General features: G+C 34.0%; 2 protein-coding genes and 1 pseudogene across 2 annotated transcripts; 1 reads left to right on the top strand and 2 right to left on the bottom strand.

Moving 5' to 3' along the window:
- Nucleotides 1-14201: 14201 nt before the first annotated feature.
- Nucleotides 14202-41528, bottom strand: LOC122583300 (probable inactive purple acid phosphatase 27). The gene is made up of 13 exons (XM_043755719.1): nt 41212-41528; nt 40864-40951; nt 18089-18358; nt 17580-17688; nt 16621-16735; nt 16313-16445; nt 16015-16202; nt 15621-15807; nt 15467-15534; nt 15279-15360; nt 14804-14992; nt 14658-14738; nt 14202-14396 (listed from the first exon to the last, which is right to left on the bottom strand). Exons 1-13 carry the CDS (start codon nt 41526-41528, stop codon nt 14340-14342), a joined length of 1884 nt encoding a protein of 627 aa, XP_043611654.1. The 3' UTR covers nt 14202-14339.
- An 11179-nt stretch (nt 41529-52707) lies between these two features.
- Nucleotides 52708-53255, bottom strand: LOC122583299 (annotated as a pseudogene).
- A 6974-nt stretch (nt 53256-60229) lies between these two features.
- LOC122583298 (protein FAR-RED ELONGATED HYPOCOTYL 3-like) lies at nt 60230-62391 on the top strand. The gene is made up of 4 exons (XM_043755718.1): nt 60230-60405; nt 60671-61670; nt 61730-61793; nt 61850-62391. The coding sequence occupies exons 1-4, from the start codon at nt 60230-60232 to the stop codon at nt 62389-62391; spliced, it is 1782 nt and encodes a 593-aa protein (XP_043611653.1).
- The last annotated feature ends 9698 nt before the right edge of the window (nt 62392-72089 follow it).

The following is a 72089-nucleotide window of genomic DNA, read 5'->3' as shown; positions in this document are numbered from 1 at the left end:
TGCTGGTAAGGAACCCATTGGTACAAAATGGGTTTATAGAAATAAAATGGACGAAGATGGTGTTGTTATACGTAACAAGGCTCGGCTGGTTGCAAAAGGTTACCTTCAAGAAGAAGGTGTCGATTATGGCGAAACCTTTGCTCCAGTGGCCAGATTAGAAGCTATATGCTTATTCTTGGCACATGCTGCTTATCGAAACTTCACAGTCTATCAAATGGATTTAAAGAGTGCTTCCCTAAATGGAAAACTCGAAGAAGAAGTTTATGTGGAGCAGCCACCTGGTTTTCAAGATCCAGCCAAGCCACACCACACCATGTATATCGTCTCTATAAGGCCTTATATGGTCTTAAACAAGCTCCCAGAGCTTGGTATGACACACTCTCTGAGTTTCTTCTCTCTAATGAGTTTCAGCGAGGGTCTATTTACAGCACCCTCTTTATTTATAAGAAGGGTGTTCATGTCCTTTGTGTCCAAATATATGTCGATGACATCATTTTTGGAGACATGCTGGCTAAGTTTGATATTACAAATAGTAAAAAGTTTAGCTCACTGATGTCCTCTCATTTTGAGATGAGTATGATGGGTGAGCTTACTTTCTTCCTTGGTTTACAAATTCGTCAACTCCCTGATGGCATCTTTATAAACCAAGAAAAATACATTCGAGACATGCTGGCTAAGTTTGATATTACAAATATCACTCCTAAGCCCACTCCTATGTCTACTCCAAAAAATCTCCATGCTGACCCTGATGGTAAGCATGTAAACCCCAGTCACTATCGTGGGATAATTGGCTCGCTGATGTATCTCACAGTGAGTCGTCCTGACATAATGTTTGCTACTTGCCTTTGTGCAAGATACCAAGCATCCCCTAGGGAGTCTCACCTTCTCGCTGTTAAGAGCATCTTTAAATATCTCAAAGGGACTTCCTCGTTGGGTCTTTGGTATCCCAAGGATTCCAATTTTGACCTAGTTGCATACTCTGACTCTGACTATGCTGGCTGCATGTTAGATAGGAAAAGTACCAGTAGTGGATGTCAACTGTTGGGGGAAGGCTGACTAGTTGGTCTAGTAAGAAACAGCATACAGTTTCCATCTCCACTGCTGAAGCAGAGTATGTGTTGGCAGCAAGTTGTTGTGCACAAGTCCTCTGGATGAAAAACCAACTTGCTGACTATGACTTAGATTTCTCTAAGATCCCTATTATGTGTGACAATACAAGTGCTATTGCCATCACTCACAATCCTGTTCAGCATTCCAAAACCAAACATATAGACATTCGATATCACTTCATTCGTGACCATGTCATGAAAGGAGATGTTGAAATTTACTTCATCCCCACTGAAGATCAACTTGTTGACATCTTCACTAAACCTTTAGATGAAAAGAGATTCAAGGATCTCATCAGCAGGTTGGGAATGCTGAATGGTGACTCTTCTACTTAACCTACATCTCTTTTGTAAGTTAAAATCTCTTGACCTACATCAAGATCTCTCAGCAAGTTTAAGTCAATCTTGCTTGCTGATCCCTGTTGCTTTGGGAAAAAGCAAAATAAAAGCAATGGAAAGCTAAAAGTTTCCATCTAGTCCAGTATCAAACGGTTACTGGTAAAGACTTCTAAAATCCATTGATCCCTGTTGCTTTGGGAAAAAGCAAAATAAAAGCAATGGAAAGCTAAAAGTTTCCATCTAGTCCAGTATCAAACCGTTACTGGTAAAGACTTCTAAAATCCGTTGATACCTGTGGCTTTGAAAAAAAGCAAAATAAAAGAAATGGAAAGCTAAAAGTTTCCATCTAGTCCAGTATCAAAAGGTTACTGGTAAAGACTTCTAAAATCCATTGATCCTTGTTGCTTTAGGAAAAAGCAAAATAAAAGCATTGGAGAGCTAAAAGTCTTCATCTAGTCCATCAGCAAACGGCTGTAGGTAAAGACTTATAAAATCCGTTGATGGCTGACAATTTGTCACAAATTGTATTCTCAGCGACCACATGTTTGTCATGAGCTCGCTGACATTTTAAATAAATGTCTCAGCGCCTAACAATCTTCTTTTTATAAGGGGGCGCTGAATAAAATGACATTAAATTATTTATTTAGATATTTCTTCTTAAAATTCTTTATTAAATACAACCTAGTACACTTCTGAAACTAGGCATTTCAAAAGTAACTAAAGTGGATGACGTGGCAACAATTTTATCCACATGTTTTTAAAATTCAAACTGACAAGTTGCCCACTATCTTTCTGTTGATCACGTCATCAGTCTGCGCACAACTTTTGATTGACAGTTTTTACGGCGCATACTCAAGTATTTTTTAAAACAAAATACTCTTTCTTTAAATATACGTTACTCACATCTAAATTATTATTTATAATTTGTAAGTATATTTGAAGAAGGAGAAAGTCTTTTTGTCTTCTTTCATGGCCCACCACCATACCCTATATAATCAATCTTCCTTCACACCTTTCCATTCGCGCCTTCATATTTTTTCACACTTATCTCTCTAAAATCTCTCAATATTCTCAAAATCTTTTCATCTTGTTCATTCATCCTTTAATCTCTTCAATGGCTTCTTCGTTTGAAATCCCTCAACAACAGGAAAATGTTGAGACTCAATCTACTTATGTCCCCTCTAAACAATCTCCAATTACTTATTTAAACTCTCCTTCATTCATCCCACCAAATAATGTCATCAAATCCTCTAAAATCTCATTCTCTTCCACTGATATGATTGTAAAGTCTAACAATCATATTGGCTCGTCTGATGTGCCAAAAGGAACAAAAGGATATAAGCCAATGTTGGATTTCATCCACGCATCCCCTGCCGGTTATTGTATAATGGCAGATCCGGAAAAGATCTTTGTTCATCTTCTTCGAGAGTTCTGGTGGACGTGTAACTTCGATAAGTCCACCCAGTCCATTACTGGGACTGTTCGTCAAGGGACGAAAACCATCACCATCACTCTGGCGTGTTTACGTCAGACTCTTCGCTTCCCACAAGAAACAACTGATAATAAGTTTGTGGAAGCCGTTGGTGATGAAGAATGGAAGGAATGGCTGCCTTCAATTGGGTACAATCACAATCTAAGGAAACCTCCAGGGATCCCCAGCAACCCCTTAAAGCAAAATCTTCTTGGGATCTGGAGAGTTCTCTTTACCCATGTAATCCAGTGTTTGGGTGGAAACTCTGGGTCTTACAATCAGATATCTACAACTTTGATGCCCATAATCCATGCTCTCACTGAAGGGAGATTTGTGGATTATACCTTGCTGATCTTCAACGATATGAAGAACAAGATCAGCTTGAATAACAGATCTCAAACAGTGCCCTTTGTCAAAATCTTCTCTCTAATCTTCAAAGAAGCATTGGGTGCTGAATATGTGTTGCCAGACGCCTCTACAATTCCAATAGCGAGGGTGGGCAACAATATCTTCAAGCAACCAGCTGAGCACTTGGTTGCTCGACTCACTATCTACATGAAAGAGGTACTCTTCTCTCTTTATCCTTCTTTATACCCGAAAGACAGCGACTGGGAGGCAACACTTCTTTCTGATGAAGTGGCAGATACGGTTGCTGTAAATGTCGATGTGCCTTTAGAGGTTGGCTCGCTGGAAAACCCCCCAGCAACCTCCATAGCCTCCAAAAACACCAAAAAATCCAAGGCAGCATCCTCAACACAAATTTTACAATCTTCACCCTCCGCTGACGTCTCAAAACGTAAGCGGAGTATACCAAAAGGCAAACCAATGGTTAAGAAGTTCTCAACGCCCAAGGCCATTAGTACCCAAGCCACCCCATCAGCAACCTTCCAACAGGTTGTTGACGAGACAAATGGGAACAGTTTGCAGCCACCTCAAACTTCTTTAGGCGAGGTTGGTGAAGATATCAGGTCACCCCAACCCAATAGAGGTCTAAGTCCAACTCCTCCCCCAAATAATCCCCCTTCTTCTTCTTCATTACCCTCTGAGTCGTTGACAACAGCCAAATCACAGGTGATGCTAGAGTCAACAAATTCTACGGCCAATGATACCCAGTGGAACAACACACTGAGGTTGAGGCACTAGGTTCCCTTCCCCCCTCTTCTTTGAATGTCTCGGAAACTGTTTGTGCAGGGATCGAGACTAACATTTTTGAAGATTTAGAGATGGATGATGATAACGGCAGCGAGTTTGATCCACAAGATATAAATGCTGAAGTTACACTCGCTGCCGCTGAGGAAAGTGAAGAAGAAGTTGTAGTTGGTGACTTCTTAGATGCTCATATGGGGTAAATCATTGTGGCTAATTCACCACATGATGATGAAGATCTCCCGGTTTTCTTGGCTGATATGCCACCTCTTCCAAGTTACTCTCTAAAGCCCACAGATGCTTTCGAACCTATTGGCCATTTTGGAGAGTATCACACTGAGTTAGATGAAGTCGAGCTTCAATGGAGGAAAGACTTATGTCATCTTCAGCGAATTAGGCCTGGGGCATATGCTGAAACTGAAGAGGTTGATGATGACATAATTATGGAGGTGTCTCCCTTGCACCATCCTGATTTCTTCAAGGTGCCATGTGCTAGATACCCTATTTCCTTGAAGTCTCTTCGTACTCCCACTGCTGACGAAGATCTTCAAACAGCCTTCACTACTGTCTAAGTGCCTGGGCTTAACTATGTGGAAACTTGCCAATTGCATCAAACTTTTAGAAGAGTGCAAATTTGTCAAAGTCAAGGCAACAGGCAAGGTTATCTGTATGGATGGTTGGTTGATCAAGTTGAAAATGTGCATAAGGAAGCGCATTTTAGGCTTTAGGATGTGGTCGCTGGCAACGACACAATCATTGATGAGCTAGCTGAGCAAAAGGATGCCGTTTTTCAAATCACCAAGGCTCAGCATGCTCACACTCTTTCAAATGAGCGCATCTTCAAGCGCAATCAAGTCTTGCTTCATGAAAGCATGAAAAAGGTCAGTGTTTCCAACTCCTCTATCTCTGCATTGCTTGATAATCTTAAAGAACAAATTGCTAAGTCAGCGAATGCGAATGAAACACCTGGCCTTCTATCAACACTTGAACAACTGTCTCAACTTCAAAATTCTATCACCTCCTTCTCTCGTACTCAAAACAACTTTCTCACCACTGAAATTTCTTCCCTCAAAACTTCACTCTTCTCCAAAACACCATTTCAAGTCGTTGTTGATAAAATGTTGCTTGATGAGTTTGTCAACATAACCAAGAAATTGGAGGAAGAGGTTGGAAGTCTTAAAAGTTTGATGAATGATATGCTAGGACTTCTCAAGAAAGGGAAAGTGGAAGTAGTTGGTTCTTCTGCTACTTCCAAGGGGGAGAATATTGATAAGGAGATCCCAATAACCCAAGAAGTGATTATGGAAAATGCTCCCCCAGCTCCCCAAAAACAAGATATAAATGCTAAAAAGGTCAGTGAATCGGTAGCAAGTGTTGAGCGGGAGCAAGTAACAAATGTACAAGCTGATAGGGTTATCAAACCGGCAGCAAATGTTGAGAGGGAGAAAGCTGAGAAGGTTATTGAATCGGCAGCAGAAATTGAAAAGGATGTAAGTATTGAGAAGGCCGCTGAGGATATGCCAGCGAGGCCAATTAATGTGTCCATCTTCAAGCCAACTGTTGAGTTCCATGCTGCCCTTCTGCAAAAATTTCAAGATAAGAACATAGGCAAGGCAACAGTGGTTTCTCAAAGCAAACCACCCAAGGTTCCCAACTCAGCAAAAGCCCAACAAGACAAGCTCATGATGGGAGCTTTTCCTAAGTCTTCATCCTCACCTAAGTCAACTGCAGAACTAACTCCTACAGAGATCGTCCTTCAAGAAGAATTGAAACTAAAAAAACCTCAAGAAGAACTATCTCAGAAATTTATAAATGAGCAGGTAGTAAATGAAGAACTTAAGGATGTTGATGATGAAACCAAAAGACTGGCTCAATAGTCTGGAGGCTTGGAGGCACTAAGAAAGAAGGAAGAAGAATTCTCTGCTGAGAAGAATAATGCTCGTCAAACTTACCTTAACTCAAGGGAAACAAGGCAAAGAAAAGAAGAGATGTTGTGGGTCAAGCCTTCTCTCACTCAGCAAGGAATGAATCTTCAGGTACAAAGGAAGGGTATGCCCAGGCTGTTTACACTAAAGAATGTCAAATCAGATACTCTTGGGCCCACTGAGTGGATCGAAATCTATAAGCTAATCAAAGATAACAAAACTCCAGCTTTTGATCCACTACTGAAAATGGTTGGTGATCAGATCAAGAACACAAGGAGGATGAAGAAGAAATATTAGGTTGAGGACTCTCTGCTTAGCTCTGCCAGACATCCATATCCTCCTCCTCCACATCAGCAACCTAGAAGCGGTGTAAAGAGGATAGCTTCAGGATACTCTTTATGGAAGGTTTGTATGATAAGAAGCTGGGAGGTTTCTGTTTTTGCAACATTCATGGTCATGAACTTTTCTTCAGGACCAGTGAAGTTCCAATTGCTCCCTCTGGATTCCTTGCGAAAATAAGGAAGTATTGCACGAAGACTTCAAACAATCAAGAGTTCATTCGGATGATTGATCAAGAGCTGCTGAAGCCTGAGAGACAAAAAGATAAGGCATTCATTGAGGCCAAGCAAGAATCTGTGTGGGAGTAGATAAAATTATAATCTTAACTTTGCTGTAATTGAAAATGTTTGTCATCTATAAAATCAGCATTGTCCCAAAATCTCTTGTCAAACACTTGTAAGTACAAGTTATTTCTACTCAGCTAAGTCTCCTCAGCGAATAGGGGGAGATTGTTGAGTCATGGATTCGCTGAGAGACTCGGCGAGCGACTTCGTCAGCGATCTCTCAGCGATCAGTTATTATCTTCAAGTTAAAGATAAGTTTGATGACTCATTGTCTAGTTTTTGTAAGTCAGAAACTAGCGGGAAAATGAAGATAAGAATATTGGTCCCAAGGACACGTGTTATTCATGAAGAATGAAGACATGTGATCATGTACCAAAATGGTACCCTGGCGTTTCTCTTTCATACCGGATTTGGAAACAAACAAGATGAAGACAGAGAACCCTGCAGATCTGGGAGATCCACCAACCTTGAGGTGTCAACATCTATTGTGTAGTCATGTGATTCTTTCCTATGTCTATATAAAGAATTACTTGACCTAGCCTTAAGGGGGTGTCACTTGGCATTCTCTCTTGCAAAAATTGTTTTAAGTTTTCTAGTGTGTCTAAAACTTAAACAATTGTTAGTTCTTTTATCTTCTTGTAAGACAAGTTGTAAATCGACCATGTATTCTCTGCTTAATCAAAGAATCATATGATTAGATTTGCATAGACTTGTGTATTAGAACTTTACTTTTGTTCTTGTTTATTTACTGCTTATTTACCTTCTTGTCTAGTTAATTATAAAACTTGTTGTGCATTCGTGGACTGTCACCTTAAAGAAAGAAGAGATTTACCCTAATTCCCTTACCCTCTCCTCTAAGTTTCCGAGCCTCTATATAAAGAGGAGATACCACACGGCATGGCTATTCTAACCTACTTAACACATATAACACAATATGTCGATCCTCAAGCTTGATGACAAACCATAATCAGGAGTAAAGCGGCTGCAACCTATTACTAGTGCGGAATTGCCTGCCAACCACCTCAAACCTACGCACCCGTCGGTTGTGCCATAGTGCGATTATTTGATCAAAAAACTACGATTTTAGACTTTTCTTCTATCCATACGTCGCGGAAGTCCAATTCAGATGGTCTTCAAAAGTAGTATTCGGAGGACCAAATTTGAACAATTTGATCCTTTCCGAGGGTTAAATGAGGGTGACTTTTTGTGGAAGGAATAATCTAGTCAAGTGTCGAAAGATAGTGTGAATCTTTAACTTTTGGCACAGTAACCGAAGCGGTAGGTGAGGGGTTTTAAAGCTTTTTAGTTATATTCTAGGATTTTCATCTTCTTCATCTCTGAAATTTTTATTACTTCTTCCATCTTTTTTATTTGTATCTCTAATTGTAAATGGCTCGTGCTAAAGCAAAAAGGACAGCAGGTAGTGATCGATTCAATCTACATAAGCCGGCACATTTGCTGGTGGAACTCCGACCCCTACATACTTTCAAGCTCCCCGAAAGAGATCTACTATGAAAAGTAGATACCCCGTTGTTTTCATTGATTCTAATTCAGATTTAATCAAGCGTCATATTGTGAACTGGGAACAAAGTGGGCTCGCATCCATCAAGAGCTCATTAAGGGTAATAGTAGGGAGTCCCATTTGAAGAGTGATTTTGCAGTTTGCTGGGACAAGATTTGTCGTTTGTCTCATGATGCGAGAAATCCATTCTTGTTGTGGGCTTACGTGGCTCCATGAGATGGTATTAAGAGAAATTCAAGGAGGCCAACGAAGTTTTTGATGATTTAAACCAAAATCTTTTGGTGTCTGAGTAACACCTTTCTAAAAGTAAAATTTATGTTGATGGTGTTAGAGAAGTATGGGGGGGAAGTGTGAAGAGGTGCAATCTTGTCATCTCAAAATCCAATCTCTGGAGGAGCAGTTGGAAAGGTGAGGGAAGGAACTTATTCCTCATATCTATCAAACTGATGTTGTTAATTCCAAAGTTGCGAAGCACTAGGAAGTCGCTGCTTCGAGGAAGCTATGTGATATTTTTCCTAACGTTGTATAAGAATTTGTTGTTACTTTTATAAATTTTCTTTTTAATGTAATGGTCCTTTGAAAGGTTAAATTTGTGTTCTCCTCTTTGTAAAATATATCCCTTCGTCTTATGATTCCGAAGGTATTATTTACTCTTCATATGTGCTTGGGGGTGAAAATGCATTGTTCCGAAGGGACCCCCCGTGGCATTCCATGTCTTTTGTTTCTTGGGTTCCCCTAGGGCTGCATGGTTTCGAAGGTGACCAACTCCATCGTTCCATGTCTTGTGATTTTGTGCGTGTTATAACCTTAGGAGTGTATCCTTAGGGCTCTGATTATACGTTATGTAGGCGTACTTTTGAACATGCGTTATATCTAGAAAACACGTCTTTGTTTTTAAAGTTTTAAAAATAAATATTGTAAAAGTTGTGCATCACTTTGTGATTGCTTTACTTTATTCATCCTAAACGGATAGTTTTACATCACATTGTGAATACTATCAAATCTTTATTTTATGTCGTGGCATTTTAATACAAAGTAACTAATTTTACTGATAAAATTTGCGGTGATTAATTGGACCTTGTCCACGTACGGTCTACTGGCTCACTGTCCAATGTTGCTAACTTATAGGCTCCATTACCGAAGGCTATCTGGACCTGATACGGACCTTCCCATGTGGGCCCCATTTTTCCTGTGTACTTGACCAGGGTTGCGCTATGAGGCGAAGGACATACTCACCAACTTTGAATGAGGTATTTTTCGATCTATTCTTGTGTGTTGCTTCTGTTATTTTTCTATATCCCTTCGTTCTTCTAGTAGGTCTAGATTTACCTGCAACTTTTCTTCATTATTGTTTTCATCAATGTTAGATGTTCTGCATGTTGATACTTGGATCTCTACTGGTAGACCTGCTTCTGTTCTGAAGGCCAAGCTAAAAAGTGTTTCGCCGTTGCTAACCTTGGTTGTGGTTCGTTGCGCCCATAGGAAAAATGGTAACTCATTTAACCATCCAGTGTGTTTTTTTCCTAGCCTTTTTTCCATTCTGTAACATCCTAAACTCTTCTATCATTGCTTTGACTTTGATCGTTAGTTGACTTTGACACCGCTAATTGCTTAAATGCTTAAGTAGTTAACTATTGATGTATGAATGATAAATGTAATACTTGAACTACTTACTAATGGTCATATGATGTTATTATAGTTGTCGAATAGTAATTAAGGTGCTCCATCGGTCGTTTCAGTTCTCAGTTCGTTAGTTTAAGCCTTAACGGTCGTTAGATTTAAGTTAAGGGCATTTTGGTAATTGTGAAATGGAGTAGACGGTTTTGAGGGGGATTAGGCAGCCATAATCCCTAAATTTTTCTAGAATTAAGTGTGTGTAATTTAAGGTGTGCCCCCCTTTGCCTTCCTTACTCAATTCCTTTGATTTAGGTTGAATTAGAGTGATTAAACGCTTGTAGGTCGAATCTATAATCATCTTTAAGGTAAGGATGGTAATCCCTACTGATTTTTGGTTATATTCATCTATTCAATTCGTTTATATATGGTCTTGATCAATTGAACATGTTTTGTTGTTAGAATAAATGATTTTGGGTTAATTTGTATTTGTTTGGTGCTAGAATTCGATCCTCTGATCATCATTAAGGTATTGATTGAAATATCTATTCAATATAATTCAATTTCATCCTATTAATTCGTTCATACCTGGGTTGTTTGATTAGTGGTTCATTAAATACGTTTTATTGATGGAATCGGTGATTTCGAGTCATTCGATGATTTTTATTGCAATCAATATGCATCTTGAGATTTTCTACAGGTATGAAGTTGTTTCTAGAATCATTTTAATGTTCAAATAGAACCAATGTAGTGTTTACATCTGGTCTTTAGGTTTGATATGGAGTCGATTTAGCTCATTCGGGTGTCAAATCGATTGTAAAACGAGTATAATGAATCCATGAATCAATTGATGATTTCATAATGATAACTAAGTCATAATTTGATGTGTATGAGCTGTAGAGGTCGTGGTGGCTTGACATGGATGTTTGATGATGGAAATTGTTTGCAAAACAAAGAGTTTATTAGGTCTAAAATCTTTACATTTGATAAAAGAGGATCCCATTAACTAAACCTCCTTAAAAAATTGCCAGGTGTCAACATATCCATTTATTTCATTAACCTCCTCCCTTAAACTAGCCTTTCTTTCTTAAAAATATGTATGCAGATTGAATCAGGTTATATAAGGAGTTGCCGTTGAATTTGAATGCCACATTGCACTGTACTACATTGCACTCTATTTTGTAAATAAAACCGGGACATCAAGAGCTTCTGATATTAGTATTATATTATAAATGTGATTACATATATTATCGATATCTAGCTACACGTTCCACAATCTGATGCTACTAGCTTGCTTGTCAAATATCTTACTTACTCCTGCTATTGATAGTTTGCCAACCAACAGTAACTTGTCGGCCTTGCCAAGATCATACTCATTCCTAATCTTGGGTCCTCTCATTAACGGTGATGAGATGTTTGAAGAGGTGCAGCCTACTAGAATGACACACAAGATATGTGTTGTGTTAATCCACTTTAATTTACAATTTTATTTGTTAGATAACCTGTTTTCTTGTGTAATTAGTAACGGACTCAGTTTTAAAAACCCTCCATATCTGAACGGAATGGTGATCCTTCTTTACTCTATTTACAGTTTTATAACTAACATGTTTATAAAGTAAATTTGTTCAACTACCCGGATAATTCAAGGTTGATTAGTTAGCTCAGTCATATTGCAAAAATCGTATCTTCTTTATATGAACAAATTAGAAGATGAATCTTACATTTTTGAAAACCTCTATGTGTTCCCTAAATTCGATATGAACAAAGTTTCCTGTGATTTTGCCCAGAGATATGCTAAAAATGTTGATTTCCGAAAATGGTCAGGTTTCGGATGAATTTTGCAGACTTGTCTTGCAAACGTCATAATTCATTTGTTGGAGCTTTTCAAGAGTCAAACCTTACATTTTTTAAAAGTTCGTCTTGTGTTCTCTACATATGTTAAGAAATGAGTTAGTCTCATCTGGTCGTCTTGTGTTCCAAAAGTTGTTGGCAAACAAATTATGCTAGTTGGGTTCTGTTCTGACTTCAGTTGGGTTATGATATGCGGCGCACAGGATGGATATGCAGCGCATATTCTTGTCTTGTAGTCGTTTAGACTTGTTTCCGTGCTCTTTTGACCCATAGACCTTATGTTTAGGTTACCTTATGGTATAGGGAACTTAGAGAGGTCTTTTGAAGCCACGTTTATGTTACCTATTGGTTATATGTTGCTATAGGTAGTCGGAAACACAGATAAGACAAATTAACCTTGCGTATTGCTCATTGTGCTCGTAACGAGGTAAGATACATTACTTTGACAAGCTGAGTGTTCAACAAAACCATGGTTTTCATATAATACTTCTCAAACGATATCTTGATTGCTTGTGGGTATCCAGGGTTACACCGGAGGTGATATGGGCTATGTAAATGACTATTAAGGCCTGAAATGCAGTTCCTATAATATGAAATGTAATGATATACTATGAAACGCTATGTAATGTCTTGAGATGAATTAAATGTGATGATATGTGAAATATGCATGATTGTATGGCTTGCTCATCTAGTTCACTAGACTTATTAAGTTTCCATGACATGTGCATGTTTAAGAGCCCAAACATTAAGATGAATATGTGAGAAATGTTTAGGTAATGTGGACACCTAAACTATATGTGATGTAAATCGAGCTCGTAATGATGTGATGTGATATGTGAGAATTGCTCGAGCTATTGATGTGAGAAGTGTGCTTAACCCATACTTGCCCTTGCCCGGCGGGTGCGTATATGTGGTTACGCTTGGGTGTCTCCTTGCAACATAATTAAGTGAGAGTATCTCCGGGTGGCCTGATTACCCACCAATGTCTTTGAACATACGGACTACTCCAGGATTGGCTTGCCATTCCTTAACCACGTTGATGTACTACCGTAAGGTTTGTCTATTTAGTCGGGTGTGACTTATGTCACACATACAAAGATATATAAGTTATATAAGATGTGTGACTTATGTCACAACTACATAGATGTTTAGATGTTATATTTCAAGATGCAAAAGATGACTAGGCACATTTAAGATGACCCATCCTATAGGCTATATGAAATATGTTAATTGCAAAGATGTGATTTTTTGTGATGATATGTACCTTAATGATGTAATACGACTTTTCTATAATGTTTTAATTGGACAACTGTTTTATTAATGATGTATTATCTTACTTAACTAATTTGTTAGCTAACACTTGTTTTTTGAAATGTGTTGCTCCCTCAGGTTTAGCTAGCTTGTGATGGTTGATGAATAAAGAGCGAGGAATAGGTAGAATGTATTGAGGATAGCTTTAGACTGCCCATAGTAGCTGCTCGCTTAAGACATTTGATTTATGTTATGATATTTATGACTTGTAATCGCATTGTGGTCGGTTGTTTAATGTTGGGTATTCGACGGGTTTCCATTTGAACTTATTTTGATGATATGGCTAGTAACACCAACTAATAAATGAACCAAACAGATTTTTGTTGGTTTGAACTTTTAAAGTTTACTTCTTCTTTCTTTTGACATCGTTAGGCGAAATTTTTTGAAAATTCCTATTTTTAAACGATGGGTGTTACACATTCCTTTCACAATTTCCTTATTGATGGACTCAACATGCCCATTTGCCCGTGTGGGTAATATACATAGTAAATTTTTGCTTGATCTTTAATCTTGTAAAGAGTTTTTGGAACGTTTACACAATGATTTGGGGCATTCCAAATCTATATACTATATGTTCCCAAATCTTGTAAAGAGTTTTTCATGGCTTTGCCTTTGATTGAAGCAAGCGGTTTGGCTTCTACCCACTTCGTGAAGTAATTGATTACTACTACATACAAGGAACTTAACTTTCCCGGGGCTTCTAGAAGTGGCCCGACTATATCTATTGCCTATTGAATAAAAGGCCAAGCTGAGGTGACGGAGGTCATATCTTGCTACGGTGCTCGAGGTACATTTGAATGGATTTGGCAGGCTTCGCACTTATGGATATACACAGTTGCATCTTGGTGCATTGTTGGCCAGAACTCTTGGTGCATTGTTGGTCAAAAGTACCCTAGGTGCATAGCTTTGACCTTCGTAATTATGCTTCGTAAAGGGTATAAGTGCTAGAAGGGGTACATCATCAATAACATATTAAAGCACATTTGATCATCACCCACTTATTAAAACACCCGTGAACATTGTACACTCCTATAGAACTTGTAGTAAAAAAAAAGCAACAAGCTAGTCAATGTTTTGTGGTTTGGGAATGAGTAGTGATATTTGTATCACATTTTTGATACACCACTGCACACCATTAGTTTAGAAATCTTCAAGTTTTTGTAGATGACAAAGATGAAGACTCTATCATCGACAGACGGTCATTTTTTTTCACGTTATTAGCTACTTGTATTCTCGTAATATAGTTACATTATATGGTAACGACATATATATATATATATATATTTCCATGAATGTTACAAAAAAGATCAGGACCCATGTTGAATGACACAAAAAAGATCATGACCCATATATATATAATTCTTGTTAAATTTTGTCCACTCGTTCGTTTTACATGATGAGATACACGTACAAGAGTATCCTTAAATATGTTCAACTTTTGGTGACGCGGAAACTATCTTCAATCTTCTTTGTATTTGCATTCACAAACTGCAAAAAGAACAAAAACTGTCATCTAAATATTGTTTTGTGTTTTTCACAATTTGAAGTAACAATAGAATGTTTATAAAAATATACATGAAAACTTTTGATTGCGTTATTTGAAATTATACTATCACAACAATGATACATGTATAACAGGGATTAAATATCCATGAATGATGAATACCGGCTCTTTTGGAAATTTAACTGTTACATACACTGCATTCTCAAGTTTAAAGTTGAAGTCAACGGTATGGTTAGGTTGAATACCTCAAAATTTAATTGCGTCTTTGTTGTATGAACTCTCGCATATCCAAATTTACTTATTCTCGACAAGCTCCAAGTAGCACCCTGAAATCATTGACATATATGTAAATAAATTTCTACAAAGAAACACATTTAAATTCTGTAATTACCTGAGGAGGAAAATCGTCTAGTTTGAACCCAGCCATCCCAATAACTGCATGAACCGGTGCTGCATAGTTTCTGTTATCATATGTGTCGACTCCATCCACACCTTTCTTTGGCATTGCCTTACATTGGTTTCTATACAATGCACACGTTCTTTCATAGTTATGGACATGTCCAACAAGAACTAAATCCACCTGATCATGCACCAGCAAATGAGAATTTAAATTGCATTGACTAATGAAAATTTATGATCATAGCAGCAGATTAAGGAATTTGTAAAAGCAGTTTTATTTTGAAGATGTATGTCCAAATTACATTATGATTCATATTATTAAAGTAGGATAACTTAGGGACATATTGTTGTTGTGTTAATTTCTATTTGTCCGAGAAGAAAGAGCGCGTTTGAATTTGTGAGCAATAATATATAAAAAGAGAAACATGATGAAATTAAAGAAACTTGAACATGTCAAAGGATGATACCTTGTTAGTCACCAGTAATGGTTCAACTGCTTGGACAAATTCTGGGTCTACACTTCCGCAACTAGAATACATTGGCCTGTGCCTGAGAAATGGCAACCAAACAGAATTATTGAAGATACTAGTTTATGAACAATGAGAGTTCGAACTCCATTTTCTTGTGATTTTTATTCATGTATGTTTCTATTTACCCTGCAAATATCACCCAAGGAGTTCTTGACCGATCCACAGAAGCCATGTCCTTGCTCATCCACTGAAACTGTACGTCACCAATAGCAAACATAAGTAAACTATATAGAACCCATGGTTTTCTATAACTTGATTTATGAATACACTGTATTAAACCTGCTCTGATCCTCGTGTCCAATCATGCTCGGTTGAAATAATCACGAAATGCACACTTCCTTGTTCAATTGAGTACCATGGCTTATCTTTCATTGGTGTAGGCATTGGAAAATAACTCTCATAAGCCACTCCACACTCTCCTCCAGAGTCTGGTGTGATGTATTGCGATCCCGAATCCACATAGTCCCTGTCAGTTTTTTGGCACATTGAAATTTATTCTCTAGTTAGCATAATTATTTAGGATAGTAAATGAAACTATTTTCTCCCTTTCATTTTGGCTCCTAGTTAAAGCCGGCCCGCATAGTATCACTCATAGGTTCATTCTTATAGTATTCGATCAACTATATATATAAACTCGTATAATTAATAGCATGATTTTTTGGTCTATATATACCTTTCATGATTTCCAATAGCAGTCATGTAAGAAACCTGTGTAGCCACAGGCCTAATAAGGTGTAGGAAGAAATCCCACTCAACCATGAAACCTGTGGCATAACTTATATCACCTATGTGGAATACGGAATCTACATGTCCTGATGAGATTTCCCCAGCCACAGCTTGCATGACACTTATTGAACCGGGCTATGATGAAATGTATCACAAAGTTTAAAAGAATAGTTGCAATTTTAGAAGAATACTCTAGTTCTACCAAAAACAAAGTGATCAATTAAACTCCATGTGACATTTGTTACCTGTATATAATGTTCAACAGAAGCGTCACGAGGGGCCTTACCCATGTCACCAAATGCAAGAAACTTGAGTTCATCTGATCCACCACTTGGTGGAGTTTTGAAGATAATTCTAGCACTCCAGCCAGACGAATTGCTACAAAATCAAGGTAGACAAATGTGAAACTAAGCAATTACATATATCAACTGTCATTTCCAGCCTCATCCTTCAACAGTTTTTACCTTGGTATCCCAATATGTAGATATAGTGATAAGTTTGTTTCGATAAATTTAGGATAATTTAACAGAAGTGAATGTGATGTTGTAACTACCTTCCATATCTGTACGAAAACCCTGTCAAAGCCTTTAGTCCTGTCATCACGGCAGAATGTATATATCCTGGATCATGCCAGCCAAAATCCTTTGCTGGGCTTGGCAGTGCAGAAGCTTGAGTTTATCAAAAACATGAACAACATGTTTAGAGTAGTTTAGATGTTATAATATATCACTAGAGGTTGGTTATTGTAAAACAAGTATTAAAGTAAAAAATAAATAGGACAAGATCTTGTCCCTTATATCATGATAAAATTGATGCACGAAAATTCACGAATAACAAGTATATATATTGATGCACAATTATCATCGGTCTAAAGAAACTCTTTTGTTTATTTTATCTTAATACTTGTTTTATTTTAACTTAGACTTATATTAGTAATTAAATAAGATCAATTATCTCGAAAGCTTATGCACATACTTGTAGAAACAACCACGGTGAAAATATTTTAACAAATTAACAAAAGTGGACCTGAGAAATAACATAATAATAATCTAACTTAACAAAACATAAAACATTACTTTTATATATTTATTAATGTTAATTTTTGAGTACCCAAAATTTTGGAAGTCATATTTAATTTAGTGGTCACTTATCACACACTCTCAAAGATAGTTTGGCAAGCGATCGAATTTGACATAAATGAAATGTAGTACCTATAAGTTGTTTCTTTCTAGCTTGTTCTATTGATAAATTGTTTATGTGGGTTCTATACTAGATTCTTGACGAGTGATCTCGGATCTATGACAACATTATAACATATGTAGTTGCGTTATATGGGTTTTGCTTGGTCCTTTTATAGGTGAAAATGAAGTCACAAATTTGCATCTTTTACCCTTGATTACTTCAGGCTACTCGCAAAGCAGGGGTTGCACTGTTATTAGTCACTCACAATGTGGGTCTCAATGTCTCATACCTAATTTAACTTAAAAAATAAGGAGATAAATTAAAACTTACTACACATATTTTCCTGGGAAAATGTAGTAACACTAGAGGTTTTTGACTTCCCATTAGCATACTGAACTTCTTGAGGGTTTTTATCTCCGCTTACCCATGTTAATCTCATCTGCACATTTAACCATTAACTTAATTGAAACAACCCAACGTAGAAGTGCATCATTAAAAGCCTTCAAGTAGAAGGATGTGGTATTATGTAAATAATGTCCTGTTTGACTTTTTGAAGTCCTTTTTTTCCTAATTTGATTTGAATTATTTTTGTTTTTCTCATATGATATTTGATGAAAAGTAAACAAATAAAATACTTTTTAAACTCAATCTATTCACATGTTATAATTTGTATCAAGTAATATATAACACAACAAAATAATATTAAAGTTCAAAATTAAAAATAAAGACTCAAAAAGTCAAAATAGGAAAAAAAAAAAAAGGAGATTCGCTTACTTCTCGGATAAATAAAACTATATATTATCATACTACTTGAAAGATATCAATAACAAGGTGCTTACCGATGTCCCTGTTGAATCCACACTAGAGAGATGTCCATACAATGGCTGCTTCGGATTTGCGAACTTTAAAACATTAGATCTTGCAAAGACACAAGGTGTCAAAAATCCGCCACCAAAGAAGACAAATTGGATATCAGTTCTAATGTTAATAACATGGAAGGTGATGGACGCACTGCATGTTGTTAGCACACACTTTCCCTTTTCGCCATGTTTCTTACATTCCTTCTTCTTACAACTTACGTAACCTGGATCGTTACTTACATGTTGTGCCTGCATCGCGCATTATATATTTGTTAATTAAACTTCCAATGCATCTAATTTTCACATTTATATGAGTTATATATATATATATATATATCTACATCTAAAATGCTCAATCGTGGACCAAGTAGAGAGCCTGATAATCGACTTGTCATACTTATTGAGCTCATTAATAGTCCTAACAGATTGTATTTAGTTGCAAGGACATATATTTCAAGTATGTATTGTTTTGCAAGGACATATATTTAGTTGCAAGGACATATAGTCCTAACAAATTTATTTTCTCCTTATAGGATGAGCATACAAATCCGGTTTGTATGCCAGAATATGTTAGATTATGTATTTGGTTTGATCCTAATCAAATCAGCCTACTAATCTCTAGGTTAGTACTAACAACTACTCGTATATATCTCTATCTCTATTCTCTTATAAAGTAAAAGGGTCATTTTTATTTTAGGTAATTCTATATTTGAATTTGTTGAGTCTTGGATTCGCTGACTAGACTTGCTCGCTAACGTGTGTCATCAGCAAGTGTTCAGCGAGTCCAGTGACTCTTCAGCGGGTTGGATGCTGCCCAAATTGTTGGTCAAGGCGGGAAGATTTCAAACCAGATGAAAACAAGAGTCACATGGTGGTTCTTTCAACTGTAAAATACCTTATATGGCAAAGATACAAGTTGGGACCAAAATAAGGGTTTTCTCTCTCATACCCGTTTTGGTAAAGAAGACAAGGGCTCTTGCATAGATGTACAAGGAGCCAATGGGACGTCGACAACCACCATCTATCACCATCAAAGAAAGGTTGTGTTGACCTAATTCCTCCTCTATAAAAGGCAACAAGCCGCATTGTATCAAGTGTGTTTGTCACCTCAAAAGTGTGTGTCACTTGTAATTGTATAAGTTTTTAGTGTGTCTAGACTTAGCAATTACTTTGTTCATTTATATTCTTGTAAGTCAAGTTAGTAATATCGATCATGTATTCATCGTTTAATCAATGATACATCTAATTATACTTGCATAGATTTATTACATTTGAACTTCTCTTTGTTCTTGTTGATTACCTTCTTATTTATTCTCTTATCTAGCTTAATTATAACATAAGTTGTGCATTCGTGGACTGTCAAGTGGTATCAGAGCCATAGTTCCTAAATTATTGGAACTAGATCTGTTTGTCTTCTTGTGTTTACATTAAATTATTGTAGTCTTGGTGATCTCAGATATCACCCTTTCTATCAAATTATTTTCCCTTTCAGCCAAGGTATTTTCAATTTTCTGACCAACTGAAGTGGCCAACTGGTTGCTAAGCTCAACAACATCCAGACCAGGTTTGTCAACAAGCAATTTGACCTGTCTTTCTAACTCTTTCAACTCAACCTCTGATGATCTGACAGTATTATTCAGCAGGTTGGTGATGGATGTGTGTACCTTTGATTGAGTTAAGTCAAAAGCTTCCTTTAAAGAAGTAGCCAGTGAATTGCAGCTGATGACCAACTCGTTGAGCTTCCTGAATACCAAGTCCTCATTGCCAGAGAACTTGTTAATCCCCAAATCAACCACCCTTACATTTGTTATATGATCCTTGTGGTATTTAGAGAGGGACTTGGCATTCTTATCCAGTGTCTTCTGAATATCCCCCACCCTTGTTAAAAGGTTTGAGATATCGGCCTGGAAAGACACGAACTGTTGTCCAATGACGGAGGGGAAGGTGCCACTGGACCTGCTCAGAATGCAACAGACACAACTGGAGGAGGTACATTAAGTGAAGGTTCTCCAGTTGTTGTTGCACCAGCTGAAGAAATAGGAGTTGTTGAAGAAAGAAGGGGAAAAGATTCAATATGACATTCATGCTGAGAATGCTCAGGTGTGACGTCAGCGACGGTGGTGTAAGAATGTGTCTATTTCTAGGCACATTCATGGATGAAAGTAATTGTCGAGAGGCGAATAGTGGAATTTCTTGTAAGGTGGAGAAGTCAAGTGGTGAAACTGAAACTTGTAGTTCTTGGGGTTGACCAAGGAGAGAAGGGAGCTGATCAAGTACAACTGCATCAGCCATCTCTTGGTCAGATTAAGTCTCAGATGAATCCGAAGATTCAAGCTGAAACTCACCCTCATTTATGTCAAGATCCATAAATGTTGGGGGTGGCTGAACAAGTTGTCCAGACTCTTGAGGACCAATTTGAGTTTCCTCAATGGTTTCATCAGTTATAGGATTGGTTTCCAAAGCATCTTCTCCCTAGATAGAGGTAACTGGAGCCTCAACTACAACTGCTCTTTCCTCAGTTGTAATATCATGGGCTAGTGATTCTGAAACCATGATCACTGGCTGTGACTGGCCAGATGTAGCAAGTTCTGATCTAGATCTTCTTCGACTCTTGGTAGATCTTCTTGCTTTTGGAAAAGCCTGGATACCTGTGGGAAGATCTCCGGGTTTTGCAATAGTCAAAACACCTGCAGATGAACTGGTTGGTCCCTCATTATTTTGAGGCCCGCCCAGTTGTCTTTCTGACTCACCTGGTGGTGGTGCATTAGTTTTAGAGAATGCCAGCAACATTCTCGGAGGAATCTGGACCTCATCAGTTGTGGACACAAGGTTGTCCAGATTCCTTAATAATTCTGGCACAAAGTATAAAGATTGTGTGTTTTTGTATTCCTCTCTGCCCAGAATTAACTAAAAACAAAGGGATAGAAATCGCGAGAAGGGTATGCAAAGACCCATGTTACCTATCAACTTGAAGACAAGGCTTCTGAACAATATGTTCGCGAAATCTACCCTTAATCCATTCCACAAGCAGTTCGCCATCTCTGCTTGAAAGGAGTTAATCTGGTCCAAACCACCAGAACTCCCACCTAAACTTTCTACCAAGTGGACCATGAAATACTTCCAAGATGGTGAAATCCCTCTCATTGTAATTGGTCCCTTGGTCTTCAGTACACCACCCTCTAGGACTTCTTTATTGCCCATATCAAGGAAGACCTGACGAAAGTTGATATTTGGGGAAATCACCACTGGACGCTCATCTTGTCTCCAGTAATTGAGGTTAAGGGCATCCCTCAATGTCTCAGTGGTGATGGTGCACGGGACTGGCCCATCCTTTAAAGTGAAGGAGATGGATGAGCAGTCATCAGAATTTGATGCCATGTACCAGAACTCGCATAAGTAGTCGTGAAACATTTTGTTCGAGTTCAAAGAAAAGGCATCGTTGAGGGGAGAATCCCGAAAGAAAGATTGGATTTTCCCGATGAAAGAATCAGCGGCCTGATGCCCTTAAAGAGATGCCATTGGGTTGTTTGGATTTAATTTTATTAATTTGGAATTTATTGGGGCACCAACGGCATAAGAAACATTCTCAGATGGAACATACTCAACAGTGAGTAGATTCGCATCACGAGAACGAGATGAAGAGGATGAAGATTTAGGAGCGATTTGTGATTTTGGATTTAGGGTTTTGGATTTAAAGAAGAAAGAGAGAAAGGGATCTCGAATTGTGAATGATTGGAGGAATAAATGAAAGGAATTTTTGTGCGAAGTAAATGAGAAAATGATTTAGTGGGGGTATATATATGCTATAAAATATTACCAATATATATATATATGAAAAGATACTTTAATCCCCAAGTTTTTTGAAATCGTTTATAAATTTGATTTTTAGAAACTTTGAGAATTCAAAAACATTTAATACCTTCCATCAAGCATTTAATGTTATGACGGTTGGTATTCCCACTCGCCCATTAGCTTCAACAATTCTCATAAAAAGTGCATTATTTTTCAGCAAAAAGTCTTGACACGTAAGATATGTCAGGTGACGGTTGTGAGTGTGTTAGAAACACTTGAGTATTGACCAAGTAAAACATAACGTTATGAAATCTGGTTGACCACCAGTTTAAGACAAGACCATACTAGCATACTGGAGAGATTTTCCAGATGCCAGTTTCAACTGAGAAGTTCTCCAGTTGCATTTTACAAAATAAAACGAATTTTAATTGGAAAAATATTTTGAGGCTTTCCCCCGAAAAAATGTGATTCATTTGATCAAGGACTGGTCTTTGAGTACATCAAGGCGTTCAATCTCCAACCAATCAAGGATCACCTGGACTATCCTCAACAGGAGGGCCTCTCCAGTTTAATAAGGATTTAACATACCCAGTTCACTAATGAGATGATTAAAAGTTTTCTCATCAAGAGGCTTCGTAAAAACATCATCTAACTGTTTATCAGTGGGGATGAAATGTATCTCAATGTCTCCTTTCATAACATGATCACGAATGAAGTGATACCTGATGTCAATATGCTTTGTCTTTGAGTGCATCACCGGGTTGTGAGATGTAGCAATTACACTGGTGTTGTCACAAAAGATTGGGGTTCTTGTGTATTTCATACCATAATCAAGTAACTGGTTTTTGATCCAAAGAATCTAGGCACAATAACTGGCCGCAAAAATGTACTCTGCCTCAACAGTTGACATTGAGACCGAAGTCTGCTTCTTACTGGTCCAACTCACCAGTTTTCCCCCTAGGAAGTGACAACCACCAATAGTAGACTTTCTATCAATCTTACAACCTGCATGATCTGAATCTGAATAACCCATTAGATATAACCCATTACAACCTGCATGATCTGAAAATGCGCTTAACAGCATGCAAATGTGATTCTTTTGTGTAATCCTGAAATCTGGCACATAAACATGTTGTAAACATTATATCTGGACGATTGGCAGTTAAATACATCAGTGAACCAACCATTCCACGATATTCCTTTTGGTCCATTGGTTTTCCATTTGGGTCAGAATCCAAATTTAAAGGTGCTGCAATGGGTGTGTTTTTCGATGGGCTTGAATCATATTTGTATTTTCTTAACAAATCTCTGACATATTTTTCTTGGTTGATAAAAATACCTTCCATGGTTTGTTTAATTTGCAAACCCAAGAAAAATGTTAATTCACCCATTAAACTCATTTCATATTCTTTTGACATGATTTTTGAAAACTTATCACACATTGCATCATCAGTCGATCCAAAAATTGTCATCAACATAAATTTGTACCAGCAAGATATTACCTTTTTCCTTCAAGATAAACAAGGTATTATCTATTGCACCTCTTTGAAAACCATTATTAAGAAGATGTTTAGTTAGAGTGTCATACCAGGCTCTTGGGGCTTGACAAAGACCATACAAAGCTTTGTTCAGTCTATATACCCAGTGAGGATGCTTCTCGTTCAAGAAACCTGGAGTCTGCTTAACATACACTTCTTCTTCCAATGTTTCATTCAGGAACGCACTTTTGACATCCATTCGGAAGACTTTGAATTGCAAATGCGCAGCATAGGCCAAGAAAATTCTAATGGCTTCAAGTCTTGCAACTGGAGCAAAAGTTTCATCGAAATCAACACCTTCTGCTTGACAATAACCCTTGGCAACCAATCTAGCTTTGTTCCTGACAACATTGTCATCTTCATCCATCTTGTTTCGGTAGACCCACCTCATACCAATAGGTTCTTTCTTTAACCCTGGAGGACAAGGAACAAGTTCCCAAACATTATTCCTTTCGAACTGATTAAGCTCTTCTTGCATAGCCTCAACCCAGCTTGGATCTGCCATAGCCTCGTCAATCTTCTTCCGGTTCAATCAGTGATAAGAAGGTGACGTTCAAGCATTGTTCACTTGTGGCTCTTCTAGTCTGAACCCCACTATCTGGATTTCCAATAATTTGCTCAATGGGATGAGCAGCTATCTATTTAGTGTATTGACTAGGTTCATATAGCACAACATCAGTGGAAGACACCTGACGATCTTCAACAGTTGTGGCAACTGGAGAAGGATCAGCCCAAACTACTTCAACTTCATCATCAGTGTCAACTGGTGTGCTGACATGATTATCTTCAAATAAAGGCATATCTTGAAGAAATGGAGAAGTCTGAACTGGGCTTGATGTTGTCGTGGCATGAACATCTGATCCAATCACCAGTTTCTGTGGTAAATTGTAACTGATGGAGGAATAAAATGGAGTGTCACTGGAGATTTTCATCTATGCAACTGGTTCCAAGTCTTGATGACTGGAAACATCTTCTGGTGTAGAAACTGATTGATGAACTTGATCAGATACACCAAAATCAACTAGGAAAACTAGAGATAAATCAAGGCTTGGTCTTTTATTGATTGCTTCATTTGATTCATCGAATGAAACATGAATTGTCTCATGTACCTTTTGGAGTCTATAATTATAAACTCTATAGGCCTTTCTTATATCTGAATACCCCACGAAAACACCTTCGTCAGCTTTTGCATCAAATTTTCCCAACTAACTAGAATCGTTTAAAATATAAACTGGACAACCAAATACATGAAAATATCCAATATTTGGTTTACGATTCCCGAGAACTTCGTAGGCAATCTTCCTATGTCTCTTGACATAAATTGACCGATTTTGGGTATGACAAGCTGTAGACACTGCTTCTGCCCAAAAACTGGTGGGAAAACCTGATTCAGATAACATACTTCTTGCAGCTTCAATTAATGTGCGATTCTTTCTTTCAACCACAGCATTTTGCTCTGGAGAATGAGCTGAAGAGAAGTTCTGAAGAGAAGTTCTGAGAAATGCCAGTGTCAGTGCAAAATGACTCTAATTGTTTATTGATGAATTCAGTACCATTATCACTTCGCAACTAACACACTTTCTTGGTATATTTGAGCTCAATTCTTTTGATGAGAGAGATGATTTCACCAGATGCATCACTTTTTGATCTGGTGAATACCACCCAACAGTATCTAGTGTATTCATCAACCACCACTCAAGTGTATCTCTTACCAGCTTTAGTTTGAAGGTTCACTGGACCAAAGAGATCCATACGTAACATGTGAAGAGGTTCAGTGATACTGAAGTTTTGCCTGGTCTTTAAACTGGCTCTTTTCTGCTTACCCATCTCACACCCTGAACATGGCTTTTCCTTCTTAAAGGAAATTAAAGGTATCCCATCCACCAGTTGTTTTCTTGACAACTTATTGATATTTTTGAAATTAAGATGGGATAACCTTTTATGCCACAACCAGTTGGTGTCCTCATCAGCCTTGGCATAGAAGCAATGTTCTTTTGGAGCACGTTCCATGTTCATTATGTACACATTCCCTTTCCTTGGTGCAATCATCACCATTTTCCAATCTTTGTTAAATATGCTACCTTGAGCAATATCGAACAACACCTTATATCCATCATCACAAAGTTGACTGACACTTATCAGGTTATATTTCAAACCATTAACAAATGCAACTTTTGTGAACTGGACCTGTCCATTGTCAATGACACCATATCCTTCAGTTTTCCCACTCTCATCATTACTAAACGTCACTGCCGGTCCATCTTGGACAGTGAACTCTTCCAGCAGGGGCTTACATCCGGTCATTGGCCGTCCAGCAGCGGTGTTTAGATACCAGATATTCTTCTTTCGATCGCCATGCACACCCAAGTAAATGATTAGTTATTTTTGTGAACCCATCTTTTCTTGATGGGTCCACTGGACTCCTTCTGAGAAGTCTCAGGATTTTGACTTGGGGTGGAACTGGAGACTGAAACTGGAGGATTATTTCCAGTCTCAGTGGTAAAAATGATTGGTTTGAGAGGAACATTAACATCCTCCTTTTTCTTTCCAAATTTCGCTCCTTTTTGAGCAGGTTGATTTTGTTTTTGCTTTTGTTTCAAAGGAGGAGTTTTAACAATTTGTTTTTCAACTGAAGAAGACGAAGCTCCTTCCAGATTTTTGATTTTGGCAGTATAACTTTGTACCTGCCTTGACAAAATTTGGAGTTGACTCTCCAGTTTCAACAAAAAGTTGTTTTCTTCAGGCTGCTGAATCTTGGACTTGGGTTCAGCGCAATTCTTAGTCTTAGGAGTCTTGGGCTCTTTGGACTTTTGAGGTAAAGGATTATCACCAGCTTCCTTTTTAACTGGAGATTTAGCCTTTTTGGCTCCAGTTTTGAACTCAACAGGGGTGGTCTCAACAGATTCTAATTTATCAAGGGTAGAAGAGTTATATGAAGTCTCAATTCTAACCGAATCAGGCATCTGCTGGATAGAGGGTAAAACAGCTGCCATCTAGAAATTACCAGATTTTCAGGCAGTTTATTGAGCATCAATGGTTTTTGAAAAGGCATCATAATTTTTACCAGATGCTTGTATCCAAGATTTAATAACCATGTGTTCTTTTTCAAGATCAAATTTCAATTTTTGGTTATCTCTTTCCAGTGCCTCATTTTCCAAATCAGATTCTTTGAGAGCCAACTGGACACTTTGCAAATCATTAATTTGACTTTTCATATTATTAAACTCGGTTAAAACTGTTTCCAAGTATCTTTCACAGTCACTTCTCATAGTTTCAACAAATAACAAGATCCATTTCATCATCATAATCCCTTACCTTTTTCAATATGATGTCCACCCATCTTCCAGAAATAACATCATCCTTCACCATTGGTTGATTATTTTTCAGAGCCATAAAACAAACATCTCTAATCTCTTCATCATCATCAGATGAGTCATCAGAGAGTTCCCACTTTCCTTCAGTTTGAGCCATCATTCACTTATTCTTTTCTTTTTCTTTTTCTTGTTCAAGTGACATGAGGGCAATCTGAGCCTTTAGCTTCTCATACTTAGCCTTGTAATCATCAGATTTAACAAAATGTGGAACAGAGGGACCAGTTTGGTTGTTTGACTGACTAGATCTGCATTCCTTCATAAAGTGACCTTTCTTACCACACTTATAGCAGGTAAGATTGGCTTTATCTAGAGAGTTGGAGCTGGAAGCATTGTTGGACCCACTAAATCTATTAGATTTATGCTTAAACCTGTTAAAGGTTTTAGCAATCATGGCGACCATATCATCATCGTCAGTTTCATCACAACCATCACTAAGATCAGTAGTCAGGCTAGAATTCAAAAGGCTATTTAACATCTCCTTCATAGAATGTGATTGGACATTCTCAGCAGACATTAAAGCCGTACAAGGTTGCATAGTTAAGTTGGCGACCTTGGAATTCTGAGCATGGTTCAAAGCATCCTGCTCAACCACTAATCTTGCAGCATTATTATCTTCAGTGAATCTGAAGGCTCCAAAGAGAGAAGCAAGAGTGTGACTGTGCAAGGTCTTTCCTTGTCTTAAGACAAGAACCATGTGTGCCCATTTGGATAGTAAAATATCACAAAATTTCTCAAGAAGAATATCCTTATCCATCTCTACTCCCAAGCCTCTCAGTTGATTAATGAGGCTAGTAAATCTGGTGTAGGTACCAGTTAAACTTTCATTAGGAAGTGCAAAGAAGGATTGATACTTCTTGTTTAAAGCAACCTTTCTGGTAGAAAGGGTGCCAGCTCCTCCTTCAAACTGGAGAGCTAATTCTTCCCACATAGACTTGGAACTAGGAAACAACACAAGTGTTGGAATTAGTTCCTCAGGGACAGCTGCGAGGATCATGTTTTTCAGTCTGGTATCAAGGTCAACCAGCCTGCGATCCTCATCAGACCAATGTTCTTCAGCTTTCTCCCTGGTAGCTCTTCTCCCAGTTGGGTCAAGAAGAGGACTAACACCACTGGACATGGGTATATATGGTCCATCCTTAAGGATTTTCAACATATACCTCTCTATCCCACCAAAATGCAAGAGCATTCTAGCTTTCCATGTACCAAAGGTCTCACCATTCCCATCGAATTTGAGAACTGGAGTATTGGAATAATGTACATGGACGTGGCTGGCTCCAAGTGTAGGAGGAGGAGGATTGGTATTCAAAGGAGTTGTAACATCAACATTAGGTTTAGGATTAGTTTCATTTTGGGGACCAGAACCATTCTCACCTTCAGCAGCCATCAAGCAGACCTAGGCTGTAGAATTGAAACAATTCAACCTGCCTGCTCTGATACCACTTGTAAGTCCCAACTATTACTAGATGGGTGCTGAAGACACCCCTATGTCAATGGTGAGTGTACTTTGCAACACTATCACTTAATCTGGACGTGACCAGTTTAGAGTGAGTAGTGTACCAGGTTAACTGGAATATTACTTATTAAGGTGACAAGTTTGAATAAGTAAATACAATGCAATAATGTAAATGACAAGTAAGTAAATATGGTGAGACAATATGTATTTTTCAAGTGTATTTTATTTATTGAATGTTAGATAAAATACAAGGTTGTTGCGGAACCAAGATAATACAAAGATGTAAATATCCTAACAACCTATGAAATACAATTGATCTATACTTCGAAATTCTCCTAACAATCGAAACACTTAAAGTTGTGAAATGTTCCTTTTTACGATTGACAGAATATTGCACAAGTTCACCAATATTACAGAAATGTTCCTTTTTACGTTGACCTCTATTTATAGTCGAAGTATGAGCATTGGGATCTCAACTTCGACGTACAAATATGGTTGACAGCACACAAAAGTATTAGTAAATAATCTTTTGTGTGTGCTAAATAAAGTAAGACAAAAGGTTACTTTATTCAACCACTCTACATCTTTGCACTTTTATCCACTGACAAGATTATTGTCCGGGTAAAAGGATGTAGTGTAAAAGGTCATCCTCGTAATCAGTGTAAAGCTTTGTAAAGGCATTTACACTGGAGGATTCTCCAGTTGATTGATCTGGTAGAATGTCAACTGGGCTTCGCTGCCATTGTCATTCTCTTTCTTCCACTTGTTGTCTTCGACTTCAATTGGAATGTCTTCAGGTATACGTCTTCAGATCTCAACTTGAGGAAGTCATCAGTTGCATAAACTGTACATTGCAACTGGACTTCAAATATTTCGGACAATTCTTCATGCCCTCCAGATGTAACTGGAGAGATCCAGTTTTCAGCAAAACTGGACCTAACATCTTTATAAACCAAACATATGTTGCTTCATCTATTTTATTTCACGACTTTTTCCATGAACTTATTTGAGTTTTGTTTACCCGTAGAATTTGTGTATACACCTATATATTTATATGGGTCTAAAATCTAGTTTCTTATCAAATTAAAAAAGCAAACGGTTAGTACTTTAAAATTTTATTTCTGAACTACGTTGCACTTGTTTTAGTGGTCAATGTGTTTTCTTTAAGGGGCTTCATTTTGGGATCATGGGTTCAAATCCTACCAAAGATATTTAGAGAGAAGGCTTTGTGATACTATATCCATCATGTGATAAAAGATCTTTGAGGGGGGAAAAAATCTGACCCATGTCTGGAGCCCACTTTTTTAGGAGCACCAGTTTTATGTTACTCATAATCTTAAAAAAAAATTTGTTTACATAGATGATTTTTCTATTTTTTTTTTCCTTCTCATTTTCAACACTTAGGGTGGGGGAAGGGATGATAACTGGCCGGGTAGGCCGGGTTTAGATAATCCCGAACTTAAACCCGATTAAAAATCTCCATCTCAAACCTGGACCCGGACCTGACGGGTTTCCGTTTACTTATTAACCGTCAGATAACGGATTTTTCCACGGGTAATCAGAGATCCGCTAATTTATTTTTATTTATGATAATAACTTACTTCAAATAGTTGCTACTAAATTTGTAAAGGGTATGCAAATTCAAATGATATTCTAGCATTAGTAAAAATTCGACAAATATTTGGTTTTTCTTGGTTCGGGTCCGGTTTTCGGGGTTTTTTTTCTTCTTTTGTGGATCAAGTTTCTGTTAAATTAAAAAGTCACGTAAATTACGTGTATCTTTATATACATTTATTTTTTTTCACGCTTAAAAATATACCAATAAAGTTTAAAAAAAGGTCCATTACTAGCGTATAATCCATAAAGCCAAATATGTTGTAAATCAACAGTTTAAAATGTCACAATTAAGAGTATGCTTTTATATATGGTTTCATGACAGGGCATGATATTTACGACATATGTGTATACTATCGAAATAGCGTAGCCTTATGTCAATCAATTTAAAATCTTTATCTGATCTTAGTTATGAAAAACCAAAGCTTTTTAAACACTTTAAAAATTGAGTGGTTGAAGGTAAAACTATAATACAAATAGGGGTATTTATAAAAATATAGCAAAAATAGACTATGAAGTTTGGGTCCCTCATTCTTACAATTTACCATTAGAATTGTTGAGTCTCAATGTTAATTGTAAATTTAATGATGACAAATCTAATGTATAAACACTTAGAAATCTTTTGGTTCTTGTAATCTGATCTGGGTCAGACTAAGCTGACACAACTTGCGATCGGTAACTAACCCAGAACATGCTTCATTCTTTGTAATTGTTTATCTTATGGAAGCAAGTGTTGTTCAAGCTGCATCAAATGGTTACAGCATTCAGTCCATGTCGAAGAGGAGGATTGAAGATAGAAGACCAAGTTGTTAGTGGAAGACAACTTGGGATTAGCAGTCAGCTTGGAAACACTTAGACATATTTGCTCTTGACAAACGAACAATCTGTGTCTGACCATCAAGTGAAGATAACAACCTAGATTTGTTGATAAGGACAAATGACGTGACTAGGAAGGTTCCTAGAATCTAGGTTGGTGACAGAAATACATATGTGTATCCATACTCTTATTGGAGGATCAAAATGACGTGCTGCAGGTTTTGGGGACCACAAGTACTATGAAGGCACGATCCAATATTCATTTGATCGTCCAACAAAAGAAGAATACGTGGCTTAATTGGATACCAAGAGAAGAATGGTTTTCGCCTATAAAAGCCTTATTCCTTGTATGCATATGTGTAAAATTTATTCGAATCATTTTTCACACAAGTTCTCTTTGCTCTTACACACAGCTTAGTCTGTGAGAAGTCAGCTTGGGCTGCTTCTCTTGAGCTAGAACTTATTGATTGTTGTTTGTCATTTCAAGGATTGTTTAGATATTTGTAGGTTATCTTGTTTCCGCAACAACCCGATAATTCTTTGTATAGATTATATCTTAGTAAAGGATTACATTTGAAAACTACAATCTGTGTTCAAGAATGTTTATTTACTGCTTTACTGTTTTACTGATTCTTACTACTTACACTGCTTATATTTCAATCTGAGTCTTTAAAACATATTTTAAAAGTTGGTTAAAAATTAAAGAAAAGTTGCATTCACCCCCTCTACAACTGTTCTGTGTCCATTATACTCTTGTATATTGTGACACCGTGAGACATAATAAGAATAGATATGAGTTTCATTTTTTTTTTTTTTTTTTTTTTTGACATGCACTACTAGTTCTAATAGTTCTTATTCTAGCTTTAATAATGTTGTAGGGTACTCATAGTATAATCGTTGTGTATGCACTCTTAAGAAACTTTACAACTAAGACCCAAAAAAGTTTGAAATTTTCATTATAAATAGGACTCACAAGGTATGCACTTGCATACCCTGTCTTCTACGTAGGTCCGCCCCTACTAGCTAACGATTGTGTAAGGTGTAAAATCGGGATGTTAAAAGCTACGTAACAGGGTCGGCCCAAAGGTGGCTCAAGTGGTGCTAATAAGCCAGACCCACGTTTTTGGGGGCCCATAATTTTTTATAAAAGCCCATATATATCACACTTTTTAGTACGAAATAGGTGTTTATATAGATACGTGGGGAGGTTGTAGACCAGTGAAAAAAAAAATAAAAGCCCATAAATTTTAAGCTTGACATATATTTTGATTCTTTAGTTCTCTGTTTACAAATACCTAGAATTGGTCATATATAATATATGGGTATTGCTAAACAAAGACTTAAAGGCTTTCGTTAAGCTACATTAATTAATTATACACTTACCATAAAATTCAGGGGACCGACATATAATATGAAAATGTACGACCTTTTAATGCACATTAGGTGAAACCCTAAGGGCTTCATTTAACATTTTCCATAAAATATTAAAATCAATTAAAACGTCTTTAGTTTGGAGCTCGTACGCATCCTGTCTTGTCTCATCTTTTTATTTAATAGGTATTTTTCATTCCTAATTATTTATGATCTATTATTTAATTGTTTATTAATTTAAAATAACATACGTGTATAATTTAGTTAGATTTTACATTTTTACTGTTAATATTTGTAGAGCTTATTGTTAAATAACATTTTATCTATATTTTAATAAATATTATGAATGTTAACTTTTAGTTTTTTAGGTATGTCTAAAAATTATTTATCTGGTAGTCAAAAACAAAAAAAAAAGAAAAAAAATTGAACAAGATTTATTAAGTCTGAAACATGGGTTTAGATAAATTTATCCAAATTGAATTTGTTGAAATCATATTTTCATACTTTGTTTTTATTGTCAAAAACTTTTATCGTCGTAATACTATGCTATTATATTTTAAAATTGACTAGCTATATAAGAGGCCCACTTTTTAATTTTGAGCCGGACTCCGGATCTTTTTATAATCTCGAAAACGGCACTGTTACGTAATTTGTGGAACAAGATTTTAACAGCTAAACTTACAAGACTATGTAGAAATGATATGAATACTAAATTAAATGATAGACTCAGAATCTGCAAAACTAAATAATATAGAGTTTCTAAACAATTTTGTCATTATATTTATAAGTTTATGTATATGGATGAGTAAATTAAATTCAACCACACACCACCTGGTACATGTTAGCTCAATTAACATTTCATAATTTTTAATGTTCAATGAAAAAATTATGTAGTATATAATGTAATATATAGGTCTGGTATACGGGTTTGGGTAGGGTTTCAGATATACAGGTCGGCTATGTGAGTTTTTATCTAAATCCGTCTCCGGACTTGAACCCGCAAAAAAAAATAAAACTATCCTCATACCCGGCCCGATACCCGGGCCCAAACCCGGTCTAAAAAATCGGGTTTTGGGTTTTCCTGTCGGGTACGGGTTTTTTTTTGCCATCCTTAGGTGGGGGTGTTAGTTGAAAGGAATTTATTGAAATTGAAATTTAAGTTTCATTCATTTTCATATTTGGTTAGATATTTGAAGGAATTAGAATTTTAAACATTTCACCTAATTCTTTTAAGCATGGAATTTGAAATTACTACATATCCGCATATGAAAGTTTTGAATTCCATTAAAATTTATATACTTAGATTAAAATATCTTTTCTAAGTTTTTATTAATATTATAGTTATGATTATTATTAGTTAGGATTTCTAACTTGAATTTCATTGAATTCTACTGACCAAACCCGTGACAAGTTTTATAATTTTTCAATTTCAATTATATCAAATTTCAATTATTTAAATAAATTCTAATTACTTCAACAATATTATGAGAAACAAACCGTCCTAAATAAACAGTCCCTTAGAGCAACTCCAATGGTGCTTGATCAAAAGCTTTTTTCAGAGGAAAAAAGTCTTTGAATAATTTGACACCATTGAGAGTAAAGACTTTTTTGATAAAAAGCTTGAAAATGATCAAGCTTTTGATGAAAAGCTTTTTTCTAACTAAAATTCTCTTTTATCCCTTTCTCAAGTTCTATTACTAACCTTGTTAATTTACAATATCAATTTATACCTCCTCCACATGTCAGTACAAGTTTTGTTTGGTATGAATATTTATTAGTATTATAATTATAAGAAAATAACGATATATAAAAAATTGAAACACAAAATAGTAATGTAAAAGGAAAAAGACAAGACTTCAATCATTCATTCACTTTAGTCTTTTTTTTTTTACTATAAATGAGTGTATCACCCAGATTCTATTTTATAGCAATTCAACAACTATTCTAGTAATTACCAATACCATCATATCCACATAAACTCATTCCCACATTTTTTTTCTCATTCGTTCCTTACTAAACTATGTTTGACGAAGTTATCGAACAACTTTTGGTACAAATGAATGACTTTATCATCGATGAAATGGGAGATGATACACATGAAAACATGTTGATGCTCACAGAGAACGAAGTCCAAGATGAAGCTCAAAGTTCGAGTCATCGTAAACGGAAAAAAATACATATTGTTGCAAATATTTCCATGTCATTCGTATGTATATATGGTTGTTAAGGAACTATTACATTCTTTAGGGTCATATTGTGCATTATACATAGATGAGGATAAGTTGTATATATTAAGCAATAAATATGTATTCAATCAAAAAAAGCTATTAAAAAAAGCCACCATTGAAGTAAAAGACTTTTTATATAGGTTGAAGGTGTTGATGTATGAGGTAGCAACTAAAAAACGATTTTAAAAGCTTTTTTTCTTTGGAGATACTCTTAGATCTCAAGACTGACCGATTACAAGTACCAAAGTGCAAGCACTTTTCTTATACTATTCATGGTACGTGTAACCTTTAGATATCACTTGCCACTAGTCCCACTCATATTACATTAAATTCACGTCACAAATATTTTCCTCAATCTCTTTTTAACTACTAAGCAAATGCAATACCTTAAACCTAATGCTAAATAGCAACTAGTTTGGGACCCATTGTGTATATACTTTTGTGATGACGGTGTGAGCGAAAAAGAAAAGAGGTACGCTACTGGAATGACGAACGCTCAAGCACGTGCGAGTCCCACACGATGGTCTCGAAGCTTCCATTGCAAGCGCTATATCTTGAGCATTATTTCATGGTATCCTGTTCTTTATTCTACCAACCGCATTACCTAGGAAGTTGTCAATTCAATGCCAACTTTACCTTTCCCTTTTCACGCTTACGAGCCAACCACAAACAAAGTTTGGCATGTACAGACGAAAGAACACTCGCACATTCCTTCTTGTAAATGTCAAATGTGATAACAATGCTATCAATATAGTTTTGATAAGTAGCCGGATGGAATAATAAACCAACTATCAACAAATAATAATATATACAACTAGAAATAAGCCCATTCTAAAAATAAAATAAAAAAAAAACATGGTTGGATCAGTCATGAGTTTAATCCTCATTCCATGCAAAGGTAAGACAACTTTTTTTACCATTTAGGTATAAAATGGAGACAAAGTAAATTAATTTGTAATTGGTGCTATTCGATATGATAAAAGAACTAAATTAAGTGAGAGCAGAGAATGGAACTGTTTAAAAACTGACGGTTTGAGTGTATTTCTCTTAGAAATCGAAAATGATCGGTTTGGATTGGGTTTTCCTTGCAAACACCAATAAAAAAAATAAACGGAAGATACATTCTATAACTATGATATTAATATAACAAACAAAATAAGCCAGAATTATAATACGGAATGCGTGGATATCAATTATTTTTCATCGTTTAAAAATGAAAATAAATCCTGATTTTAATTAAAAAATTGCGATCAAGGGTGATACTGAACATTTAAAAATGAAATCCGTTTTAGAAAAGAGAATTGATATACTCACAATAAAATTAAAATTTGCTATTTACAACACGTACAAGCATGTACTGCAGAAAATCCAAAACTACACTACTGTTCAATTTTAGTCCAAAACTAACCTAGATAGAACCTTTCTGACCGGCCGCCCGGCCATTCAATAACTTCGACGCATAATCCCACGTTCAAATTTTATTCCATAGATTTTTAAGGTTGGATTTTCATAATCAGTTGATTCATTATACATATATATATATATTGAAATCTATATAGTGAAAAGTTATTTTGAGAACTCTTTTTTTTGTAAGAACCTTTGACAACTTTTCAAATCAAGCCCAACCGATGATTATTTTTTACATGAAAATTGTTTTTTGATTGTTTATAGAATAACTTATGCGTGATTTTGAAGTTTTTAATTGTGTGGAGGCATGGATTATCATCCGTTATACAATTATGTAGAGATTTAGATTTTTGATCACATGTGCACGAATATTGTTATGATTACATGTGATCGACTTGCATACATGTGATCATAGCAATATTCGTGCACATGTGATCAAGAATCCAAAAATCTTCACATAATTGTATAACGGATGATAATCCATGTTCCACTCAATTATAAACTTCAAAATTACACATAAGTTATTCAGAAAACAATCAAAAAACAATTTTCATGTAAAAAATAATTATCGGTTGGGCTTGATTTGAAAAGTTCTCAAAAGTTCTCGCAAAAAAAAAGGTTCTCAAAATAACTTTACCCTATATATATATATATATATATAGATTTATTCAAGCGGTGTTCCTTATTCTGCATATTGTTGGCTCTTTTTACATGATTATACATTTTGTAATTGGATATATCGGTCGTTTTTTAAGCAGCATGGTTGGATCAGTGGTAAACATCCTTGCCTCTGGAGACAGAGGTCATGGGTTCGATTCTCATCCCATGCAAAGGTTGGAGGGCCTTTTCTACAATTTAGGTATAAACTGGAAGCAGCCTCTCTACTTAGGTAGAGGTAAGGTCTGCCTACATCTTAACCTCCCCCATACACCGTCGAGGTATTGGGGCTCAAAACACACAAAAAACGGTACTGAGCAGTTACTTACTTACTATATATCGGTCGTTTTCTAGGAAATTTCAATTTTAGAATTGTTGTAATTTTTGTTTGCTTCATCGGATTAACGTTTTATGCTTTCGCATTCAGTGGTTTGTAGACCATGCTTCATTGGTTCGTAATTAATGAGTTGTGCGGTTCTTGAGTAGTAATTGCTGAAAAGATATTAACCGCTAAACAAGTAAAGGATTGGTGAACATGTACAAAATAAAAAGTTCGTTATCGATCTGTTGATTAATTAAGTTTTTTTTGTTTTTTCTACATAATATCCCCGTCACAATATTGTTAAAAGGAAAATGCATTTAATCGACTACTAAGAGTAACAGGTCAAGAATTGGTGAACCATGTACAAGTTTTAATAAAAATGTTTACTTGACGATCATGTATAAAATGAAAAGTTTGTTGGTAATTCTGTGATTAAACCCTATATAAAATTATTTGTTTTTAAAAAGTATAAAAGTTTACTTGAAATATTAAATATTATCTCACAAAATAAACATAAAAAAATTGGATATTACAAACATTCATATTATTAAGTGTGAATAAGTTCTATTTTATTTAGGCTTATATTTGTCAACATGTTGTTTATAGGATTATAAATATGGAAAAGATTATGATTCTTTAAAGTTTCACACTTTAAATGTCAAAAATTCTTACACATCTTAAACGTAACTAAATTAAACTTTTTAATATTAAAGAAAAACACGTGTGAGTAAACTAAATTATAAATGTATTGGGAAAACAGATATAGTTGGTCGATAGTATTTGATATGGCACGCATCACGAAGGATTGAAATTTAAATTTCATTTTCCTATTTTTTTTAAGTGATCGACATGAGATTTTTAATCTATATCTATACTATGCAATAAAGTATATGGCATATAATTTTAAAATTTGAATTCTAAGTATAAAGGTAATTTTACATTATCCTTAAAACTAAAAAAACTAACTTTAATCAACATATATGAACAAATTTAAATATAACTAGACGTTGCTCACGAAATGCAACGGTGATGGTAGTAATAACGACGGTATAGGCAGTTTGGCGGCGGCGGCGGCAGTGGCGGCTGCAACGGTTGGCTGGAGGCGATAATGATGACGGGTACGGGTACTGGAGGCGACAATAATGACGAATGTAAAAGTAATTAATGTTAAATATGATAGTGTAATTATTGTAAGAATAGATAGATTAATATTGTAAATTATTTCATTAAAAATATTAAAGTTGTATTAGGTGAAAATATTTAAATCAGTAAATAATAAAAATTAGTATTTAAGGTAGTTTAAAGTTGTAATTGGAAGGAAAAGAAAAAATAATTAATGCTTTAAATAACAGGATAAATATGTTTTTTTTTTTTTTTGACAAGTGAATTTTACCTCAGACGCGTATGATGTGTGTTAATCGCACAACGAAAGGGTCCCGCACTAAGCGGATCTTAAATAGTTTTTCTTGTCATACCACCCCATTTATTGAAAAATACCGTCGATGAGAACCTAACAAGGCTCGAACTCGAGACCTTGAAGTAAGCTCCCCCGGGACCCCGCATAACAAGTTCAGTGAATCACCCCTGTCAGACATTGGCCACCATCACTCCTATCTAGCTAGTTCGAGGAGTATAAACTTTATATTTGCAATCAAATTTTAATTTATATAGGATTCATATATATATATATATATTTCATATATAAAGCAAAAGTCCAAGCCTAAAAAATAACTAAACAAAAGCTTACTTGGCACTTCTATAATATATTCATTCATTAACTTAACTAAAACAAATCTTTTAATGACTTCATGCAACACCAAATAATTATTATTAACATATTATCCTCTTTAATGAACAAAATGCAACTAAATTATAAGATATACATTGGTGATTAATGTATTTATAGTTAGATAATCTATTCAAACAAAACACAAACGACAAATATACGCAATATTTATTTGTTTACATAAATCATTTTAATCTGCTAATATCCTTCATGCTTAGTACAACCTTTCTTTTCCATCATATAATTGATTAATTATCTATTTTAGTGATTACATAAATACATATATGATCTACTTAGATACTTTTTTTATACCGTTTGTATGTTTAGATTGTTTAGTGTAAATATTACATTGTTTACTGCTTACATACATATACATTTTCTTTATTGCAATAAACTTTTAGCATTTTCTATTTTAACTGACTACTTATTTCGTAGTTACTTGTGTTATCCTATTTTTACGTTTTACATTACTCAGTTATCATAATTCTACTCGGGTATCACCCGGGTTCTTAAGCTAGTATATATATATTTTAAGAACAAGTCTTATTTAGACTACTTAGACATTCACAATGGTCTTGTTTTTGGCACGATGAATTTCAGCCTTTGTTAGATTGAGTCTACTTAGTTAACTGGCAGGATAGAAGATTAATTGATCAATACAGATTTTGAGAGTAGATAATTGATCGTCGTCTCTTTGTCTTTAGGTTGATGAATGATTTTTTTTTTTTTTTTCCGTCCAAAAAAGTTATTGAAAAGTTTTTTATCATCGGATAAATGACCTATTTTTCAAAGGTTAATATATTTCAACCTATTGAAGTAAAAGTTTTTTTTCTTTTACAGTGTGAACAAATGAACTTTTTTTTTTTAGTGTGTTCGGCGATCTTAAAGGTGAAAATCTTGGCTCCGCCAAAGTCGGTGTTAATGGTAACATGCAATTTAAATAAATGAATTGTATTGTGTTTGAGTTTGGAATACCATCATTTCTTTAGACATATTAATCGAGGTGAAAACGACTTGGCCACAAATCTCAACAAATAGAGCACATTATTCAAGCATAAAAACAAGGATAACGATTACTAAAATTTCTCCGGGTTTATTTGCTATATATATTTCATGGCCCGCTGACTCAAACTAATTAATATGACTGCTAGAACTCAAACATATTAACAGAAGTCTATATCCCATGTTAAGGAAGATTTTATAATTTATAAGCCACATATTAGCTAGCTTGTAAATGTAATACAACATTTTGATTTTAATTCCATTGTTTCCATGTCGTTTTATGGATTTATAGTCGTGATATAAAGTTTACGTTAGTTTGGCTATTATGACGCAAATCCAACTTATTTGTAGTAGTTATATATATATATCCTAAGAACTTATGTAAATATATAAGTACTTGATGGGTGGAATGTACAAGCTTTTAAAACACATACTAATTTTAACTAAATTTCGTTTTAACTTCTTAAATTTTAACCAAATTTCGTTTTAACCCTTAAAATTTCTATTTTTTAACATTTACCCCACATCAAAGTTTTCACTTTCATTTTCGTGAAACTAAACTGTTAGGTTCTCATGTTTTCATCAAACAACTTTCACACAGTTACGGTTTTACTTTTAAACATTTGGTCTTTGATTATTTTCATTTGTCATTTTATATATATAACGTTTTCATTATATAATAACTTTTATCATCATTACATCTTACGTTCATGTTTTTTTTATACATCTTAATATTCTTTTACATTATTTTTATTGTATTACTACACGTTTAGTTTTTTTTATAATTAAAATTTTCATCTTTTAACTTATATCCACAAATAATTTCGTTTTCATTTTTATTGACACTAAACTTTTGGGTTCTCAGGTTTTCATCATACAATTTGCACACAGTTATGGTTTTACTTTTAAAGATTTGGTTTTTGATTATTTTCTTACGTTTTTATATATATAACGTTTTTAATATATAATAGTTTCATCATGCTTAGGTCTTTCATTCATGAAACATTTAAAACATTAATATAGTTATTGTTTGTGTTTTTATACAACTTATTATTCCTTTATAATATTTTTAATGTTATTGTTAGATGGTAAGTTGTATAAAAAACTAGTTCGTATAAAAAACTTTAATGTTATTCCTTTATAACATTTTTTAATGTTATTGCTAGATGTCAATAAGTAGTTTGTTTTCTTAATTCTTATGATATATTCAGTGTCTAGTCGAATTTTTAAATTATTAACAAAAATTTATTGTTAAATGAAAACAATAAAAACTAAGAAATTAATGTGTTTATCAAACATTATCAATGATAAAAAAAAAAAACATTAAAAAATCCAGCAGATGAAAACGTAAGTAACAGATGATAAATATAAGAGATCTCTACATATAATTGTACCTTGACAGGATAATGGCAGAGGAGTGGCAGTTCACTAAAATCACCCGTCTGCTCATACATAATGAAATTTATAGGGCAAGCATCAACACTGCATACAAGTTTATTTAATCCACAAATTAATTATACATTCTTTTTTGAACTTAATTACAAATTAAATATACTTTATAAATTACAAATTATATACTATAACTATATACACCTACATACATATAAGGACCAGGCAGCTGGTTTTATCATCACATCAACTTAATTTTTTTTAGCAGTATATCAACAATCATATTTCAAATTATGGTTAAAAAATGTACCGATCATCACTCACTCACGCATACATATATATGATATACTTACTCGGCATGTGAAGGTGAAATCATACCAACCCAATCATTCTTGGAAGGAACTAATACCCCGCTAACCGTGACCGTGATCATTTGGTCATCTGAAAGCGTAGATTCTGGGCTTACACGTATTTGAACGTTCGGGTCCGCCTTAAAACAAGCTCCTAGTTTTCTTCTATTTACTAGTCGAAAGTCAGAAATTGCGGTATAGTTTTTATGCCCGGCCATAGAGTCCAAATAACTTGTAGGCAATAAATAAGGAGAAGCAGAAGATGATGCATGATCCAAAAAAGAAAATAAACAAGATGCTAAAAATATTTGAAATAACATTGTGTAGGTCGTGACGGGTTCAAGATATAAAAGTTGGAGGAAAATTTATGAGCATGACACGGTGTGTATGTGCTCATAAATGTATGGCTGCAAAGACTTTATATATATAGGCATGGCAAAAGGCGAAACAGATGGTATCGACAAAGTTTACTTTATATATAGGGTGCTTCACGAAAAAGAAAAGTGTGATCAATATTATGCAAGTAGCTATTTCCCTGTTATAATAATAACTAGGGGGTTTTGCGGGCACCAATTATCGTGTGGAAACAGTTTCCTTTACATGCGTTGAACCAACTTAAATATCCAAAAGAGAAAACGTGTGTAAAACCAATACATAACTTTAAAAAAACAAAAAGTGTGTGCGAGAAAATTAAGAAAACCACATCAAGAAGTTTGCAATATCAAATAGGGTTTAATTACTAGATACCCAATGTGTTTTCCCCTATGTACATGGTTGCCCATTAAACTGGTTTATTGATATGTATCAGTTTATCACCAACAAACTTTTTAAATTTTTACATGATTGACCAAATATTAGAGAAAATTACGTTTTTGGTACCTCAACTTGGCAACTTTTGCACTTTTAGTCTCCAATTCAAAAAATTGCAATTTTCATACCTAAAGTTTTGTGTTTTTTTCAGTTTTGTTACCACGTTCATACGGCGTTAAATTTTGCCGTTAACGCTCTCACGTGACAAACACGTGAGGGGTATTTTAGTCTTTGACCCCCTTTTTTATAAGAAAATTACAGTTTTGATACCTCAAGTTGTCAATTTTTTTACTTTTGGTACCTTAAGTTGACAACATATTTTTATTACACTTTCCAATTTTCATCTCACACATTAGCATCTATCAAAGAACACACACTCAAAAATCAACACACATGATTTATTCTTATTTTTTAACGGCTCCTAAAAAAACACCCAATGGTGTGTATCTATTCTTGAAATATTATATGTTGTTGGTATAATTACGGGTGATGGTGGAGGAATTGAATGCATTGGTGAATCGATGGCCGAAAAAAACTCATGTCGCCGGAAAATCCTCTCTAGTGGTGTATAATTCAAATAAGAAATCTGAATCCTCTCACCCCTAAATTACCCTCTTCTTCTATTAGAATATGCTACAAACGAGATCTTTACGGAATCTGTTACAGATGGATATAATTTCTACAAACGAGATTAGATCGGAATCTGGTGCATGGTGGGGAAGGAGATAGTTGGCAACCCTTTCTAGTGCTGTATGATTTATATAAGAAATCTGAATCTGTTTATGCATGTTTATGTATTGGATTTAGTATGATATAGAAATATAGGTATACATGGATACATATGAATGTGTGTTGATTTTTTAGTGTGTGTTTTTTGATTGATGCTAATGTGTGAGATGAAAATTATAGAGTGTAATAAAAAAATGTTTTCTACTTGAGGTACCAAAAATGAAAAAGTTGACAACTTGAGGTATCAAAACTGTAATTTTCTCAAAAAAAAAGGAGGGTCAAAAGACTAAAACACCCCTCACGTGTTTGTCACGTGAGGGCGTTAACGGCAAAATTTAACACCGTATGAACGTGGTACCAAAACTTAAAAAAACACAAAACTTTAGGTATGAAAGCTGCAATTTTTGAGTTGGAGACTAAAAGTGCAAAAGTTGCCAAGTTGAGGCACCAAAAATGTAATTTTCTCCAAATATTAACTAATGACCTACGAACATGGTACCCGCGCAATGCGACGGCGGTAGTGTAGAAGACGATCTAGTGGTGGCGGTGATGGTACTGTTGGTAGTGGTGGCGGTGTCAAGTGGTGTAGGTTGATGTAATTGTGATAGTGAAAAGTTTTAGAAGATAAGGGCTTAAAGTGTCAAATATTAAAATAAAGGGTTTATGGTGTAGATTAATTTATTAGGGGCAAAGTTGGTAATTTATAAAACTCTTTCCATAATGGGTTTTTATTTGGAGACAATTTAGTAATTTCGTATATGACATATGAGTAACTATTTCTATTTTGAGAGAGTGCATGATCTTTATATAGGAGTTTAAATAATAACATGTTAAAACTTTATTTTTATTTTTCTTTTCTAAAATTTATTACTTTCGCTTCTTTCTCACATCCATGTATCAATTTCATCATAATCAAAATCTCCTTCGACAAACTAATGATTAAGTTGTACTAAGGATCCAAATGTAAAGACAAACAGAAAATAAAATTACAAAATTTGAGATTTCAACAAATTAACGTATTCATTAATTCTAATTAAAGCATTGATATCATATATTCATCAAAAATTACAGAACTTAGTAGTATCACAAAGCCCAGAATTCCAGAAACAATACTATTTCTAATTAACCTCCAAAACCACCAAAGCCCAAATTAATCGATCCAAGTGTGTATCTCTCCTTGACCATACAAGTCAACATGTATATATAGATAAACCGTTGAAGTTTTGGGTTGTTAGGCAAATTCGGCGGAGGTTGACGGAGATCCGAAATTCGAAATGGGGTTTTGGTTGGATTAAAACATTAATCGACGGCATTGACTGTTGACCATCTTGATTGCGTGACAAAGCTTCGGCCACCCATTACCTCCATTGTCACCGGAAAAACGGTTGTTAGATCCGGTGGGACGATGATGATAACGACAGTAATGGTGGGACAGTGATGATAGTGAGAGTGGTGGTGAAACGATTATGTTGATGATGACAGACCAGGTTAGTTGTTACTAATCTGGTGGTTTTTCAAATCAAGATGAAGATCTAAATATTCTCTTCTCTCATTTCAAGATGAAGATCTAAATATACCTTGGTTGGTGGGCAAATGTGATGAAAAGCCAAAAACATGACACAACCTCTTTCATTTATATTGGGGTTTGTTTTAAAAGAATGAAGTAGTAGCGAGCAGCCAAGCAGCGTTCAATTCAGTCATATGGGTGTGAGAAAATGAAAACTGAGTAAAATTGTTCACTTTGTTCATTTTGTTTACGATAAATATAACTAATTGTATATTGAAAAAAAATGCATTTAACCTGCTATAGCAGGTAATAGGTCCACAATTGATTAATCATGTAAAAATTTAAAAAGTTTGTGGGTGATACCTATCAATAAACCAGTTTAATAGGCAACCATGTACATTGGTAAAAGTACATTGGATATCCAATGATTAAACCCTATCAAATACATACATTTAGTTTGTGCAATGAAACATTAAAAGCAAAAAGAAAGGAAAAACAAAATGTTAAATAGAAGTTTCCAATATGTTAGTTGAGAACACAAAAACAAAAAAATTATGAGAAAATTAAACCAAGTAAAATCAAAAACAAAAACCCCAAACGGTATCCGAAATGACAAAATCTAAATGGTGATGCAGGTTATAAGATAAACCAATAGAAGATAACACAAAAGAAAAAAAACTATGCAAGAAGACAAGAAAAACAAAAAAAAAAACCTTAACGGGATCTAATATGATAAAATCTAAATAGTAACCATAAACTGTAAGTGTTCATTAGCTTCATTGTGAATGATATTACGATAGTAATAATAATAAAAGTTTCTAAGGTTTTAAGTTTTTTTTTAACAGTCGGTCAAGAATTGATTTCAAAAAATATTGGACTATATTACAGGTATTCAAAAGAAAAATTTATACTTCAAGATAGTCGAACTTAAGATATGTGGGGAAACCATGATTCACTATCGAGTTGAGCTCTTTTCATTAGCAAATCTAAGTTAAATATTAATTCACACGAACACTTGATTATCATAGGATTGACAAATAAAAATATACTTAATTATCTATTGTAATATTATGATAGATTTAAATTTGACCAACAATGAGTTAGCCTAATGATACTTATTACCAACGAATTCTAGACTCATATGTAATATTATGATAGATTTAAATTTGACCAACAATGAGTTAGCCTAATGGTACTTATTACCAATGAATTCTAGACTCATATGTGAAGTTTAAATATGCGAGTTCAATCCTTCGGAGTGTTCAGATCATGTGAGGGTTAGAATGAAGGTATTGTACCGACATCATGTGACTCATATACGAGGTGAGTCAATGGGTATCCAATTGTAGTATAAGACTAGACTTCCCTCCATTACCTTTTTTTTTAAGACTTAAATTTGGAACATTTATCCGAATCCTACATATACCAAGTTAAAAAAATACACGAGGTTTGGTTTTAAAAAAAAATATGACCGTTACTCCAAAAGGTTAAATGCTTAGGCAGATAGCGTAGTATACATGTAATGCAACGAGAGTGATTTTTTTTTTTCATTGATTGTGTGGAAGTTTGTCTAGATGGTGATTGTACCATGTAACGTGATATTTTGAAATATTGTACGATTTGTTAATATGGATACTTTAGGTTCGAATATTTAATAATATGGATAGTGTGAAACCTAGGCATCCGTACACTGGATTAGGGATGTGCAAATATTTAATAAATAGGTAATCAACTCGGGTTTAACTCGAGCATTTTAAATAATATTTAAAACGAAAATAAGATGTAAAGAAAAATATATGTAATTTTTGTTATTTAATACATTATAAGTTTATAACTTAGTTTGGAAATATAATATTTATATATAAATATTTATTGCATTAATAAAACATAATAAGACATTTCTAATCAAAAATAGAAATTTAAAATATTTATATATAAATACTTATTGGAGTAAGACATTTCCAATCAAAAATAGAAATTTAAAATAAGTATTTAATGGGTTATTTATTTTTAAAAATGTTCAATACTAAATATGACATCATAAATAAAATAAAACCTTTTGAAAAGAAATATAGACATGTCACATAATACTTTTTCTAAAAATAACTTTAGAAGACAATTCTCTTTTATTATATATAGAGATATTGATACTTTAGCTTTTTTTTAAAATGCCCATTGGGGATGCCCTTAGATATGAGTTTGAGCTTGGCGATTCTGGCTTATGAGCAGACTTCTTCTTCTTAGTTATTCATAAATTTTAGGGATTAGTATCTTAAAATGCAAATAACTTTACACGAATTGTCAAAGTGTCTATCAAACTTCGTGCATTGTATGTAATGAACTTTTAAATTATGTGCATTGTATGTATCCGATCAATAAAAACCTTACAAGTGGCAGTTTATATGGTTGTCACATATACACGAATACATACAATGTATAGGATTTGAAAGTTCATTACATACAATATACATTATTGAAGTTCGATACACACTATAATAATTCGTATAAAGCTGCTTACATTTTAATGTACTAATCCCTAAATTTTAATCAAAAATCCGAAAATGAAATAAAGCTAATAAAAAAGTTGATAAGGCTGGAATCATAATTTTTTTAATTAAAACCTTAAATATAGTTAAATAAACATATCCCTTTAAAATTAACATTACATTATGATTTTACTCATTAATATTTCCCTACCTTATGACAACATACATATGTCCTTGACAATTGCTCAATGGTTGAAAGATCACCCTTCATTCAAAAGTTCTCGTGTTCAATCCTTGAGGAGAACATATAAAGTTTCTTTATCAAAACTTGGTTTTGGTAGAACATGTTTTAGATTGTCGTGTCTTCTCGAACGGATTAGTAAGGGTCCCCCTCTCCAATCGGGTATTTGAAATAGACAATTGTACTTCAAGGATATCTCTAGCACGGACCTAATTAAAACGACATATGCTAGATCTTCTACTGTCGAATCACGACACGAAATTTCAAGCCAAATTCACCTTAAAAAATGACAACATACATATGAGTCGTCTAAATATGTCTCTTTTTCCATTACTTCGGATTTCTTAGGAAAGCATCCCTAAAGTTTTTCTTCAATTAGGTGAACCTTAACAACAAAATATAGAATAAAATTTAAAACTGAAATCTTTTATTATACTAAAGCACAGTTGCTATAATACCTTATTGATCAATCACAGTTTTTGATTTTTTAAAGTTTGATTTTTGTTTTAAATTTTGATTTTAATTTACACTTTTTTTTGTTTTCTATCACAAATTTACATTTTTTACCCACTAATTTTAATATATAAAAAATAAATAATAACTAATATATATTCGATAGAATAATAGCTAAAATTTATTCACTTATATCCAATAGAATAATATCTAATAGATATATCTAATGATATGTTTTAGCATATAAGTATAAAATTAATTAATTTAAAATAAATAAAATTTAATGTAAATATAATAAAATTTTAAGATTAATTATACTATTATTTTTTATTTAAGAGTTTAGTAACTATCATGACCATATAAAAAAACAAAAAATATAAAAATAGAATTCATTATAGGAAAAACATATAACATTGACATATTTTAATTGAAATGTTTAAAATATCTTTCATCTAAAAATAAAACATTATTTCTAATAGTGTAAATTAAAAATGTAATACGTCATATGTAAAAATAAAACAAATTAAATGACAGTGACCTATTATGATATTTTAATAGTCAAATATCGTTAAGTATGTCACTGTTTACAACTTTGAAGTACATATTATAATTTGTAATATTCAAATTTCGCTAAGCATGTCACCGAAAACAATTTCGATGAAATTATTTTAAAAAAATATTTCAATTTAAAACTCAAAGTATATCAATTTATCAATTTTTTATTACTCAAAGTAGTACATTAAATTTTAAATTATAATAAAATTTAAATCTAATATTGATAACGTCGTAAGCCTCGTATATTAGACACGGACCCAAAATCTAGTCTGATAATAAAACCTTGTGTGATGGCATCTTTAGCTATCAGATCATGACCGATGTCTTTTTTAATGCCTTTTTAACTTATTTTTATACGACAATTTAAAGTTTATTATTTTTATTACGTTCACGTTGTTCTTTAATGACGAAAAGCATATACAAGTGAGCTATAGACGGAACAAGAACAAAGCGGTAGCCGACTATGTTACATGCAAAACAAATAGTGAAAATAAACCACATGCACCTAGCTAACTGATGATATCTTTCAGAAAAGAGAATAAAAGTCTCCTCCCTAAACAAATATTATAACAAGTATTATCAATAAGCAAAAATACATACAAGAATCAAATTGTAATATTGTATCTAGTTGTCGTTGATTTTAAAGAGCTTTTAGTTATTTTTCTTTTTCTATTACATATCATGTATATATCATTTTATTTATTTATAAAGGAAAAGGAAATGTTCACAGCCGTCTTTTATGGGTTTTGTGTCCCAATATTTAGATGGTGTATGTAAAAGATTACGATGTATATAGATCTTATCTCTATTTAAGTAAAGAGGTAGTTTTCAATTTTTAAGTAAATGGTTAAAAGAAAATATCTGGTCTTTGTATAAGATGAGATCGGATGGCTATGCCTATTTTATCTGATATGAGATTTGTGTCCGGTAGTGTCCCTAACTATGACATCAATTCTTAGTTTGGAATACTCAATTTCGGATAAAATTTACGAAAAATGAAACATAGTTGAGAAAATTATGAACTATTTAAAATAAATTTTCAAGAAGACAAGCAAAAACAAAAAACTTATTCAAATATAAATTTACAAAATTAATTTTCATCAAAAATAGAACACTCTATTTCCAATTTATAACTACCATTGAAAACTAAATTTTTTAGAGTTTTTTAAACATTTTCCTTTTAAAATAGAAAAATCCGTCTGCTTTTAAATTTACAATTCAAGAGTTCTGGTCCTGGAGTTTGTGAACTAAATATATTTGTATATTTTTTTTACAAAGTAAATTTTACCTCAAACGGGTATGATGTGTGCTAATCGCACAATAAAAGGGTCTTGCACTAAGCGGATCTTAAATAGTTTTTCTCATCATACCACCTCCTTTATTGGAAAATACCGTTGAGGAGAACCTACCAAGGATCGAACTCGAGACCTTGGAGTAAACTCCCTGGGACCCCGCATAGCAGGTTTAATGAAACACCCCTGGCCACTCGGGTAAAAACCCGATGGTTAAAGATAAATATGTTTGTATATAAAGATAAATATTTTATTCATGTCAAAATATGTTTGTATATAAAGATAAATATTTTATTTGTGCTAGATGGGATATATTGGTCATATAATATTTTGACATGCTATGAATCTAAGAATGTGTTTTATGTTATGCTTTTCCGAATTAATTGTAGAGTGACAAAATGGGCAGTTGTATATGCCAAGATCGAGGAAAGATGACCCCTCGAGGAATTTGGTCGAACAGAGGTTATCATGAACACCTTGAATCCCATGTAGATTCAGAAATCATTGTTGCATTTCACTTCAAGGTTGTTCAGCCATTAATGTAAGCATTTTGTTAGCTTGTTCAGATCTTCGATCAAAATCTCCGCCATTGAATATTTAAAAAATGGTGGCAGCTTGTCAACCCGATAATATTCCTCCCAGCCCCATCAACAACATTATCAGTAGCAACAGTACGATGTTTACCACGCAAGACAATGTGCCATCTTGTCTTGCTCCGGACTTGGACGAAGAACACTTGTGTGTAGAGACGGAGCCAGAAAATTTCATTGGCGGGGGCTCGATAACGATTAAAATGCTATTTAAACATTATTTAATAAGTTGGTCTATGGTTAAGAAACACACCCTTTTTTTACACTTCCAACCAAAACGAGCTAATATTTAACTATTAATAACTATAACTAATCTATTTAAAGGTAATTAAGGCTATACGGAGTGGTCCGATTAAGCCCCTTTTTCGTCCCTTTTTTCGCCCCCCACACCAATCTCCCTAGCCGATTAAGCCCCTCCCCCCTTTTTGGCGATAAATATTTCTCGCCCAAAATTTTGATTCTCTCAAAAAAATCCAGCCGTTGTAACAGTACAATCAATAAAAAAAAAAAACTTTTTACCTTTTAAATTTAAATTTACCATCTATATAACGACACATGACATTTATCCTCCCACTCCTAAATATGCCCCACTCCCCTTTTTTCCCACAAAAACTCTCTTGCCTATTTGGCGTCACATGACATTTATCCCCGCTCCTTTTTAGTCTAAGAAAAAACAAAATTGGTTACATCGTTTTTCTAAAAAAATGTTTTCTATAAGACTTTATAAATATCTAAGTCTAAAATCAATTTTTAAGATGGCCTTTAAATAAAAAAAAATCAATTTTTAATATAAAGATACAACTAGTCAATTATTAAGTAATGTATTAAGCTACACACTTCCATATGATAATGTAAATCATGGAATTATAAGCAAATCAAACTACTCAAACTTTTAATCCAAAATAAATCAAAAACTATATCAAAATAATTCAAAAACTAATTGACGATAAAATAAAATATCAATTAAAAGAGAAAAAAGTTTAAATAACAATAAAAGAGAAGAAAGAGACATTATGACTTTTTCGCACGAAACCCAATACTTGACCCTTCTCTAATCTTTAATCCCTATTGGCTATTGCCTTTTTTTTTCCTTTTAATAACAGAACACCAGCAAACAACAATTAACAACTACAATCCTCTGCTCTACCAACTAAGCTATGATCTGTTTGTTCTTCCCTTTTCTACTACAAAACACTACCCATTGTCCCATCTCTCTCAAAATGTCTCTGTCGGGGAAGTAAAAACATCAATGGCGGCAGCCATGGGGTACTAGAGAACTTGGTTGGTTGGTGGGGCCTAGGCACCCCCTAGTCCCCCCACTGGCTCCGCCTCTGCTTGTGTGGCTAGTTTTGCAAAAATGAAGGATTCATATCGGTTCCAATGTTGCAAGTGTGAACCTAAATTGTTATTCACCCACTTACGCTTGAACCTTAAGAGGTTCGTGTCTTGCCGTGTTCATATTTGGCCTTAACAAGTTCGTGTCTTATCGTGTTCATATCGTGTTCATGTTTGGCATTAAGAGGTTCGTGTCTTATCGTGTTCGTCTCGTGCCGCGTCGTGTTAGACACGATGTGCTCGCTCTAATCTCATTTTTGCTTCTTCGTATACCATAATTTGGTCTTACCCCTATTTTATACACCGATTATATCCATGTGCTAATCAATGTATGGAATCATACATGTTCTAAGACTACAAAATGTGTAACCTTAAAAAGTTTATAATTCGGGTTAAGTGATTTTCATTAATCCCCATTTTAGATCTTGAATCAATTTATATAGGTGTATGAAACTTATTGCAGATGATGAATTTCTTTGGTGTATTGTTGTTTTGCAATAGTCAAAAGGCATACAAGTTCTTAATTGTTTCAATGGATTGAATTTGTTCAAATTCATTGTTCTTGATTCTCTTTATACTGCACATTATACTCGTGTCGTGCGTCAAATCAAAATCACTAAAAAGAAATCAGCAAGAATGTCATCTCTATCAACACAACCGGACCGATTACTATAGCAAATCAAAGCAATATATTGTAAGGTTATATAACTATTATCAAATCAAAACACAAAGCACGCAGCGAAATATTAAATCTATGTAGTTAATTAATTAACCAAGATAGAAAACGTGTACCTTAAATTGGAGAGAATAAAGCAAGAAACCTTTATAAGAAGGTTTGAATTAAACCTCTCTACGATTGCACACATAACGTTGGAATGTATGTATGCTTGTACTTGATCTCGAACCGAACAACCCTTTGTTGCTACCTCCTTAATTCGAACCAAACAAAAACCCCGGAACCCTTTTGTTTTGTTGAAGTCGATCGAACCAAGAGAGAGAGAAGAAGAGATTTTTAGGGTTTTAGAAAACCTAATGAATTGTGTGTTGAAAAACAATTAGATTAGGTCTCTATTTATACTGTTTAGGAAACTTGATGACCAAGTTTAGGGTTTTGGAACCCCTTGATCGACCGTCCCCCCCTAGAACATTCTAGAGGGTTTTTCCAAATTGTTTCCTAATTCCAACTCTCTTTCGTTAAGTCTGTTAGTTAAGTACCGTTAACTATTAACTCTTTTAACGGACCATCGTTAGTTTTTCGTGATCAAATTAATCAATAAATTACATTTAATATATTAATTAATTATAGTTACATTCACGTTGAGGTGTGACCCCGTAGATTTAAATACTTTCCGGACATACGTTCATTTTACGTGATCATATTCTAACATATAGTACCAAAACACTACAACAAAGATCAAGAAGTTTACCATATTATCAGTTTAGCATAGTTGGATAAGAAGTAAAAAAAAAAATATAAATAAATAAATAAGGAAAACCATACTTATAAAGGGGTGGCTGCAATATTTTTAAAAGCATGCTCACAGTCTATAATCTGTTTAGAAAGATGATGCAACTTTGATTGCAACGACATAACTTTCTCATTCTTATTGTTCTTCATCATCACATTCTGCTCCATCTTCATTTGCAACTTCTTAATCCTCACTTCAAGTTGATTCATCTCCTCCTTACACTTTTCAAATTTTTCCTCATAGTTTTTCACCATATCCCTGAGCTGACCTACTTTCTCTTTCCGAGACAGCAATTCTTTTAAGCGAGCTCGAACAACACCCACATCAAACCCATGCGTCTCCAAGTTAACTAAAGTTTCAAAACTGTCCGTGATTATGTCAACAGGATCAGTCAATTGTATCTTTACAAATTTTCAAATGTCGAGATAGCTAAACCTTCACGATAATCAGCTTTAACTTTCTTCAGAGGCGAACAGTGTGGCTTTTGAGGTGGTTGGCGATATGATTCCGAAGATTCGATAGTAGCCCATATGGCAGACTGCTTGCTAAAAGGCCACACTTTCTGATATTCGGTGTTCATAATGGTGTTATTCAGAGCACCACTTGGTTCATCATGTTGGTCAGGAGGTCTAGAACATGAACTTCAATTCCTAGATAAACAAATAAGAAAAAAAAAAAGATATACTGTTAGTTTCTCTGTTGGGACCAGAGGTCTGCCCACTTACTTCAGAACCCGTCAATTTGGGTTATTCTGAAAACGATTATTTATGAAAAGCTCAGCTACAAATGAGATGGGTCGAAAGCCACCAAACGGCAATTGTCAAGGGATACTACCTCCTAAATCATTTATTCGTAGCACTCATCATATCATTCAGATATAATAAATTTATATATATCTTGAACGAACACTGCATATTGACTCGCAGTTCCGAAAACAGGAAAGTGGAAACCTGGATCCAAGATCACGATATCCGGAATAAGTGTTGGAGTACCAGTTTACTGTGCGAATCCCCTTGAAATGGGAAGTGTGCGAAACACTAATACACAGCTTATATATTACTAACATGCAGTTTCGAGAAGAAAACATACATTTTTAACTATTTCTTTCCATATCAACATTTTATGTTAATGGTAACATGCATCTTAATTATTACTCAAATGCATCTTTAGTATTTACATGCATCTTACTACTAAGGATTTTCAACCACAAATGTTTTTTTTACACTACTCTATGTTAGTTGAATATATTTACGTCAACCATAACTTAATATGAATATTTACATCGTAGATAATGCCAAGGACTACAAGTCTTAAGCACATTGGTCACAACTAAATTTGGAAATTATGACCCATTTACTTATTAGTGGCATGGGTCGTTTGAGATTGTGTATTAACTCGGATTGGTATAATTAAGAGAAATCACCAAGATTATATTTATTTAAAAGATGTAGTCATTTAAATCCAGGCAAACTCAAATAAGAAAATAATCACCAAGACCATATTTTTCATAAGACGTAGTCATATTATTTTCATGAATGGTCCTCATTGTTTACTAAGTATAGCTTTAGAGTAAAATGGAACAATAAAGATATTGAAAGTTGGTCACATATGGTCATGAGTAAAATGGATGGTCATGATTGCTACAAATAAATGAAATAATAAAGCTGATGGTCATGAGTGGTCTCACGAATAAAGATGGTCTCAGCGCTAATCTCTAAATAAAATACAATTAGTTTGTAATGAATGGTCAAATGGGACAAAGAAGTTCAAAGTCGCATGCATTGTACTGTTATCGCATGCAACCTCCTTAATATAACTTTAATCAAAGAATCCAGATTCTTGTTCTAAAGATGTTGTTTTCTAATCAAACTAAGGTTAGGTTTGTTATTAGAAGTAATAACCGTGAACTAGAAAGTAATTTTAAGTAAACCCGACCTTAGCCTCGATATTCAACACATTACATCCCAAACATGTTTTGACTCATTATCCAATGGACCAGTCCCAGTCCACGTGAAAAAGTATAATGCCTTCAGCAAAGGGAAAATTCAAAATTAGAAAGAGTTACCATCACTCATGACAATCCCTATATGTAGAGAAATATATGATTCAGCTAGAGAGCTTGGTTTTAAAAAGCGCGCCCTTAGCGGCGCAAGCCTTAGAGCTTTTTGGTACCCAAGGTGTAGGGTGTACAAAAAGCGCTCGCTTTTTGGGTTGTTTTGTCAGACCCAGGCACTAAAAAGCGTGAGCTTTTTGTACACAAGATGATTTTTTTTATAAATAAGTAAATCTTTTTTTCTTACCTCTTCTTTCTCAACAAGATTGATCTCTTCTCTCTTTTTCCTCGACAAGACCAACAATCTTTTGAGAGTTTCTTTTCAAAAACCAAATTTGATCAAAGTCGGACTCAAACGAGTATTTTACTGATGGTGTTTTGGTATTTTATGTGTTGTAGATACTATATAGATAATTTATGATTTTTTTCATAAGTGTGCGCCTCGCGTACGAAAAGCTCGCCGCTTTTGCGCTTAGTGCTTCCGAAATGGACCCTATCGCTTTTGTGCGCCTATCGCCTTTTAAAACCAAGCTAGAGAGGACAATTTTAACAAATTCAAGTGAAAATAGGTAGATTCAAGGAACAATAAATTGCTCACGAGTAATATGGATAAAATGAAATAAACTAGTTAAAAAGGAAACAGTTGAAGAAAGTATATATAACATGGTCAGGAGTCAAGTTTTTACAGCAACTGAAATTATATTAGTCTAAAGTTGGGTTATTAATATACGTATAGTTTTGTAATTATAATTTTAAATGCAAGAACGGTAAGTTGTATCAGCCCCATTCGTCAAGTTTTAATCTGTCATTTAATCTTGTACCTTTTTGTAAAGCTTTTGGTCTCTTAGCTTCTAATATTGGTGATCTTCCTCTCTTCCTTTTCTGCACAGGGTTGCCATCCTCTGCCTCACAAGTTTCCTGTTTGAAACAAGAAATAAATCAAACAATAAAATACCTGAACTTATAAGTTATTTTTTTTGAAAAGTCTGAACTTATAAGTTATAACTATCTGTATCTAATCGTTAAAAAAAGTGTCCAATAAGTTATCAAGATTTGGCTCAGGAGTTCTTTGGCAATGACAAACTAGCTATAAACTTTGTTCCGCTTTCTTTAGTACATATTGTCTATTAGACTGTATATATGGAAAATGAACCAATTTTCATATACTGCATAAATGAGAATCTCGAAAACAATGTCATTATTCAGTTATTACATTTAATGAAAACAAACCATCTACCAATAAATATATATATATATATATATATATGGGCGGGTTATATGGGAAACAACCAACCAAAATAGTACAAGGGGATAATCCTGGACCGTCTGATCATCAAGTCTGTAGATAAAAAAAAAAGAACGCAGAGGGGTAAAATAGGAAAACCAACATTATTTTCATCCTACCTATATAAACCGCAACGACGACTCTTTCTTCTACAACCATCATCTCCGTTCTTGACGGCAATCCAATCTACCGTGAAGGCCGCTAATTCTGACAGCATGCCGACATCTAACAACAAATTAAACAACCGTCTACAATGTTTGGCCTAAAACGAACATTCTTTTCCCTTTAATTCCATTTAAATAAAAATTTTTAGATTTCAATTTTCCAGAAAACCCTAAATTAATTTTCCGATCTAAATTGTATGGAGACAAATCAGAATGCAAATGTTGATGAAGATGTCGATTCAACTGCTAATAACGCACCAGCTGAATCAAGTAATTTTTTCTATTTTTTCATTTCTAATTTATATTATTCTCGAATATCATACAATAATTGTTTATTTTATTTCTAGTTAGATAGTTTTTATAATACATTTTTTTATGATACATCAATTAAATTATAAAGCATTTGAGTGTACTTTTAAATTTGATCCTGATTTAATAAAATTATAAAGCATTTGAGTGTACTTTTTTTTTATGATACATTTTTTTAGATAGTTTTTATGATACATCAATTAAATTTGATCCTGATTTAATAAAATTATAAAGCATTTGAGTATACTTTTAGCTATAAGTTACACATATGTAATCCATAATACTAATGTAGGAGTCTGATATTTGACATTCAACTATTAAGCAAGTTACACATGTGTAAGTTATCTAATGTCAGTTATTTAGCTATAAGTTACACATGTGTAATGCATACTACTAATGTAGATATATCTATAATTTATAAATATATTTTCATATGTGTGTTTTTTGTTACATTTTCATATAGGTTCTTTTAGCATCTCAAACACTAATTTATATACAAGTAGAACAGAAGAACTTTACGATGATGATTCGTGCACACCAATAGTAGATGACAATTTGAAACCAGTCAAGGGTACTATATTTAAGACTATAGAAGAAGCTATACAAATGTACGAAAAGTATGCCTATGAAGCTGGATTTGATACCAAACTATCAACCCAAGGAAGGTCAAAAAGTGGTAAGGTTAAAACCAAGTACATTTGGTGTAGTAAATCTGGAAAGAGTCCAGATGTTAGTATGGATACATTAAATTCAGAAGAAAGAGAACGTAGATCATCAACAATGGTTACAGGTTGCAAAGCTCATGTTTTTTTCAAGATTGTTGAACACAACGGAAAATATGAGTTAACAGAATTTGTAGAGAAACACAATCACGAGATGAATGCAGGAGAATATAGATGCCTTTCAAAGAAACATAGAAAACTGGGCATATCCGAAATAAATTTTATTCAGAAGGTTTCAACTTCCGACATAGGACCAACTAGAGCTCATCACATCTATAGTAACCTCGTAGGATCTCAGAAAAACACACATGGAACAGTTGTTGATTTTAAGAACCATAAAATGGCAATAAACTGTTTAATTGGTTCAGATGACTCTCAAATGCTAATAAATAAGATGAATAACCGAAAGGATTGTGTTCCGGGTTTTTTTATAAATATAAGGTGAACAACAATGAGCTTTGTAACAACCGTCCCAGAAATGTTCTATTTAAGTTCTTAAAAACGTACATATGCCACCAGATCGGCCAGACAGTCTAATTTATATGAGTTATAGACGTACTTTAGATGTTCATTATGTGCTTATGTGAACTTCAAATTGATCTAAATATTAATATTGTACGACGAGTTCGTGATTACGTGCAATAATATAATATGTTCGGTTCGTAAATGTTAAAAGTTCATAAAAGAGTTCAGCCTAAATTAATTGCAAAATGGTCCTTGTAGTTGTGAAATGTCATTTTTATGGTAAGGTATAAATAGAAAGTGTAAAACCCTAAAAGTTTACTATTCATCATCCCCTACCTCTCTTCACACACTCTCCACACCTTAAAACACACATAAATCATCTCCTGATTTTGGTTGGTTTGGGTGAAATCATTGATATCATTAGCTTTCTTGTAATCATCAAAACGTGTTTCTGAAATCGGTTTTGAGGTAACAACAACAACTTTTGAGTCTTGATCAAATTAAAAGTAAACTTTTTAGACTTGTGTCCTTGATGATTTGGTCATTTTGTCGTCAAAATCGTGTCAAAAGTTAATGGGTTTATGTTTAAATAAGTCTAGTAACTGTCTTGTGATCAAATTTGGGTCGTAACATGTCTTAATCTTCAAAACCCGTGATTTTTGTTAAGTTCAGTCTTATGTTCGTATGCCTGTAACATCAAACGAAATTATCATGTTCAAAACGAAATTAGCTTAAGTTTAGATCCACACCATATGAATTTAACAAATAACTTCGTTCAATATTGAGCCCAAACGAATTTCATGTTCGTTTTCCATTGTAACGAACTTAAAGCCCATTTCTTCCTTCCAAACGAAGTTATAAGCCCATTTCCCCTCACCCGAAGTTCAGTCTAAGTTTCTTCCAACGAAAATAATGTTCGTTTCTCTCCAAACGAATTTTAAATTCGTTTTCATAAATGAAATTCCAATTGTTACTGTCATTAAACGAACTTAATAGTGCTTGCGAATTTAGGGGCCATTTTTGTACCAGTTCAGATCATACGAAAATGAAAGACAAATTCGTTTAAGGGGTTCATGCGAAAATAGAGTCAACTTCGTCTAACAATTCATGTGAATATAACAGTTAAGTTCGTACGGTTCAAAGCACTTAGGGTCTAAGTTCGCAGGGCCAAGTTCATACGATCTTACGGTCCAACTTAGTAAAGTCTAATTCATGCGAAGATGTCCAGATCATGCGAAGTTAAGGCTCAACTTCGTACCAGTCCATGTCAACGAATTTAAGGTCTAAATTCGTACAATTCAGTTCATGTACGTAAAGTTCAGTTAAAACTATTTTGAGTCAAAACGTTCAAAGGACCAAATCATCAGTTCGTCAAGGACATTTGTGATTTGAATAATCACTTAGACTAATATATGTACTTCTATATGGTTATTATGTGCATAGGAGTTCGGCAAGGCGTAATTGGGTATACTTATCTATCTTTGTATTTGTTCACTGTACTAGTTCTCTATATTGTACCAGATCACTGTGAGTTCACTTATTCCCCCTTTCGTATATATTTAAAGTTCTTTATCGGGGACTGAAAAGCATGAAAACTATTTTGTACTTATATATATATACAGACTTATATATATATATTTTCTTGACTGTACTACGTACTATCTTGAGACAGACAGACTATTTATGTACAGACAGACTATTTTCAGACAGACTATTTATGTACAGACAGACTACTTTCAGACAGACTATTTACGTACAGACAGACTATTTATGTTATGATACTTGTGTTTTCTAGATCTTGAATGGGCAGGATCTTGAATACATACTGTTACGTATTTATTTTATGTATGAGGCCTAAGACTTACTGCTATCAATTCATCTCCCACCAATTCTGGGAATGGACCGTAGGTATATGGACAGCGCTGTTAGGGTAGGCCCATCCTCATTCTCCTTAAGACAGGAGAATGCATATTACCTAGACTTATTGGTCACCTGTTCTGATCACGTGCTCTGGTCACCGGTTCTGACCTAGTTTGTACTTATATACTATCTGATTGCATGAGTTCCCTGAATCATCATAGCTCGTTATGGCCAAGCGGATTAGCAGTAATAATAGACATACATATTAAGTACATTACGGACTCTAATCTACTGTTATTACAGCAAGGTACTTTTGACAGGCATACAGACTTTTGACTAGACTTTTATACATATCAGACTTATGTATACTTATAAAGTACTTTATGTGAATCTCACCAACTACTTTTGTAGTTGACCTTTGAACTTACATGCTTTTCAGGCTAGGTTCTAGATCTTAGCATAAGAGTCTTCCGTTCTAAGCTCATTCCTTTGGTGACGGTTCGTGCGTTCAAGTTCAGGAGCTCCGAAGACCTTATTGCTATTCCAGTTCAAGTTCTGTTCTGAAAGACATTTGTTCTGTCTTATGAACATTGCCTAATCCAATTTTGATTATAAGCTGTAATAACGTTGTACTTTTGTTCTAGACTTAATTATGATTTGTAACGACATTGTACTCTTGATCTTTGATTAATCGTAATGGCTGTGTTGAACTTGTACTGTGAGCATTTGTACTTGTCCGTGCATCCCGTATATTCCGCTTTAGCGGGGTGTTACAAGCTTGCTGGATTATTTTGGGCTGATGAGATTGCGAGACAGAATTACATAGAATTTGGAGATATCATCTCATTCGATGCCACATACAGAACTAACAGGTACTTTTGTTTTATTATACATTTGTTAATAATTTTTTTTCACTTGTCTTATACACTAAGTTTATAAAATTACACATGGGAAAGCAATGAAACAGTGATATTAAGTGAAGTATAAATTTGATTTACTCATGCACTAAGTTGTTCAAGTTACACATGTGTAACTGACATAACCAGCAGTATAGCTTTATTTACTCATGCGTAACTAATAGATTGTTTAAAGTTTGTGTACATTAATTAACTAACTATATGAAACCTACAATTTCAGGTACAATATGATATTCGTACCTTTTACAGCCATAGACAACCACAAGAAGACAGTTTCTATTGGAGCAGGAATGATAATCAACGAAACAGCGGAATCTTATGAATGGTTACTGAGGGCATTCTTAGGTGCATTTGTTGAACAACCTAGGATGGTTGTGACTGACCAAGATGTATCAATGAAGAAGGCAATTGCAACAGTTTTCCCAGATTCACGACATAGACTGTGTATGTGGCATATAACTCAAAAGCTATCTTCAAAAGTTAGCAAAAGGATTTTTGAAAACACTGATTTCAAAAAGAAATTTAACCAAATTGTTTGGGATGTATCAATAAGTCCAGAAAGGTTTGAGAGGAAATGGAAAGAGATAACGAAAGAGTTTAACTTGGAAGATGATGCATGGTTTAAACACATGTATGAGATAAGAAACTCATGGATACCAGCATACTTTCGAGAATTGGCAATGCCAGGTCTAATGAGAACGACTTCTCGATCTGAAAGTGAGAACTCTTTTTTTAAGAATTTCACAAACCCTTATGCCACATTGGTACATTTTATGATGTCTTATGAATCTGCAATGGAGAGGCAAGGATATAGATTGGAAATTTTAGATCATCAATCACACAACAAGAAGCCAAGAATTATGACTGCATTGAATTTTGAAAGGCAGGCTTCCAAGTTGTACACACGGACAATATTTCTGTTGGTTCAAGAAGAGATAAAACAATGTCTTTATAATTGTTCTCAGATAAGTGTTTCTAATGAAGGAAGTAATGAAGTAATTATTATTAAAGAGAACAGAGAGATCAACAAGAAACCAGAGAAAAAACCTCCAAGAAATAAGAAAAGAAAAGAATATGAGGATGAAGATATTGTTGAAGATATAGTAACTGTGCACGAAGAAGACCCCGAAGATGGAATTAAGGAATCAACAAAAAATGCAAAACGACATACTGCTTGCACATCTGGAACTACAACTCTGAAAATGATATACACATTTAAGGTGCATCAATATCTAAAAATATTTATTAATATATTGTTTTTTATTTACTTGTTAATTAGGCTGATTTACTATTTTTTTCTTTTAAGGTTTTACTCAACAAAGATGAAGATACTATTAAATGCAGTTGCTTAACTTTTGAACGTTATGGATTCTTATGTCGGCACATATTTTGTATGAAGCAAATGATATTCAAGAAATTCCAGAAAAATACATTCTTAGAAGGTGGAGAAAGGATTTAATACCACCAGGAATGCGTACAAGAAGAAAAAGGTTCGGTGAGTCGAGTGAAAAATGTGACAAGCTTGCTAATGAGTTGCATTTCATTGTAGAGAATTGTGTCAGCATATTATCAAAAGATATACCAAAACTTTCTGATTTTGTTAAGACAGTTAGAGAATTGAAAGACAAGATTGAAGATAATGTTTCAACTTCCAGAACAAAGAAAACAAAGGAAGTTATTCTGGATTTCCTAGGTGTTCAACAGCCTGAAACAAGGGAAGTTGAAAATCCTGCAGTTGTATGTTATAAGGGGAGTCATTCAGATTCAAGTTTGAAAAGTTCAAAGGAAATCGCAATGGAAGAGCACGCCAAGCCAAAGAGAAAATGTGCAAATTGTGGCTTAATGACGAATCATGACAAAAGAAACTGTGCAAAGAAGAAACTAGAAGAAGAAAAGGCTAAAGCGATTGCAGAAACTCTTCAAAGATTTAAAAAGAAGTAAAATAAATTGAGTTGATTATTTGTCTGAGATATTGTTTTTGGATTGTTTTGAAAGAGTTTATTTATTTGTCTGAAATATTGGTTTATTTACTTGAAATGAAGTTTGACGACTTTCAGATATCAACGAAAGGCTCATTCAAAAAAGTGGAATGTGTTGGGTATTCTGTTTTCACTTTGCAGCAAGTTAAATGTGTGCTTTGAATTCCTGAATATTATGTGAATTTCTGAGTATTATAGAATTTCGAATATTCTGGGAATTTCATAAATATGTGCTCTCTGTAACAACAAGTGTAATAAATGTATCAGTTTCTGGAAACATATCTTGCGCATGTAACCATCTCTAGGTGAATTGTAGGTGTTGTTGCTATCCAAAAGCCTTTGGCTAAATAAATTGGAAACATTAGTGTACAGGATTACAACAAAACTATTTAGATAAAGGTTAGTTGTACAGGATTACAACCAAACTATTTAGATATGTATGGACCTTAAATTAAAGTAGATTATGGAAAAAGCCAACAAACTGATACAGGTAACCAATTGTTTTTATGCAACAAGTGTTTTTGGTCGTTATATACATGTAAATTACTGACATAGGCATGTAAACTTTTTTATAGATACAATTTTGAAATGATGAACCACATTAGGATAATTTTTATAGATACAATTTTGAAAAAAATTCAAATAATAAATAAAGTAAATTGAGAAACTACTTATGCATTTACTCTATCTACTTTGCCATTTCAAATTATCAATGTAAATTGTTTAATTGCATTTACTAAAAAAGAAATGTATCTATATAGACATTAGAACTTAGACACATTACAAACAAGTCTTTGATAATATAATTAAAACTTAGACATTAGAAACTCAAAATAATCAAAATAAGTCCTACATGATTACAACCCATTTATTCTTAACATGAAGAAAGTAAAACTTAAAACAGATGACCATCTAAGTTTGAGTAAACATTCTAAATTATTATGATATATCCAACATTCTAAGCTAATGACATATTATTAGCTTTGTTCCTCAAAAATACAACCATTTTCTTCTTGTTTTCAATTAAAGCTTCTTGATGCTTAAACTTGTACAACTTTTCATTAAATTCGATATGCTTTTCTCTCATTTTGATATTGAACATGTGAGTCAAGTTCGCCTTCTTTTCAAGAAATTCGTTGTCCATAGGAACCATCAACCTAAAGAAAAGTGAAGAAAACAAATATAAATTTGTTAATGTAATAGATTATGAATAATTAAATAGAAAAATTAAAAAATTAAAAAAATACACCTTGACATTAAATCATTAAAACCATTTTAAAGCAACACAACTTCATTTCGAATTTGCTCCATCTCTTGCAAATGCATAGCACAAGAATCTTTTGCTTTATTTATTGCTTTCATTTCCTTATCAAAAATTTTGTTATAAACATCATCAGAACTAATATAGATGTTACTATTTCCTAAAACTATTTTTCGAGAAGTTGGATTTGGAAGTATCATGGAAGAAGAGTTTTGGGTATCCATATTGGTAGAGCAACAAATGGAAAAATATTTGTTTTTATAATTTCCTTCATAGTTTCTATTTTAACTATAAAATACATTAAATTAAAGCAAAAAAATACATCCCTAACAAGTTAAAAAAATAGATAAAGACAATATTTGCTAAGATATTAAAGTTACACATGTGTAAGTAATGTAAGTTACACATGTGTAAGTTAAATAATTCTCTGTTCTGGGGAGTCATTGAATATTTCATATGTAACTTACACGTGAGTAATTTATACAAATACTCTGGGTACTCATTTATATCCTATAAGTTAGAAAAGTGTTCTACAAATACACTCCAGTTGTGTTCAGGAATAGTAAAAAATATGAAATTCTTATAATGAAGTGTGTTGCAAAAAACCTTGAACAATTACCTATTTTAACAGTTACCTATTTTAACCCTAGACTACATTAACTCTAGACTACATTAACAAGAATTTTGATAGTAACAAAATAACAAAAGATTGATTTACTTACCTGAGAGATTATAAGGAACAATTACTTTCATAGTTGCTTCAATCCTTTTATTTATTTCTTGAGATGCCTTTTTATAAAGGAGTTTTCTGTTAAACTCTGGAATCTTGTAGTAATCTTTAAACTCTTTTGGAAAGACACCACACTTCTCATTGACATTTGATGTCAGAATCTTCGTAAGATATTTTTTTCTTAAATTCAACAACTGATCTCGTAGATATATCCCTTCACTTACATCTTCGTTGACAAAACCACAATTGAAGTCAAACACATCATTTCCATTGTACATTTCCATATGTCTCATTGCAAAGATTCCAGAGTCATTGATGTTATTCTTTTGGGTTTTCCAATTCATTTTGATAATTTTTTCTTTGACATTTGACAAAGTCAATACTTTTCCTTCCATAGCAAAGGTTGACTCAACAAATCCTTTCTGAAAAATGTTAAAATGTAAATGAATAATTTAAAAAAAAAAGAGTTAATGTAGCTTTCAAGGTTCTATACTAGCTTTACAAAAGAATAAGACAACTCCTTACAAGTTCTACTATTAAGCTGTTAATTTTGAATAACTGCGTATAAAAGTAATAAATATTTGTTATGAAGTCAATGCGTTTTTCTCACAAGAGGGCTGAGCTTTAAGTAATGTGGATTTTAACAGTTAACCTTTTGGCTAAATGGGTCGGTTGGGTAATCTGCTATTTTAAGTAACGTCGATTTAAACAGTCAACCTTTTGTGATATTTGAAAGTTGAATATAAGAGAAAATGTAAATTTGTTTTTATTAACCTATCAAAACTTCATTCTTATTACTTTCAACCCGTATAAATAGAAAGTGGTATTGATTTGAACCATTCAAAATCACTACCCCCCTTGCATTATGGTTAAAGAAATAGCAAGTTATCTGTTGTTCACAAAAGAAACTGTGAAGAACATATAAAGAACATATAAAGCAAGAAATTGTCATACCAACTTCATTAGGGAAACACCATAAATCTGCTCAATGTTATCTGTTGCATGATATTTGTTGTCCAAGATATGGATTTCCAAATTTTTGATATTGAATACGACAACATAATATGCATCATCAGACACCATCGGAAAAAACAGCTGTTTAAGAATAATAATGTATCAATGTACGACAAATACCAAATGAAACTTTAAATTTAATTCAGGAAAAATAATTACGAAATCAATATCTTTGATATCTTTTATTTGTGAACTCTGCATAGCTTCCAAAACTCTAATGGAGAACGTTTGTAGCAACACAACATGATCGTCAAATTGTAGAGACTGATCCGTGTATCATATCAGGAGACTTTTTTGAAAAGTATAATAAGAAAGATAAATAAGGTTAATGCATTATACAAGAAATATTACAAATAAGAATGAATGTAACGAACTTACCATTACATTTGTAGGGCAAAACAATCGGCAAGGTTGTTTTTGATCTGTTTTCATCTCTTCATAATTCAAAACCATAACCCATGCATCAATTACTCCAGTAATGATCATATGCCCAGGATACAATGTTTCAAAGATAACTCTGGAATACTCAAACTGTTTATACTTGAAGATGATTTCACTGACAAAATAAGTTTGTGATAGTTTAATATAATGAAGTAATATAATTAAATCGTAAAAAAAATAGAATATGATAACTAATATAACTGATAATTTATGCAAATAAGAAACTAGATTTTAAACGTTATCTCATAAACTTATTATCTTGATTAGAGTTTAATTATCGCAGATTATTGAACTTAGTAACATGTAACACCCCGAGCTAGGCTTGAAGTGCACTGAAAAGCATGACACAAGATGGAATTATCGTAGAACGAGACTATATGAATATAAAAGGATTCCGTGAACCCAACAATTAGTTTTCAATGTCACAAAAGCATAAGGAGCATACAACCATCAAGAGTTTACAAAACAATATCAAAAGATGGCTCATGATCCTAAGCGAGGTCCCATCAACGGGTAATGAATCACGGATCCATGGTCATAGTCCAACTCCTAGCAATGAAATCAAGCTCTTGGATTCTCTTGGTTACCTGAAAAGTGTACTAAACAATGTCAACACTAGTTTGGTGAGTTCGTAGGAATGAAGGAACAAGAACACGTACCAATGCCACCCATCACATAAAGAAACATAAAGAACAAGAATTTAGACTTCAATTAAGTATCTAACGTGACCAATGGTCAAACACTTGCACACAATGTCCCTCAATTGTTCTCATGTCATCCATAATTGTCATCAAATACGTATCGTACCCGTTTAATGTCATCAAGCACTAAAATGCCCGTTTGTATTGTCATCATGCCCCTCCTTGTATTCATTGCACATAAATTGATCATCCATGACCATCATTGTCCACACATAACCAAACGCCGTGTGTATATACTTCGTATGATACTACTTTTGAAAGGCCCTTGATGTTTATATATAGGGTCACCTGCAGCCTTCCCACCACATCTCCAACCTTTCAAAGGCATTATCATCCTTCATATATACCCAACTATCCTAAACAAACTCATCATACATACACAAGTAACCATACAACGAATCACATATTTGCATGTCTACAAAACCATCACACAACATGTACATCACAAATGTCATCGCACACGAAGTACACTTTTCAGCCCGACTCTTAAAAGAGTAAGGGAAAGCTACGAAAACTCACCTTGCTCAGCAAAAGAGGCTAATATCAAATTAAGATGAGATTATAAGTGATCAACTTGCTCCACGCACCTACAACCTAAGAACGTATTCAATATATGCATTATTAGCCAAAACGAAGCTTTAACTAGGTTCTTAGCTAGGTCTCATGGCTTGGAAAGGCTTCCGGGACTCGACAAGGTCACTAGGGGGGTTATATAATAATTTAGAATCAAGTTGAAGTCGTCCCAAGGTTGTCTTGTCCTCAAACAAAAGTTATACGTTTATGTAGTTTATGTTAATGCCTCGAATTAGGTTCCAAAAATGACGCTCGACTTTGAACGACTCGTTTGTGATGTACAGGGCACCAATAAAGTCTTAAGAGTACATTCCGGAAAGGTCGGGACGATCCTAGGACATTAGGAAGGAAGCTAGGAATCAACTAGGTGAAACTGGGCCCATTGCGTCGTATCAAGTGGACTGCGTCGCAGTCTTGATGTCGAGAATTCTGCTGCTTCGCAGCTTCATTAAACTGCGTCGCAGTCAACCCAGATCAGCACCAACATCAGATTTACGAGCCAAACGCCCCCAAAACACCCATTTAGACCCCATAGTCGACCAAGGAGGATCTAGGACTCGATTTCAAGCTTGAATCCACACATTTGGACATAAACAAACTCAAATGAACACAACCCATTCCAAGATTTCATTTCAAAACATCAAATCTAGTTCCAAATTAGTTTTAACCCATTACAAACCCTAATTCGACCCTTGGCTCAATTTGAGACCCAAATTTACTAGAAACCAACTAGAGACAAGTTAATAAACATAAAATGATGATTATGAGATGAGTTTCACTTACCAAAACCTCTACAATAGCTCAAATCCGAATTTGACCTAATTGAAACTTAGTCTTGCACTTTGAAACTTTAAATTTTTGATATGATGTTTAGATGAGGAAGAAGTAAATTATTCTTACATTAAATTGCCTTGAACAACCATAGATGGTGAATTAAATTAGAGAGGGAGTGAGTTTGAGTGTATTCAGTGAGGTGGGAGAGAAATGATAAGAGAAATGAATGAATGGATGAAGAGATGAATGGGTAGGGATAGGGTTGCGTTATCTTGGACGGGTCATGGGTTGGGTACAACCCATGGATAGGATCCATATTCATTTACTAGTTAAAGTTAAAGGTTATCTAAATGAAATCGATTAGCACCAACTAATGACCTCGACTAGTACATAACTCCCGAATCGAACAATAAGTTGACCCATATGAACACATTGCACCCAATTGGACCTCATATTGCACTAGAACATATATTGATTAACTAATACTTAGTCAAATATACACATAATCAAAGAGTCAAGAATCACAATGGTTACATAACATGTTGCAAAATTTGTAAGGACACTTCCCACAACTGATTCAATATACACTAAGCCCATTTATTTCTCTAAGCCACAAACTAAAGCAACCAGATAGCATTTTAACTACCTGCATAAAGAAAGCAGAATGGCTATTTAACCTGAAAAGAACTGTTGATAGACAAAACAAAACCGTATCAACATACTAACCACATAACAAAGAATAACAAAGAGTAATGATTTGACATGTAGGGAGGTGTATGCAATTGCTTATTATTCAGCTTATTTTCGGGTTTTTTAGGTAGATAAGCAATAAGATTCACTCTTTCTGTAACTACTTATCTGCTTATACTAGAATGAGTATGCTCCTTATTATAAGTAGGTAGATACCTCAATTTTTTTAAACAAAAAGCACTTGTATATAAGGAATCTAAATAACCCTGTAGTTATACAATGCTTTTGATAGAATGTAGTTAAACAATGACTTTATGAAATAACCCGATAAAACAACTATTTATAACAAGAAAGTCACCTCAAAATAAGCCTTTTTAAAGTGTAAATAGAAAACAATCAAAGTTTGAAACTGGTCTTAAACTAGTCACTAGTCATAGCTTTTCAGGAGCTACTTGAGTTGAAGATCGTTCAGGTCGAGTTTGAGCATGATAATTTTAAAGCTGAAGTCAAGGTCAGAGTGAAGATTACTGCTTAATTAATTTCAAGAAGAAGTCAATGAATAATGAATATAATAAGTAATTTGACATACGATGGTTGAAGCCTTGCAGAGAAAATGTAAGCTGACAATCTCTCCTCATCTGTTTGCAATTTTGAATTAAAAGTGACCTTCTTCATACCATAAGGAGAGACTATACAATTCCCTTCAACTGTTTCTCTACCTAGAACTTGAAATTTTTTTAACACAGATTCAAAGGAAACAACCTCTTTCCCAGTAGAAGCTTCTTTTTCTTCCATAATTCCAATTCCTTTACCAGAAACTTTGTTTTGTGGTGAAGATCTTAAAAATGGTAACTTTGATATCAATTTATCAACATCTGGAGACTTGTCAAGTGGTTCATCAATGTTGACATTTGGTGTAGCTGGTGATTCCTTGCAGGCTATATTATCATCACCAAACTCAATTCCAAGGTCAAAAGAAGGTATATCAAAATCTAAAAAAGTTGAATTCTTTGAAAATGGCTTCCATCCACCATGCTTCGTTGTTGTACTCTGAACTTTCTCTTCTTTAATCCTTTTCTCTTCTTTACCCATACACAATGCTTCAACAGAATGTACAAAACGTTTAGATTCTGATATTTGCTTCACTCCATCTACTTCCATTGTATGTTTTTTCAATTTACTTGACTTCTGAGTTTTGCCTTTGTCAGAACTTGGTAGTATACAACCTTCAGACTTTGAAAACGGATGAACTTTATCAACTTCCATTGCTGAAGTTTCAGATGTTTGCAGTTGTATACTATTCGATATTTTGTCTTTGCCTTTGTCAAAATTGACTTCCATTGAGATTGGCGGGTCTACATTGATTTTCTTTGTTTCACATTGTTTGTGTTTGCCTTTGTCAAAATTGACTTGCATTGAGATTGGCTGCTCTACATTGAGTTTCTTTGTTTCAGCTTGTTTTCTGTGGTTTTTTTGATCAACATTTTAACAACAAGTTTTTTCCCTTTATCAATTGAACTAGCATTATTCTTATCACCAAGTACCTCATTTTCCAAAAAATCTTCTAGGCCAGAAAAATCTACATCAATTTTCTTTGAACATTCAGCTTCATCATCATTTCGGTATCTTTTCCTCAATTTACTCTTCCTAACAAAATCCTTATCTGAAAAAAATGGATTGTTTCTATAGAAATCTTCAATGGTGATATTTTCATTAAGAATTGTATAGTAATTATTCAAGTCATCATCTTTACTATCGATAGCCAGTCCCATTTTAATCAACTCATTCGTATCAAAGGTCAACCATTCTTTCACTAGCAACCTCTCTTTCACTGTTCTCTTGATTGCCTGTTTAAAATAGATAATAAAGAAAGAATTAATGTAGACTACAACAATTTTTAATAATAGAAGATATCAGAACAGAGGATTTATATAAGTTACACATGTGTAAGTTATATGACCTAAACGTGTAAGTTAAACATTTGTAAGTTACATAAATCCTCTGTTCTGGGGAATGATTTGATATTTCATATCTAACTTATACATGGGTAATTTACACATGGGAAATAAGAAAAGTGGGCACAACTATGTTCTGGAGACTCATTCATGTACTGTAAATAAGAAAACTGGGCACTACTATGAAATTCTTAAAATGAAGTGTGTTTCAAATAAAAACCAAGTGATGAGTTGCAAAAACCTTAAACAATTACCTATCTTAACTCTAGACTACATTAAGCTTAAGCAAAAACTATATGCAAATTGCAGACACAGATTACTGAATATAAACGGTTATTAGAAATGGGTTATTCCTTTTGTAAGCAGCAAGAATTTTGATAGAAATAAAATAACAAAAGTGATTATATGATGTACACATGCTAACCTAAAGTTTACTTTCAACAGTAAATGTGTTGAAGTCTTCTGGTGTTTGAGTTGATGTAAATGGATTGTCATTCATAAATTCAAATTCTCCGTTGTTTTCTGAGATATTTGTAAATGGGTTGTCTTCTATGATATCTGGATTACTTCTTGTAGTTTCTTTCTGCTTGACTTGTTCTTCATGACCTTTTAATATTAAAAAAAAGTCAGAGTAAATATAAAACATTATAACGAAAGTATTCTTAATAGCTTATACATAACCTTATTTTTTTCATCCTTCTGTTTTTTCCGGGACAATAATTTCTCAAGAGCTCTTTTTCTTTTCAACTCAGGCGATAGCATTGTTACATCTTCATCGACAACCTTATCAAATTCTCCATTCTTTAACTTTTCTGATTCTATCAACTTGAGATCATCTAGAGTCCAATTTTTAATAAGAGGAAACTGAACGTTCTTTTGTCTTTTTTAATTGATGAACATAGATGACCTAGGAAAAAAAAGATATATCATGATAATAAGTATGAAAATAAATATGAGACTTATGAGTAAAAAACTGAAATTAATATAAAATAATAAAATTACCATCAGAAACATAATTGGCCCATTAAACTGTCTTTGATTTTTCCAATCTTTCTTGGTGTTTATCAAACACGTAAGCAGAAAATTGCACCAGTCGAGACATCTAACTTCCTTTAGTTTTGATGTATATTGCAAGAACTTATGGTTCAACGAGTTGGATTTGATACCTTCCATCATTGTAATAACAAACAAAACCAAAAAGTTAAGTTTGAAGAGTGCTCATCCCTTGTCTTGCTTAATCATGATGCTGTACAACTCTTGCAAAGATGGTTTTTTCTGTATTGAATTGCTTTTTCCATTTTTTCACTTGCTTGTGTAAATGATTTGCATTAACACGGTATGGAATTTTCTTGCCACCAATTGGTATACCGAAAACCTCATGAACCATTTCCTTTGTAACTTTGATTACTCTACCATCAACATCAAAAACACATTCTGTGTGATCAAACTTCTCTAACACATAATATCCCAACATGGTAGGCAGGCTGGAAATAGGGAAGTTTATCAACGATCCAAAACCCA

The sequence above is a fragment of the Erigeron canadensis genome, chromosome 9, assembly GCF_010389155.1.
Source record: "Erigeron canadensis isolate Cc75 chromosome 9, C_canadensis_v1, whole genome shotgun sequence".
Taxonomy (NCBI): Eukaryota; Viridiplantae; Streptophyta; class Magnoliopsida; order Asterales; family Asteraceae; genus Erigeron; species Erigeron canadensis.
Note: the sequence above shows the minus strand (reverse complement) of the source record. Positions and strands in the feature narration are given on the sequence as shown.

Coding starts and splice junctions, on each gene's coding strand:
- LOC122583300 (XM_043755719.1), bottom strand. CDS start 41,528: ATGTTATTTCAAATATTTTTAGCATCTTGTTTATTTTCTTTTTTGGAT. Junction 17,689..18,088: donor TGGATTCAACAGGGACATCG/GTAAGCACCTTG, acceptor TTAAATGTGCAG/ATGAGATTAACATGGGTAAG. Junction 15,535..15,620: donor GGACACGAGGATCAGAGCAG/GTTTAATACAGT, acceptor GGTGACGTACAG/TTTCAGTGGATGAGCAAGGA.
- LOC122583298 (XM_043755718.1), top strand. CDS start 60,230: ATGGCTGTGTTGAACTTGTACTGTGAGCATTTGTACTTGTCCGTGCAT. Junction 61,671..61,729: donor AAATGATATACACATTTAAG/GTGCATCAATAT, acceptor CTTGTTAATTAG/GCTGATTTACTATTTTTTTC. Junction 61,794..61,849: donor TGAAGATACTATTAAATGCA/GTTGCTTAACTT, acceptor TTTTGTATGAAG/CAAATGATATTCAAGAAATT.